The following is a 72,089-nucleotide window of genomic DNA, read 5'->3' as shown; positions in this document are numbered from 1 at the left end:
GGGGTTTTCCACCTATTTAATTAGCCAATTATGTTATATCTAGCTCCATTGTAGAAATTCAATATATTTTGGTAATTAAAGGGTCATCAATTTTTAATTCCTTCCTGACCAGAATATATGACTTCATCTTGCAACATAAGCTAAACGTTGAAGAGGAACATGAGCTTTATTCTTATATATAAGCATGTTTCTAAATAGAATCATACTTGGGACCACATCCTTACACTATGTGTGTTTTTGAAGGAAAGATGAGTGTTATTGCTATTATGCAATTCCTACAGCTCTTAGAGATTCTCTCTAAGTAGAGTAATGAGGAGACTAAAATATATGGGAGAATACAAAATTAGATGATATGGATCAATCCTAGTTGCACGAGGTATTTACAGGTAAGATCAAAGCATCTCAAGATTTACTCATTGTGTTACCACACATTAAGAATATAAATTACCCCTTATTGTTTATCATCTTTTCTTATATAATGTCACAGAATAAATTCAAGGGTTAGGTTCACCATTGACAAGAATGTGGTGTCCTAGAGAAAAATTAACATCTTAGCCAATATTTAGCTTTAGGTCTAGGGTTAGAAATAAAAGGCTAAGTTGTAACTTGCCAAGCATCTTTAACATTTCTTGTTTAATTTTTCCATCTCCCACCATCTGTTGAGGGTGCATACTCTTTGGCCACCATGGCATCGCGTGGATTCCATGCCACTCCATAGCATGAGGAGAACATCATGCTAGATCCTTGCATGAATGATTCTAAGCTTTTGTAATTCAAGTACTAACATGATTAATGTTAGCCTAATTACCTTGGTTATGGCTTTTTTGGCATTTTAGTGTATTTATATTATTTTTAGTATTTTTAACTTGCTTAAGAAATTATCTTCTTTAGAATATTATCAAAGCCTTGAGTTTGATTCTTGGTAAGGTCAGTTAATAATACCATTCTAGGTAACTGGGGTTCAAGATTTGGTTATAGGACTTGGTGCAATTCAAACAGTGACTAGTCAGGTTTCCTACAGCTAGTCTTAACCAATTTCAGAGCTCCTAAAGAAGATCTAAAGTGGAAATAGTGGGCTCTTGGACATTTTGGTAGCTCGTGGTCAAGAAGATGCCCATTTTGGAGGTTCTTGGTATAAGTGGGATTAATGAAGATAAGAAAAGGCTTAAACATGGATTACTTTTGTTAAACAAGGGTTTCTCTTATTCCTTTCAGTCTACTCTAAAGCTTACTTTAGATCCTAATTTCTCTTTTATTTAGCAAATATTTCAAAAGACTAGTGTTATTAGCTTTGATAACTATTCTTATGTGAATGGATCTTATATTATGAAAGAATGTTGACTGAAGTGTATTAACTTGCATATCTAGGATATAGAGGTATTCAATCTACAATAGCTATATGCAAAGAGTATTATTTTTATTGGTGTGCCATGAAACATGACATAGAAAATTTTGTATCTAAATATATTGTATATCGATGGATTAAGCATCACCATGGGATTACATGTGGTTTGCTTATGCCTCTTTCAGTTCCTAATGGCCCATGTAAGGAAATTTCTATGGACTTTATATCACTAGTCTTCCTACTACATCCTCTCATCATGATATAATTTGGGTCATTGTTGATGGATTTAGTAAATATGCTTATTTGATTCCTTGTAAAAATACTTTGTCCACTCCACAAGCTACTAAGTTATGCATTAATACTATATTTCCTCATCCAAGATAGATTTTACGTCAATTTTTCACTCTAAGAGTAACAACAAGGCTGAAGTAACAAATAGTACCATTCTTGATCTTTTAGGTTCTATACAATTAACAGACCTAGTAATTGGGACCACATATGCCTATTCTTTAATTTTCATATAATAATACCCGTTATACTACACCTAGCAAAACTCCTTTTGAAGTAGTTTATAGAAATAAATTACCTATCTTTATTATCACCACCGCTATGGCGATGTTCAAGGTGTTGACTCTTTGGCTTTTGACCATAGAAGATTTTTAGAGGAAGTTACAGAAAAGATTAAACAGTCCCAATTGAGGGACACAACTCAAGCTTTAAAAAAAGAGACAAGGCTATTCAATTTCAAGAAAATAATTTAATTTAGTTGAGATTTGATAAGAAGAGGCTTCAATTCATTGAAAAGCATCCAAATTTTAAAGTGGAAACCATGCATTATGGACCATCCAAAATTAGTCACAAGATTAATGAGAATGAATTTAGATTGGACATTGCTCCTCTGTGGAAAATACATATTTCTTTTCATATCATTTTATTGAATCCATTCAAGAGAACAACTTTAATTACTCCAATAGTTGATGACCATCTTTGTTAGAGCCCAATATTGAAATTTTAGTTCTTGAATGTAATGAGCGGGGATCACAGGAATATGGCATGGGAACATACCAGTCACACTGACGATATATAAGGTGTAAGAGGGTATTTTGGAGGCTTCACAGAAATTATCAAGAAACTCTATTTTCACCTTATCAAGCCTCCATGGCTTCTTCTTCCTCTTTTTCTTCTTCCCTTTCCCCTCTTTCTCTCTCTTCTTCTTGTCTTTCTCTCTCCTCTCCCTCTTCTCTTGCAGCCCTTTTCTCTCTCCTTCCCCTTAGTTAGGAGAGTTAGGTCTCTTTTATTACAAGTGGTATTAGAGCTTTGTCCTTGATCCTTGCCTTTTCCCATATATTTAGGGCTCTCATAGTTTTCCCATAGTATTTTGGATAGCCAGGGATTGGACAGCAAGGCATGTATGGGCAGCATGTAGCACATGGCATTCATGGACAGCAAGGCCCAAATGAGCTGCGTGACAAGACTGTGTTTACTAAATTGAATGGGAAGTCCTCATCCCCAGCTGAATTAGAGGAACAGACCTCTAAATTGGAAGCCTATTTTCTCATCTGCCCTTGTACCGATGAGGCGAATATCATTTTTTCCTCCCTTCATTTAGAAGGTTTTGCCTACACATAGTGGAGATTTATTTAAAGAGAAAATCAGCAGTTTCGTGATTAGGAAGAGTTCAAGATGCATATGATCCAAGTTTTTGTCTCCCCGATAGAAAAAGAACGCTTGGCTAGGAAATGGTATCAGTTTGATCAGCGAAATCTCACCGTGAGGGAGTACACCAACCAGTTTATGAACCTATCCATGTATGTTGAGACAGTCAGTGATGAGGCCAAATTGCATAAATACATTTATGGGCTAGATGCACATCTCTCAACTGATGTAATGGATCAAAAGCCAGCCACCTGTTTGCAGCAATAGAATTGGTTGAACACTATGGTCGAAAATACCATCGCAATGAGGGTACGCAGCCCATTGCAAGGTAGCAAAGATACCCTATCAGGAAACCCCCATATGCTGGTAATTATCACAACAACAATGTAGGGAATGGGAGCCCCAAAATCCCCACTTACCCCACTTTCAATGCTGAAAGGAAATATGGCACTTTTGGGATAGCACCCCCCTCCAAAAGTGACCCAAAGTATGCTGAAAATAAGACACGGAATGGCTTCATTCCTAACGGTCAAAAATTCATTCCTCCTGAAGTTGTCAAGGATCAAAAGGCTAAAGGCTTGTGCTTTAAATGCGGGGATAAGTACACGATTGATCATGCATCCAAATGCCCCTTTTTAAGAACGCCATTGTCAAGTTTAATAGCATGTATGTGCTAGAAGATAGTGACAAGTTGGAAGAGGACTTACATGACAACTCTCCCATGATGACACTTGCTAAAAATGCTGAATATGAAGAGGATCTTGATACCGATCAGTTTTATGACTCCCCTTTTGACCCCGGCGGCTACCCCATAGATGACATGCTTGGGAATGACCCTTGGCACCCCTCATTCACCACTATATCAGCTTGCTCGATCTCCATGGATGCATGGACCGGATCTAGGAGCCCGAACACCCTACAAGTACATGGTAAATTTGATAGAAAGAGTGTATACATTCTCATAGATAGTGGCAGCACACACAATTTTGTGAATAAATCGACTCTTGGCTGCTTGACATGTGTTCCTACTGAATTACAACAACCTCTTAGGGTTCAAGTGGCCAATGGAAATGAGGAAGTGAGCTCCCATGTATGCACACAAGTGTCTCTTATGCTGGCCGAAAATTATACAGCAAAGGTGGACTTAATTACCCTTGATATGGGCCCCGTGGATGTTGTTTTGGGATGTGATTGGCTTCAACAATTAGGAAAAATCTCTATGGACTTCTCTCAATTGTATATGGAGTTTGTAATGCATGGGCAACTTGTACATTTGGAGGGAATCAAAGAAATTGCAGATTTTCAGCTTATAACAGTAAGACAACTCAAAAAGAAATTCAAGAAATGCTCCCAGATCTTTGTCTTGCATTTGCATAAGGATAATCATGACCAACACACCGTGGGGAAGCAAAATGTAGCAATAAAAGTGCTTTTGGCTGAATATGAGGACCTATTTCAGCTCCCCACCACCCTCCATCCTCAGAGATGGGTGGATCACCCGATTGACTTGGAGCCCCATGCCAAGCCCATCAATAAACCCCCATATCGGCTCTCTAAATGTGAGAGAGAGGAAGTAGCTAAGCAAGTCAAGGAGCTCACTGAAATGGGATTCATAGAGCCTAGCTCTTCCCCTTATGCCTCCCCGGTTCTATTGGTTAAGAAAAAGGACAGATCCTTCCAGTTGTGCATTGACTACTATGATCTCAATAAGATCACCGTCAAAAATAGACACCATTCCTCGAATTGATGACTTGCTTGATGAACTCAAGGGAGCATGCTACTTCACCAAGATTGATTTGCAATCCGGTTATCACCAAATGAGAATGAGGGTGGGTGATGAAGTCAAAACAACTTTTCAGACAGACCGTGGCTTGTACGATTTCCTTGTCATGCCATTTGGGCTTACTAATGCACCCGCCACGTTTTAGAGCTTAATGAACAAAATATTATAGCCATGGCTTTTCCAGTTTGTGTTGGTATTCTCTGATGATATACTCATTTACAGCAAGTCACTGTATGAGCATTTGAAGCATGCCAGAAAAATTTTTGATGTACTAAGAGAGCACTGGTTATTTGCCAAAGAAAGCAAATGTGTCTTCATGCAAACAGAGGTTGAGTACTTGGGACACATTGTTAGTGAGAAAGGCATCCAAGCTAATCCTAAGAAAGTGCAATGTGTCCGGGAGTGGCCCACCCCCACTACCACTACCTCCTTGCGTGGCTTTCTTGGCCTCTCCTCTTTTTATCAGAGATTTATTCGCCATTATGCCACAATTGCAGCCCTGTTAACAAACAGGCTGAAAAAAGAGGCTTTCCTATGGGATGATTTGGCTCACCGTAGTTTTCAACAGCTGAAAGACTTGCTCACTTTAGCCCCCATCCTCGTATGCCCTGACTTTTCAAAGGATTTTACCATCCAGTGTGATGCTAGTGGGCGGGGTATTGGTGCAGTCTTGCTGCAAGAATAAGGGGTAATAGCATTTGAGAGCCGAAAATTGGACGATAGAGAGAGAGTTGCATGTCTATGATGAAGAGATGTTGGCAATCATTCATGCTATCAAAAAGTGGCATCACTACTTGTATGGCAGTAGATCTAAGGTAAAAAGTGACCATCGTGTGCTCAAATACTTCTTGACTCAGTCCAACCTCACTCCCAAACAACGTAGATGGGTGGCTACCCTACAAAACTATGACTTTGAGATTACCCACACCCATGGCAAGGACAATGTAGTGGCTGATGCACTCTCTCGCATGTGGGCATGCAAGGTTTCATCCATCACTGAACTCTACCATGATTGGATTGAAGAGCTCCAAGAGGCATACTTGCTTGATGCTGAATTTAGCCCTCTTTTCCAAAAATTACAGCAAGGTGTCATGGATGACAACTCTCAATATCAGCTCCACAACGGCCTCATTTGGATCCATGGCCGTATTGTGATTCCCCATGTCTCTCCTTTCACCCAAAGGATCCTTGAAGAGATGCAATCTTCACCAATTGCTAGCCACTTAGGGGTCTTCAAAACATATGCTCGAGTTTCAAAAAGCTTCCATTGGAAAGGTCTATGGCAGGATGTTAAAGACTTTATATCTAGATGTGTGCCTTGTCAGCAAAATGAAGATAGCACTCTTAAACCGGGTGGATTGTTGCAGCCCTTACCTATCCCCGAAGGAAAATGGACCCACACTACCATGGATTTCATCACTGGTTTACCTACAACCAAGAAGGGTTGGAATAGCATCTATGTGGTAGTTGACCGACTCACTAAAGCAGCCTATTTCATCCCTACAAAATCTTAGTTTACAGCATCTCAAGTTGCCATTCAGTTTATGGAGCATGTTTTTAAGTTGCATGGCTTACCCCACGTCATAGTACATGACCGGGACACCAAATTTATGAGCCAATTTTGGCAGACAATTTTCAGCTCCATGGGGACCAAATTGGCTCCATCTACAACCTATCATCCCCAAACGGATGGGCAGACCGAGCGAGTCAATAAGTGGCTTGAAACTTATTTGTGACATTTTTGTCATGATGTGCATAATTCTTGGAATGTATGGCTGCACTTGGCTGAATTTTCTTACAACAACTCCACTCATTTGAGCATTGGAGTCTCTCCCTTTGAAGCATTGTATGGTTATCGGGTGCCCCTTCCTACTGTGATCTTCAATGAAAAGCTCAACCCCCTTGGAAAAGAAGAGTTGGACCGCATGCAAGCTTTACTTCAGGTAAATCTCAAAAGGGCTCAAGAGCACATGAAGCTCCATGCTGATGCAAAAATAAGACCCCTTGACTTTCAAGAGGGTGAATTGGTACTCCTCAAGGTCCCCAGGTCCCGTTATGCTAAACTAAAGGACGGGTCTTGCAACAAGTTGGCACACAATTACTATGGGCCCTACACAATCATTAAGAAGGTTGGGGACTTGGCTTACTGTCTCCAACTCCCTCCCACTACTAAGATCCATAATGTCTTCCATGTGAGCCAATTGAAACCTTTCATTGGCACTCCCAAAGATCATGTAGAGGAGCTACCCCCCATAGATGAGGAGGGCCTTATCCAATATATTCCTGAAGCGATCATTGGGCAACGTGAAAAGCAAATCCACACCCGTTCCATACATGAATACCTGATCAAATAGAAAGGCCTACCAACAGAGGAATCTTCTTGGCGCCCAACATCTATCTTGGATGAATTTCCACACCTCAAGGAGGCTATATTGGCTGGAACTTAACCATGACACCTGTTTTGGGCTGCATTCTGTGTCTGGAGAGCAACCTATTTTGCACCAGCTTTGGCCTTGGCCCATTTTCAGCCCCATCCCCCATACATGAACAGAAAGTACACCTCGAGGGCTCCGCGCCAACACCTCACTTGCCCCGATCGGAGTTTCCTAGAAGAAGTTATGGCTGTTTTTCTCCAGCCATACCATCTGGGACATCACACTAGTAACTCCTGGACAGCCCTCTATTTTGCAACAGTTTTGGTCCTGACCTAATTTTAGCCCCGTCCCACCCACATGGCTGAAAGTACATCTCATGGGCTCCGTAACGACACCTCAATTGTCCCATTCGGAGTTTTTCACACAAAGTTATGGCTGATTTCCTATAGCACACCCTTACAGGACATGACCACATCCCTTGTTTTATAGGACAAAAACTTTATGAGACGGGATGGTTTGTAATGAGCACAAATCACGGGAACATGGCATGGGAACATACCAGTCACACTGACGGTATATAAGGTGTAAGAGGGTATTTTGGAGGCATCACAGAAATTATCAAGAAACTCTTTTTTCACCTTCTCAAGCTTCCATAGCTTCTTCTTCCTCTTCTTCTTCTTCCCTTTCCCCTCTTTCTCTCTCTTCTTCTTATCTTTTTCTCTCTTCTCCTTCTTCTCCTGCAGTCCTTCTCTCTCTCCTTCCCCTTAGTTAGGATAGTTAGGTCTCTTTTATTACATTGAAATAATCCTTAACTATGACGTACAACTACAAGAATAGGAAACCAATACCGTAGGTATTTAGTCAAGTACATAATTTTTTTGGTGAAAAAATCACAAGGGATTCAGGTATCCATGGTGAATTTGCAATATGACAATCTAATGGAAGCTTACCACTCAAAATCACATAAGATATCCCACTGGCACATATTTGCCATAATAGGTAATGTTTCACGTAAAATCTATGGAACTTTATAGTGCATATTCATCGCCATAGGCAATACTAATATACAATGTAGATTCATCTTACCAAAGGCAACATTGGTTTATGGTTGGCCACCCTTGCATATTTTTCTTTAAGTTATCAATTAGGAAAATTTATTCTTAAAATCCCCAATAAATGTTATAGAATTATATTTATTTTGTGTGTTTTTTTCTATTTATTGACTTATTGTGTGAATGCATGCATATGGTACTGGTCACATTATGCTTAGTAGATATGTGGAACAATAATGTGTTTTGCATTATGATGAGCACATGATTTGATAGAGGTAAGTGAAATGATTATTTTGGAGTGCACATTTTAATGCATGAAAAGTGTTTTAGAATATGAAAAAATATTATTGAAATTATTATATTTTGTGTATGCATATTAGTGCAATGACTTTACCTCGGAAGGTGCACCCATAAGAAATCATCTATGTAATGTGCATTCAAAGGGTAAGAGATACCCTCTCTTTACATGTTATGAGGCCACTTAACTTATGATTTTTAAAAAAAATGTAATTATTCCTTTTTTTAATATAATCATGTAAAATTTTCTAAATAAAATACCCTTTCTTTTGAACTCACATAGTATCTCACATGTTCTATAAGGTGCACCCCATGGGGCCTTTCCATATGCACATGCAATATATATATATATATATATATATATATATATATATATATATATATATATATATATATATGGGAATAAAAAATATTATTTTTGTAAAGCTATTAGAATAGAGTGTGCACAAAATAAAGTATTGCAAGGTGAGAACAAGCCAAAAACACAAAAAGAATACATTCAATGTAATTTGACAACAAAAGCTTATTCTAACATTATAAGTACATGCGTGGGGGAGGTGCTCACCAATGCATGGGGCAAGATTGTACCCGTTCTTGTGTAGTGCAAGTTTTTACAATTCTCTTCTCTTATGCTATTTATTCTCTTCTTATTTATTCTCAAATCTTGGCTATTATATGGTGAAGGCAAGCAACATAAACTACGAGTACCTTGAAGGCATCTAAAGTCTCCTCAAGCTAATATTCTCGCTTTAGATATCTCAACCAGATAGGACTAGATACTATGGATCATGCTTCTAACTATTGTTATGAGAAAACAAGAGTTAAACCCCTATTTATCATTGATGAATGGATCAATAAGAAAGTGGATAATTGAGCTTCATATGAGCGAGTGGATAAGAAAGATATTGTGGATTATTAAAAAAGTAGTCACACACAAGTTATCATTGTAAGCAATCACTATTAATGTAGTATCTTACCTAGCATTGTATATAAATCAATCTATAGATTGATCTTAGACTTAGCTGTAGTAAGCACAAGTCCACCAAAAACCAAGCAAAAGAAAAAATTGACTATAATAAGGAGATTGAAGTAAATGAAGATAGCTTGTCCTAATTAATATGATGACAACTATTTGAGTACAATCATAGGAAGATTATTTTTAATAAGGAAGAGAATCAACTAAATCCTTGATAGTGATCTAGTATTATTCATACTAGCTTCCTCAAATTCTTCTCGTTATATCCTAGGATTAAAGGGTTAGAGGATTAAGGGCCTTTAGTGCACAATCTTAGTGTTTTAATTTCGCATGAGCCAGGCATAGAAATTCGAATTATATTCTTACTTACCATAGCTATCCATATCGACAGGGTGGATGCCTACATGCATAATGTAAGTGAGGACGTCAAGCAAGAAGTCACCGGAGTCCACTTGGCTAGCAACATGCAACTCCTCCTCTGTGAGGATGGGATCTAAATAGGGATGTCCCTTAATGTGTTCTTCAAGGGGTCAATTTACGGAGGGTAGTCAACACCAGATATGAAACTGGAGCTACGTAGACTGGGTCATATTCAGATGTCTTGATTGAACATCGCTGCTCAGCATTGGTCATTATTTGGTTATATCTTGAAACATCCTTTGCATGAACCATCTAGTTTCACATGTGATGTGATCTATAACTACATTTAATAGTTTCATTTAGTCCAAAATTACCTTATAATGAGCTTCTCAATACATCATAAGTTTGAACATAAACTATTGTGCAATCAATGTAGCTTGTGAAAAACTTCAATCTAACTTAAGTCTAATGTCCCAATGTAATGTTCTTGCTCATTATTTTGGTGTATCCTTAGAATTCCAAATTGATCAAGTATGAGGGGTCTAATGCATATGTTTGCAAATTAGTCGATGAGGGAAGCAATGTATCAAATCCACTCTCCATCAAAGATTTTCTCCATTGTAAGATGATAGTGAACTTCTATGTGTTTGGTCCTAGCATGTAGGTTTGTATTGTTGGCAAGATAAACACTTGAGAGATTATTACAAAAGAATTTAATAACTCCTTCAATGTTGATTCCTATGTCTTCAAATCATTCTCCTCAATCATATGATTTCACATGTAACATTGTTGCATCACTATATTTAGTTTTAGCAAGGGACAATGTAATTGTATGTTTCTTCTTAGCATAATAATTTATAGCTTGCTTCCCCATGAGTAGTAATAGCCTAATGTAGAGCTTCTCTTCTCTATGTTTCCACCCCAATTAGCATTTCTAGAAGAAAAATGTCTCAATGAAGAGTGAGCTTTGTAAACTAGTCAAAATTTGTAGTAAGTTGGATATACATGAGGATTCTCTTGGGTATCAACCAATAAGAATACATTGGTTCTTGAATGAATTGACTTATAAAACTTATTGAAAATGAGAGATCTGTCTTATGATTGTAAGGGGTACTAGGAAACCAACCAATTGCCTATATATGTCAACATCAAAGAGATTTGTACCATCCTCTCTAACAAGCTTTAAATTGGATTTCATGGGTCTATGAGCTAGTTTGCAAGTTTCCATGTTCAATCTCTTTCATAATATCCTAAAACGTAATGAAGTTCTCCAATTTCTTTAATATCATACTCAACCTTCAGGAAACATTTCCTTATTTTGAATAGGTACATATTACTCTCTATGAGAACTAGATGACTTACATAAAGAATGTTGCCTTCATGCTTAATATCTACATAGGGATTGACCAATATAATATCATTACTTTCATGCTTGATATAGAGATATGGATATGAAAATTTATTTTGAAATTCTTGGGAAATGAGAAACATGTTTATTTTGTGATACCCAAATTAAAGAAGAACTATATGTACATCATAGTTAGGGTTAGTGAGTAAGATGGCTAGCCACATTTGGCTTTTAATCCCAATAGTTCCTATTGAGTGGTAATAAATAGCTTTCTAGTAGTAATATTATGTTGGGTTCTAAGTGTGTGTCAATTTGTTTTTAATGAAAAGTTCTATTATATATGTACAATAGGTGTGTGTTATTTGGAAGTGAGTTTTAGTGTGCTACCTTGAGAATGTTATTAATTAAAGAAGTTTGGTTTATTTCAAAGCTTGAAAAGTATGTCCAAGTTCAATAGTGGCATAAGAGTTTCCAAAGATAAGTCACAATATGCATTAGCAAGAATGGTCCTTCACGTTGGCTTCCTATTTGAAGTTCTTCTTACAAAAGTATTTTATCCAACATATTGAAGCACGATGATATTTTCCATTGGTCATTATTCAAATGTCATTTGGTTTCATAACTAGATTCCATTTTGTGACAAGGAACATTGCTTCAATACTCTTCTCTAGAAGCATTGTTATAGTATCTCTTTGAAGGGCTTCATTTTTACAAAAGATGTATTCAATATCCTCCTAGGTCTATCATTTCATATGGTCAAGCCTATGGATCTCAAATGTAGTATCTATTTTGTGAAAACAATCAATAGTTAGACTGTTAATTCTCTTGGCCAACACCATAGCCAATTGATAAATTGATTAGGTGATATTATTGGACTTCATTTTAACTAGTGATTGTGGTTTTGTGATGCTCATTAGGGGTATTGTGGTAGCGCATTGCTTGCTAATTTTCTTTTTGGTATAATCTTTTTGAAATTGTCAAGGTGTGTATTACTAGTTATAGTCATGTCTTCTACTCTCTTATGTATAGACTTCCAAATTGGTGTTTTCTATGATGTGTTGGCACATGAGGCAAAACGTTCTTGGGTTTAGATCAATGAGGGACTCACTTTTTCATGGTCATAAGTTGAGTAATTTTATGCATGTATACTTGGATGGCTTGCTAAGGTATAGTCTTAGTGAGTGATAACAGATATGCTAGTTGTTGAGCCAGTCTACATTACAATCTACAAGCATTTGTTGGTAGTTATAGCACGTGCTAGAGGCTCATTTTGGGATCAACATATAGCGATTAACTTCATAGTAGCCTTGAGTTATTAGTAGGCTATTGGGCAGCCATGTGGTTGATGCCAGGAGGCATATTCCATGGTGGATTCCGTGCCACGGTGGATACCGTAAGGTTTTACGGTGGATTCCGTAAACTTTGATGACCGGGGATCATACACAAAGTGGATTCTTTGTGCGAGAAGTTGATGGGGACGCCTGTCCTTTTCGGGTGTTTCATTAATTTAGTGTGTACATGGGTGATTCCATAGCGGGTGATTCCGCAAAATGCATATTAAATTAATAAACATTTATGAGTTTAGAGTGCGCACTCGTAATAAATTAAGGTTAGGATTTATTTCTAACCAGTTGATTTATTTATGTAGCTGAAGACTGCTAGGTATTCACTTTTGTCGGTTTAATTGTATTATTTTACTAACGATTGTGAATGCTTCAGTTGATGTGTAGAGATAGCAGTAGTGGTGGAGGAAAGCATTGGAGTCTAGCAAGTATTCGACCTATGGATTATATTTTGATAGGTGCCACGCCTATATTTTGTTAGCCTATATTTTGTTATGTCTATTGAGGCATTGATTATTGATTATTATTTTGTATGCGCCTATGCGCATGGATATGTTATTTCTATTTGGACATTGAGATTGGGTCCTAGGCTAGTGCAAGTTGTTGCAATTGACTTTCTTTTAGCTCTATAGATATGGGTGTTTGAATGGGTTTAGTTAGATGACAGTTTCTTAGCTAACTTTCCCTTACTAAAAGTGGAGATTACTCTAGGGTTGAGGAGGTTAAGGTTAGTATGCGGATTGACATAGTCAACTTGACACTGCATCTAGAATTTGAAAGGTCATCCTAGTGAATTTTTTATACCATGACCTCTCAATCACGAATAATATAAAGATCATTAGAATAATCTCAATTTCGATAGTCATAATCAATTTAGATTTTTGCAACAATGAATAGGGTAAGACCCCACATGGATTGAGCTTTGTATTAGAGGGTAGTGAGGAGGGCTGACCACCTTGATGTTAAAAATTTTCATGACAAGGTATTGGAGTGTAAACCTTCATCAATGAGAGTAACTAGGACTTTGTTAGAGGGAATGAGTTGATGACATAGATAGGCTAGTGATAGATCTATCTCTTTTTCATCATGCAAGTCACATATACTTTGAAATTTTCTTGCGGGGATGTTTTGTTGTCTTTTGTAAGATGCATTTGTATGAATTGGTTATCAATGTCATTGGTGGATTCTAAGGGGATATTCATTCATCAAAGTACTTTATTCCATAGTGCAAATGTGGTAGGGTTGTAATCCTCTAAACTTTAAGGTTTTCTTTTCGAGGAGATCATCATCACTACCAATTCAGTTCCAAGTCATCCACATAAAGTAAGATGAAAGAGGTATTTTGACCCTCAAATTTTTAGTAGAGACTATGATCATACCTAGTTCTTTTGAGATCCATGTGTATTAGCTTAGTAATATGAAAATTTGAATACTACCTCCTTGTGGCCTATTGCGCCCACTATTCTCCTCTTCAACATGTAAACCATATTTTGTTTATCTTTTACTATGAAGCTTTCAAGTTAGTGTATGTATACTTCCTAATCTAGAAATCAATTCAAATTTTCATATTTTTTACATCTGCTTGATAGATGTTCTAATTTTTAATGGTTGCCATAAGTATAGGAGTTCTAAGAGTAGTTATTTTTGCTAGTAAGCAAAAGTCTCATGGATGGGAATAGCCTTTCTTTGCGTTGTTCAAGGATACTATAAACATTGTACTTGTAAATCCATTTGCATCCAATTTGATTTGGCTTTTAGCTTTGCTTTGTATTGATCAATGATACTATCAAGATTGTACGAGGGAGTTAAATTCATAGGAAAGAAACTCCACTTTTCTAAGTTTAGGTTATGATTATTTTAAAAAATGTGATGGCATTCTATGTAAAGTCCTTATCTCTTCAAGTATTCTTATCTTGTAAACTCCAATACATGCACAAAAATGGTATGCTTATTTCTAATGAATTGGGTACATTCTTCCTCCATGTCCAATTAAATTATGTCAATGTATCACTTGGAGGACCCATGAAACTTGGAAAAGAGCTGCAACCTTGCGTATGAGGAAGGATATTGGATTATCTAAGAAATTCAACATTATGTGTTGAAGCTCATTAGTTTCTTTGCTAAATTAAAAAAAAAGGGGAGAAACATGAAAAGAATATAAGCATATAGTAAGGGGTTTTAAAAATAAAGGTGCAAAAGCAAGGTGCAGGGCATAGCGATGTAAAGCTACATAGTTCTCACATTAAATATACCGCTTGACTCCACCGCAAAGGTTTTCTGTGGTGGTAGAAGATTAACATCTGGGTGTAGATCATAGAAAGTAATGAACAAAACATTGAACCGAGGCCCGTTTTGGATGCGATGGAAATTGCCCAAGGGAGTATGTTTTCATAGTTGTTATTTCTCACACAAAATAGTAGTATATGCTTGGCATTCTTAGGAAAATAACACGAGAGTTTATTTTTGCATAGAGCACTTAGTTTTTAGGTACATGATATGGCTCAAACATAAGTAGGGAGAAATACAAAAGACTCATAAGAACTATTCGTAGAGATATTTAAGCTTTCAAGGAGATTGGATGCTGTCTTTATTCTCTAGGTGTAACAGCATCCGCCTTGAAGGAGATTCGATGCTGTATTTATCCTCTAGGTGTAGCAGCATCCGCCTTCAATCCTGTTGTTTATGTTTCGGATGTTGTAGCACTGGCCGTTGTAGCCATACCCCCTTCCGCCTTGATTTTTGCAGTTATGGAGGCTGGCTTTATAGCCAGATCCTTGACAGAAGCGCCCTGATGCTACGTGCCTGGCATCGCAGGGTTCAGCGTGCGAGCGCGAGATGATGGCCAGCAGCAAGATGCTGTAAAGGCAAAGGATGAGAACAGATTTGAGGGTGGCCATGTTTCGACACCGAAGGAGCTGGGGTTGGACTTGGAAGATGAGTAGTGGCGGGAGTGGAAGCTGAGAGTGAGAGGAGGAAGAGCCGCGGATTCTTATATACCCTTCGGCTTCGCAGCTCTTTATTTGCCTTGGCGAACACGAAACAAAGGATCGTTGTATTCAAAAGCGTGAGCGCCGCAGGAAAAGGAAAGGTGCTGCATGCCGCCAGCTTGGCACGTCAACCTCAGCAAGAAAGTCGGTGCAACAAATAAAAAATTAATCTCCAAGCGTACAACATTGAGCTGTAACCGATACGAAAAGGTCCACCTACGTCTACGTGCTCCACTTTCATGCTCCAGGTTTCCTCTGCCGAGGGGAATTCTCGACTCTAGTGATTGTGGTAGCTTTCATGGGGCTGAGGCTTTTATAGTCTGCTGATAAGGGCGGGCTGTCAATGGTATGGATAAAGCAAAACGTCTAGAGTGCAAGAAATCCAAAAACACACAACTTGCAGCTTAAAGGTGCACAGAAAACAATATCTTTAAAACTAGAACACAATTTGTAGGGTGTTGTTAAAGGGCACGTGTAACAAGAAAAGCATGAGAGGCATAAGAAAAGAAACATGTGACTACTACATGTCCGCCTCAACAAGAGAGGCATGAGGGCACTCCAAGAAAACCACGAGTGTTGTTTCATGGCCTATACCTCAACCTCTCATTTACATGTTGTGTACTACCACCTTTTGGGATGTGAAAGTGTCCACATACACCGTGTCTCATATCTCTCAAGGCCTTGTATGATTTCAACTGCTTTTGGGAAAGAGGCCCCCATTTCCACTTACCTTCACCTAGAGTGTTCAATCTCATCAGCTTGTGTAAAGGAGGCTTCGCATATAGGTGTGAGGCATGAGAGAGAGAGAGAGAGAGAGAGAGAGAGTGTGTGTGTGTGTGTGTGTGTGTGTATGTGTGTGTGTGTGTGTGTTTACATATATATCCAAGGGTTTATTCTACCAAAGCATGTCTAATACATGTCTAGATTTACCAAAAATTACTCCACATGGACTGCATGAGTGTTTGAATAGAGATGATAAATCCTTTTCATGGCTTGTAGATAATGATTTCCATTGCAATTAGGGATTGAATATTTGTCTAATCACTCAAAAACTTTACATGATCACAAAGTGTTAGTTAATGTTAATAACTATATAAACTTAATTTTTCTAAAATGTCTATATCCTAATATTTTTTATTTTCTATATCTAAGGGTTTATTCTACCAAAGTATGCCTAGTACATGTCTAGATTTACCAAAAATTACTCCATATGGAGTAATTTTAGTATTTTAGTAAAAACAATAGCAAAAGCTAAAACAAGCATTTTAGTTATAGGCTTTTTCCTTTAAAAATAGGAGCAAATTTATAGTGGAGAAATGGTGTTAAGTTGCACCCCTAACAAGATAAGCATGAGCCACATAAGAGAAGAAACATGTGACCCCTAAATGTCAACCTCAACAAAAAAAAAAAGCGTGGGTGCTACATGCTAATCTAGCAAGGTCAAGCTCCCTTAGAGGGTGCTTTTGAGACCTCAAATTTCCCTCAATGAGAGCATGACATACATTTGTGGCAGATAAGAAAGTTGATGACTATACCTTAGCCTCTCATTCGCATGTTATAAAGTATGTAGCACAACCTTTTGGGATGTGGAAGTGTCCATATACACCTTGCCTCATATCACACAAGGTGCTCTAGATTTTTGACTCCTTGTGAGAAAGAGAGCCCCCTTTTCCCTCAACATCATGCACTTGTCTAAATGAGGCTTTGCATATAGGTGCAAGGAGAGAGAGAGAGAGAGAGGTGTGTGTGTGTGTGTGTGTGTGGGTTTATTCTACCAAATTATGTCTAGTTCATGTCTAGATTTATGAAGAATTGCTCCATTTGGAGTATAAGAGTCTTTAAATAGGGAAGATAAATCATTTTCATGACCTGTACCATAATCAATTTCATTGCATTCGAGGATTGAGTATTTACATGATTACTCAACAATTCTATGTGATCACAAAGTATTAATTAATGTTAACGATTGTATGTACCTAATTTATATAAAAGTTTCTCTACTAATATTTTCTATAAGTTTAACTATATCAACTTTTGAATGTTAACAAGAACTCTATTTATTGATACAATTTTCAATGTGACCTCATTTTTAGTGATTATGTGAATTTTCAAACTATGATTGCATTAGGTTAGTTCTTAAAGATATATTGAATACAAGTGAAAGATATAATGGAATCTACCTTGAATTGAGTTGTGCATGAAGTAAGGCAACATGTGTAAAACCTTTTTAATTTGACATTGTTGCTACTTTTAAGAAATGAAGCTACTGTGGGAGAAAAAGGCCATGGTTGAGAGAGAGGGAGGGGGAGCCCTTTGAGGAGTGAATAAATAGAAATAGGCATAGAGAGTTGGGATTCTAGGTTCACGTAGCATGAATATTTTAGGCATATCTTGGCCCAAATCTTCCCTCAACAATAAAATAAGGGAAAAAGTGGGAAATACAAGGTATTCACTTCTTGAAAGTTAGTGGGTCAAATTTTCATTTTCTCATTTTTTAATGTTTGACTTTTCATATTTGCCCTTTTCAGTTTTCCCCTCTTTCTTAGGTGGAACTCAAATTTATCATTTCTCTTTTCTCACTTCTTCTTTCCTGATGAAAATTTACAACCTCATTGTTGCTTGCCATATTTTTAGCCTTGTGAAATTTCATTGCCTCTATTTAAACACAAAGCCATGGATGTCCTATGGTAATGTTTTATCTCATTTGGGAAAAACCTGTGTAAGTTATGTGCATGTTGTCGCACGGAATACACACAAGAGTTCGTGAAAGTCTCTCATCACAAGATGCTATGCGAGATGAGAGCAAAGGATTATGAAGAGTACTCAACTCAAGGCAAATACATGGAGTAAGAAGAATGTTTAGGATACACATTCAATCAAATACATATGTGGGGATACAAGGAATCAATCTTCACAATCCTAACTCCAATTCTCTCTTTTTTTCTTTTGAAGATACCAAGGTTCACAAACATCGTGAACCATTAGAAAATCCAAAGCATATGATCAAGTGTGCAAGTCACAAGTGAACTTGCTTGTCACCGCCAGGAAGCAGAGATATCTACTTCTTTCATTCAAGACCAAAGTTTTACCTCATCACCTCATTATGCATGTGGCCCTTGAGCCTCTTTGATTGTAAAGTCACTCCTAGCTTAATAAGCCACTCTTCTTCACGACTTCCAGAGAGAGACTTAGATCTCTTACATGGACTCCATCACTCCCACAAGCCTTCAGCCTAGCATATATGTAGCAAGATTACAAATCTCAGTACAATCCAACACACCAAAAAAAATTTCATTGCTCAGTTATTCCTTTGTGAATCCACTATGGTCAGGAGCTCGCCGAATTCTACTAGTCTCCATGATGCTTACCCTATCATAGATGTTGGCCTCATTAAAAAGTAGCTTCATGATCTGCACAGTTTTCTTCTCATGCATGCCGAGCTGCCATAGCAAGATAACTAGTGCTTACATATTGCATGTCAGTTGCCCAAAGTTCTTGGGTTGCTCTCCTTGACAGGATGTAGGGTTTTTATGTTCTCTTTTCGGGCTTGCAACTTCACTCTATGACTGTGAGTCAATAGAGATCATTTTGTTTCTTCCTTATCAGTTGTTTTTGGAAGCCTTCTTATCTGTTCATCATGACTCTTCTCTGATTTCTTCAGTGCTAGCTAATAATATGGAGAGGCTATAGGATAGTGAGGTTCAATCCACGCCTTCCATAAGCTGCAAGATGAAATTTCATCGAGGATGAAGCAATCAATGTGGGTATGGAGAAAGCTTGACTCAAAGATATACTATATTAGCTCTTTGCCACTCTGATTAGTGTGTCCAATAGCTACCACAAGAAAACAAAAACTCTTATTTTTCCCACACACCCATATAATTATTGCCATCTCTTTGTGTAGACAATATAGAATCCCTCGTGATAACCTTGTAGGCGAGCTCATTCTTCTCTCCCAAAAAGCCCGTAGCTTTCTCTTTTATGGCTAATATTAGCCTTGCTTTACCAAAGCTTTGCGACCCCATCTCCAATGTGGCCTTGCCAAAGCTCTTCATGCATATCATCTATTTTTTTCCTCTCCCCCATACAAAAATAGCCTCATCATCTGTCTATCAATCCATCACCCAGTATACTCGCTGAAGTATGCCACAACCACCTCCAAATTGGACGCTACCATAAACATATGCTTGATAGCATCATTGACACTAATGATTGTGGATCCAAAACCAAGATTGATCCTTTGAAAGACACTTTGTTTTCTCTAATCTTGTAGAATCTAGCCTATTATGACGATTATCTTCCCTACAATTTCATTTCTTTCACAACAAATAGGATAATAGCTCTCCCATATTTTATGCTACCAGCTACAAAAAACTTCTCTTCATTTATCATGCTACTATTGAGGATGCACTCCCATAGGTTTGAGCTAGTACTTCTCTTATTTTTTACCCTTTCAAATTGAACATGATGCAAATAAAATAGTAATCCAATTTGATAGCCGTGGATGCTACTTTGTATAGTTTGTGATTAATGTGTTTGTTTTGCATGATGTTGACAAGGATGGATCAGTACTCGGCATGAAGAGCAAGGTCTTATGTCCCTCCTTCTTTCCATGTTAGCTAGTGCACATGTGAATAAATCACATGATAAACCATAGATATCCATTTGCATGTTCCCTTGACTGCAAGATAATACAAATTTTTTAAGGATGGAACCAAGAAATAAAAATTTTCTAACTAACAGTTCCAATTCAAAGACACACACAATGGAAAACAAATTCCTAATGATGCTGACTAATGAGTTCAAATTCCTAGTGAAAAACTCCGCCCTCAAGTTCGTAGTGGTGGACATACAACATCACAACATCTATCCCCTCCAAATTTGCACATTCTCTCTAAATGGGCCACAGCTACCCATCCTCATCACCGCCAAGCTCGATTGATGCCAGGAGGCATATTCCATGCTGGATTTCGTGAGATTTTGTGGTGGGTTTTGTAAAATTATATTTATTTTTCGAGGCTCGTACAGAAGGTAGATTTCTTGTGTGAAAAGTCGATGGGAACGCCTATCCTTTTTGGGCATCTCGTTAATTTAATGTGCAAGTGGGTGATTCCATAACGGGTGATTCCACAAAATACATATTTAAATTAATGGACGTTTATAAGTTTAGAGTGCGCACTCATATTAAATTAAGATGAGGACAGAGTTCCAACCTATTTATTTATTTTGTAGCTGAAGACTGCTAGGTATTTACTTTTGTCAGTTTAATTTTATTATTTTTTAACAATTGTGAATACTTCAGTTGATGTGTAGAGCAAGCGGTGGTGGCGCTGGGAAGCACTGGACGATAGCTTGCATTCAACTTATGTAGAAGAAATTATCATTTTTCATGGGTGTGCGACTTAGGCGTGGTGCCATTTTTTTTTGACTCGCTTATTTATTAAAGGGCTTAACGTATATTTACTATTTTGTATGCGCATGTGCGCACGATTTAAATATTCATTATTGGTCATTGTATTTGGGCATAGCACCTGACTCTTGGGGCGTCCAACCGCTTTATTCTTTGGAGCCCCAAGAGGAACACCAAGGAAAAGGGAACTCTCTTGCAAGAAAATCTATCTTATAACATCAACAAGCTTTTATTTCATTCTTTTGATCATCAAAACAAAGAAAACAGCAATTCTTCACGCAGCATCATAGTATATTCCTCCCACGGATTTGATAGAATCAACCATAATCTTCAACATCTTCATAAAATCCATCAATATAACAAAGAACATAGAAGAATACACCATATTTTGAATGGAAATCAATCACATAGTATTCATCTTCAATGTCTTCATAGTTCTCTCTCTCAATCTCTCATATACAATTATACTGTTTTGATAGAATTGACTATCTCTGGCTCTCTCTCTCTCTCTCCATCAATAGTACATCATATCCTCACTACAATGCTCTCATAATAACTCTCAATAATCCTTCTTAGGTCATAGATGCACCTCCCAAGAGATATGTCTGATATGAAGAGTCACTAGAGCCACTACAGTGTCTTTTTATAGCTCACTTATACTGTCACTGTCACTTATCTTCTCTTCAGTCTTTAGCAGCTACTTCTTCCACTTTTTTTAGCTCTTTTGAACTTAGATTCATCCTTTCCAAAGGTTAGAAAACTTTCCCATAGTCACACATACATTCTACAGAACACTTACAGAAGGTCTACGGAACAGGTACAGTACAGCACCAGAACAACTATAGTATAGTTACAGTACAGAGACAGAGCAGAGACAGGCTCTACAGAGGGTCTACAGAAGGTTACAGAAGGTCATCAGAACCTCATAACTCATACTCAAACCATTCCATATTATCAAAAACTATTCAATAAGCTTTCAAAAGATCTCAATCTTCATCGATCATTAATCCATCCTTTATACAGAAGACAATTAGAACAAAACAGAAGGTATACAGAACCAATCAGAACCTATTAGAACATCATAGAGCTTCATATCTCCACTGAGAATCATCATGAACTTCCAAAACATAATCAATATCATCCAAAATGCTCTCAAATACTTCCTTTAACAACCATACATCACTCTAAATCCATCAAAAATCAATCGTTCAGTCCTCAAAAACAACAAAAACAGTCAAAAATTCAGTCTTTTTCCACTCTCAATATATCCCCACACTTAGAAAGGAAGCGTCCTCACTACCTAAGGAAAAGAAGAATATAAGTTAATTAAAGAGCATAATTTTATCTTCTGTCAGATCTTCAATAATCTCTCCAAAGCACGATCCCAACTTATCACCTGTATCTAATAGAAAAAACTACTAAATAAAAACTTTCGTGTATTCATTAACTCATCTGATTAATCATTTAAAAGCCATAACAAATTTGTAAAGGATATAAGAGGTTCTCTTCAGCTTTCCACTATAGGCTTTCCATCCACTATCAATAGCTTGAAACGAGCTCTCGAACAGATTATTCTCAATCACCATGAACTCATCACATTCAATTATTACAACACACACAAACACTAACACAACCATCTGAAATGACACCTCCAAAAAGAGATATATAATTAAGAATCATCCAAGATACATTACAAAGGCATCAATGAAGATGATCCCTTTTAAAGGCTTGGTGGTTTAGAAAGTGATCCATGGAGAAGGATTCATCTACAAATGTCTTTGGAGGATTTTGAAAGAACTACAAGCAGCACATCCTTTCTAACAAGATAAGGTATCTGCTAGGGAGACATAGGGCATGAAAATACAGGACATCCAACTGGTGGGAGTCAATGTTCACACTGACATTCATATAAAGTTTTGGAATGGCCTTTTGATCATTTTGGGAATGCCTATGCATGTATGCGAGATACCAAGCAAAATGAGCTGTCAATCTCACCGAAGGATCCAGAGATTGTGAATGTTGGTAAGCAAAATGAAGGTAGTTCTGGTATGCTTGACTGGCATTGTCCTGGCATTGTCCAATCCCTTGGAATTATTGGCCAGTTTATCTGAGGTCCTGTAAGAGAATCAGTCGAGCTCCATCCTCTTCTTCTGGGAATCTACTGATCAAACCCTTGATATTTACTAACCAACTGAGGGGGTTGAGAGATAGAAGTGGCAGGAGATGGAAGTGGAATAAGTAAAAGTGGATGAAGAGATGGGTAGGCAAAATCATAAAAGGAGGAATAGGTTAAAGAAGGAGCGGCTAAAACTTTTAGGGAATCAGTTAGGAAGGGTGTTAATTGATAAATAGGAAAGGTAGAAGGTAGATGGATGCATGGAGAAGGGCATGGTGGAGAAGGGGAAAAAACTCTATCCTCGATAAAAGAGCAATATGTTAATATTGGAATTTGAGAAAAAGATTGAGGTTGGAAAAGAAGGGGTAATATGGCTATGGAATTGGTTTGATAGAGGGAAAGATAGATATCATAACGGTGAGCCATTTGTTGGTAATACAGTAGGCTAGGAACAGAGGGACCTAAGATAGATCTTCTCTGATAGGCATCAAAAAAAGGTTGAATCAAATGGATTATTTTTTGAAAGGTGAGCTAAGAGATCCACCCTCAGTTGGTTAGTACTCTGTACATAGGTAGAAGCTGTGTTCTATCATTGATTGAGGACCACAGAATCAATCATGGAGTGCCAGGAATTATCAGGGCAAGTAGCCACTTTTGAGGAGTAACTTTGGAACATGTCATCTATTCGCAACTCCAAATAGTTGACATACAAAACAGCTTGTAAAACCACATCTCCCACATACCAAGCCATATTTACTTCATCTGGAATCAATAGATCTCCTTGTAGATACATATATGACAATAACATGGTATCCATCGTCACAGAATCTTCAAACACCATACGGACCACTTCTATCAGCAACTTAGGAGACCAAGCCCCACTCCAACCATCCTCTGGAAGAGGAAGATCCATCGTTGAAAGCTTCATGTAAAAGGCCAACTTTTGCAATTAATAGTGGACAAAGAAAGAATGGTCTGGAGGAACATATTCCTAGAAATGGTCAAATATAGACCATAGCAGATCCATTCTGGATTACAATCTTTCCACTTTATCTTGGAATAAAGGACACAAGGTAGCCTGTCTCTGGAGAACTGCCAAGTCCTATTGTGAGAGAGAAGGAATCAAGGAAACATTAGGGCTTGGAGGAACAGACCGTGACTGTGCCAGTTGGTATTGCAATTGCTTGATCTGGGAGGCTTGTGATTCCACTATGTCATTAACAGTCTATAAGGCTGAGAGTTTTACATCGAAAAGAGTTTGAAACTCTTGCGCTTCTGTGGATATCCTCTCCTTCTCCTGTGAGATTCTAGTGACCTCCGATTGAGCTTTTGTTAACTGAATCTTCAAAGAAGATATCTCTTCTCTTTGGGTCTCAATCATATGGGTTTGTTGCTCCATCTACTTAAACAGATTTGCTAATGTGTCTTTAGCAGAGGCTAACTCAAAGGTTGCCTTATGCAACTGGTCTTTGGACTACATCAGTTCTTCATAAAAGAAAGCATATAGCTGTTGAACACAGGCTATCATTGAAAGTTCAATGGAACTCTAGATGCCTTTACATAGGAATGGAATGGCATCGCGCGACACTAAACTGTTCAATGAAGGGACTGATATGTCCAATGAACCCTCAACTGTTCAATGAAGGGACTGATATGTCCAATGAACCCTCAACAGTTCAATGAAGGGACTGATATGTCCAATGAACCCTCTCCATGTGCTCTGAACAGGTTGTTACATGTGAGATAAGCAGGGACATCACTGCCAGATGTAGCAGGAATTGTAACTGAAGAAAGAACTGAAGGAGATTTATCTGCCACCCGCTTCAAGTATTTTTGTTGTATGACCAATGGAGGAGGAGAATCCAGATCCTCTATATCAATTGGTTTTGACTCTTCTGAAGGTGGAGGGGGAGGTACTAGATCAGATGGAGGAGGTGGAGGCACACCCTTCTTTAAACCTGAGTATGTCAAGAAAGCAGACAGGTAGGATCCATATGTGACATTTGTGACATTTCCCCTGGTTACTTTAACGAAATGTTGATCCATCTTTGTGAGTAGGTAAGTGCTCCAATCAATAGCTAATCCTTTTAACACCATCCTTGAAGTTGTAAAGAGCTCTTTGGACAAGTAATGGGACGGCATTTTTGCAAGCATAAACCTCTCTTGGAGAAATTGGTAGACCAACTTCCACACAGGATCAGTGGTCATAGAAAAGGAGATTTATGAAGTATTGATCACTTTCTTAACATCCAAAATTTTCTTGGTCTGTTTCTGTAACAGCTTCAAAATCTCATCGTTAGAGAATAATTGTCGAGCGGTAACAAAGGGCTCTCCTTTGTAGGGAAGAGACAAAGCCTTCCCTAACCCTCGGGGTGTCAATGTCATGGAAGTACCATGGACCAATCCCGACTTCGTGTTGTATGAGGCAAGGAACTCATCACACATGGATGGATCTTTTAGAATCAAGGGGAAGGAGGCAACCACAAAAGTCGCGAGTCCTGCCTTCGTGAGAGGCTCAAAAGTAAGTAGGAAAGAGTAATCCCTACTAACCAGCGGGACATACTGGATAGGGGGAGGAGTGTGAGGCGCCATTGAGATGGTAAACACTCACACCACAACACAAACAGTCACAAGGAATGCCTATAAAACAACCAAAGGGCTATAAAAAAGAAATCAATCCAAAAAAGGGACATTCATACAAACATAGACGTAACTAACCCAGTTACCACCCCAGACAATACACAGCCTAGAAAAATTTCGGCATGACCTCTACACAGATGCGACCGAAAGCTTCATGCGATGTAACATTCAAGCACCAAAATCCCCATATCAGGCAAGAAAGAAAGAACTACACACCATTCCCATAATTATAACACATAGACAAACCAGACTACCATAAAAATGTACATTAAGACTTGACCATAACTTGGACCATCAATGTCAACTAAAAGTCTTTTACGCGCCCATCCCACGAAGCGTGTTTATTAAAAAAGGGAAAAAAAGTGCACTGAGGGGGAATTATTTTAATGAAGGGTTCATTTTAATAAATTATTGACAATGGGTGATATTTTATTAGGTTATAAACCTTAATAAGAAAACGACGGTTCCTTCTTAAAATTTTAATTACAATTTATTAAGTTGAAACTGTGCTTTAGTGCAACCCGGACTACGATTCCCAGACTGGGTCTCTAAATGCAAATTCCTTAATTAAAAATTAAGAGTGATGTGGAGCGCTTTTTTTTTTTGCCAAGCGTGCTCTTGTGACAACTGGTTGATTTTTATTACAAATTAAGGTGCCTCTTAAGCGCACGTAGCACATGCAAACTGAACGGTTGGTTGATTTTTAATTTATGAAATTGTGTGTTTAGCGCAAATGCGCATGGTAAAGGTGGGTGAATAAATAGTTCATTTTAGCAATTAATTTGTGATTAAGGGGAAATGAAAATAAATAAAGCTCACAAAATAAATACTTGGTAGGGGTGTGGATGCAAGGGTCGGAAGGCGCACGGAAGAGTCCCCCAAAAGCAATGAATCCAGTCAAACAAAATCAAAGACCACTGATTGAACAAAACAGAAAACACCTTAGTGGGTTTGTCGATTTTCAATATTATGATAAATTATTATTATTTATTTAATTTTATATTTTTTGTTTGGTATTTTAGGTGTGTTTTTTTTGTGTTATAATGTGGTTTGGTTAATTTATTTTATTATGTGTGTTTATTTATTTTATGTGTGTTTTTCAGTTTTTGTTTTTTAATAATTTATATGTGGTTGTTTTCTTTTCAAAAAGAATAATAATTAAATCAAGATATATAGCACATGGATATATGATGAAAGGAAAAACTAAAATTTCAGCCATTTAGGAAATATCCATAAGTTATGCTATGAAAATAAGTACCTTATTTTTGTGTTTATTATTATTTTTTGGTTTTTAAAAAAAGAATATTGGTACCTTGTATGAAAAGATTTTGAAGTAAGAAAGTAATGGAAAAAAGGTCAAGGGGGTGGGTGGAATTTTCTAGAATTTTTTTGATTTTTTTATTTTTTACGAATTTTAAATTTTATATATATATATATATATATATATATATAAAAGTAATTTTGAAAGAATGGTAAAATATCTAATTTTTTGGAATTTTGGTTGTCGAAATTTCTACTTGAATTTTTTTTCAAAAAAGTGCAAAAATCTGGGAGAATTTTTAGATTTTTTTTTGAAATTTTTTTGAGTTGAAATGAATTTGTAAATGAACTAAATCAATTAAATTCTGTAAATCAAGTTAGTTTGGTAAGTAGGCTCAAATCAAGTCAACTAAGTCATCTTAGTCTGGAGAAGTCAGGTAAGTGAGGCTAAGTAAAGTCAAGTTAATCAAGGTTGATTAAGTTAGTCTTGGTTAATCTAAGGTGGACTAAGTCAATTAGGTTAGTCTGGGGTCACTCTAGGTTAGTTAAGTTAGTCTAGGTAAATTTTAACTAACCTAGGTGAGACTAACTAACTAAGGGTTAGTTAGTGGGGTGGGGACTAACCTGAGTGAGGTTAGTGGACTAACTGTAGTTAGGCTAGGGTTAACCTAACCCTCGTTAGGTTAAAAGAGACCTAACCCTAATTAGGTTAGTTTTGACCTAACCCTAGTTAGGTTAATAGACCTAACCCTAGTTAGATTAGTTTGTAACCTAAGTTAGTTAGGGTTAACTAAAGCTAGGTTAGTAATTAATCACAATTAGATTAGTGTTAACTAATCTAAGGTTAGGTGCTAACCTGGGGTTAGAGGGTGGGAGGAGATGGGTTGGAGGAGGCGGAGGAGGTGGGTGGTGATGGTGGAGGAGGAGGAGGAGGAGGAGGTGGGAGGAGGAGGAAAAAGGAGAAGAGGTGGAGGTGGCGGTGGTGGTGGAGGAGGGGGAGGGGGAGGAGGAGGAGGGAGGAGGTAGAAGAGAGGGTGGGGGCGGCTACGCTGGAGGCAATTGACGGCAGGCGGTGGTGCCGTGTGGAGGGCGAATATGAGGAGTCGACACAGGTGGCGTAGCTGGTGGAGGGCGCCGGGAGGGGTGCTGCAGGGGCCACCGGGCAGGACGTGTGGGCCATCGAGAGGGGAGCAGGCCGCCGGGAGGAGGTGTTGCGAAGGAAGAGGGAGGCGCCACTGAGGGGGAGGAAGGTGTTGGTGGTGGAGGGGCGTCGAGAAGAAGAAGAAGAAGAAGAAGAAGAAGAAGAAGAAGAAGAAGGAGGAGCAGGAAAGAAGAAGGGGAGGAGGAAGGGGAGGGAAGAGGAGGAGGAGGAGGAGGAACGAACCAACAGGACAGGTACGTGGGTGTTTTTTGTTCTTTTTCATTTTTTTTTATTTTTTCTTTTTCATGTTTTTCTTTTTTCTTTTGGCGCTTTTAAAAATATGGATTTTCCTTTGGGTTTATGTGTATTTGTGTGTTTTCTTTTCTTTTCTTCTTTGTTGTTTTTTTTCTCTTTGTTTTTTTTAGTTAGATTTTTGTTTTAATTGTCTTTGTTTGTTTTTTTAAAAAAATTGTGTGTATAGTTTATTTATATATATTTTTAATATTAAATAATGAAAAAAAGAAGAAGAAAAGAACACATCCCCGGCCTGTGTGCATGCGCGGGCAGGGGTAAAAAAATTTGCAATGATGGGTTCAAACGAATAGGGATGGGTTCAAACGAAAATGAAAAAGTGGGAGAAAGGTTGGCAGGACACGGCAGTCAAATCAAACTAGAATTGCGGTGAAAATAGGGCAGTTTCACATGGAAAAATGTGAAAAATAGGCACGAAAAAGGCTCAAAAACCTGTAAAATTTAACGGATGAACCGTGCATCGAAATGACATGGAAGAAAAAGAAAAAATGTTAGGGGAAGTGGTAGGACATGCTTGACTCATCAGATCAGGGTTCCAAAGCAATAAAGATGAATTCACATGGAAAAATGTCCAATTTACAGGAATTATTTCAAAAATTAATAACTTGAAAAACATCTGTCGGAACAGGGGTTAGTAAAAAGGAAAAATAGGCAATTTGAAGGGAAAAATAGGGCTGTAAGGTTGGATTGAGTTTCGGGTGAACGTAAAGTCCATTCACATGAAAGAAGCGCAAAACCAAGAATAAAGGCAAACGATCAAGGAACAACCCGAGGACATGGTGAAATAAAATGGAAGGGTGGGAAAGGGACCCCATCAGGGTAACATAAAGTCACGCTATAGATGCATAATTAGAACAGGGTGTATGCCTGGGGTATGCAACATGGATACGCAGGGACGCGTCCGCACACTTAAAACCTTAATAGGAAGGATAAACCAAACTTCAAAGACTTGGCACCTCACATCAGACCAACCACGATGTCCCCACACTTAAAACATGACCAATTTCGAGAAACAGAAGGTGTAGGGTTAGAAAAACTTGGCCCATATTGCTGAGAAGGAATGTCGACTTTCGAGGTTGCGTCTGGTGTCATCGTCGGCTATAAGGTTTCTTCACAGCACATGTCCTTCGTCCTTTGTGGCAGGGACCAAGCGGCAGTACCCAGGGAGGTAACTGGTTAAAGGAATCGTAGGAAATTTGTCGATGGCGAGGGATATGGCACTCAACTCACAATCACTCAAATGGATTGAAAGAGCAGTCACTCGCCCCATTATAAATATCACTCGAGGAAATAAGGATGAAATCCCAGAGCTCACACCCGGTTTAGGAATCGACAAAGGAATGGTGTAGAGGGAGTATGCGAGGGTGCACAATTAATGGTGCATCAGTGCGTCCAACCCGTCTGGCATAGGTGCAAGGAGAAAGGCCAGGGAGCCTTGTAGTACAAGGTATAGAGCAGAGTGATGTATCCTGTGCTGATGGCAGAAACCCAGCCCATGGGTGCATAGGGAAATGGGAATGTACCTGACTCCAAAGGTCGTAACGTCCCTCAATCCTCACCTCTCGGTAATTGATTGAAGAAACTCCAGTCACACTCAGCCTACCCTCTGTCTCATGCTCGGTTGATAAATACAGAGAGCAGCCCTTCCTGAAACCCATTGATGTAATCCTCACGGTCACTTGTGTAGAGGTTGTATGCCTTGTGCACATGTGAGGGTGCAACTATGCATCCCACCCTCTGCCGGCATACAGTGCAAGAAGGAAGGCCAGGGAGCCTTATAGTGCAGTGCACAGAAACAGATCGTGCAGTGTGCATTGAGAGGCCCATCCAGTGCGTGCAACACTCTGTTCACACATCTTACCTCTCATGCGATTTGAAGGGAAAGACTAGTCACTCACCCCACCCTCTGTCTCACTCTCTGATAGATACAGAAGACAGCCCCCACACTCACGTCCCCATCCTATTAGGATGAAATCTCACATCACTCCAAGTATTGGTGATGAAGATTATGTCGGCTGTTGTTGTCATGAGGATCTTGAGGATGAGGCGTACCCAGGGAGGCAGCCTTCAAATCTTGTACTTCAATGATTGGTAAGAAGGGCAAACGGACTGATATTGTAGAGACAGCACACCAAGGGAGGTGGCTTCAAATTCCTTGCTAAGGAGGTTTTGCTGGTGATGAGTCAGCTATCCTAAACTGCGGGGTGTTACCACCTTTTCCACACTCAGCTTCCCGCCCAAGGGTGTTTCCACCTTTTCTTGGAACGAGGCTTGTTATGACAGGAAATTTCTTCATTTTCTCCCATAACAGTTTGTTGTTTTTGTTTTTTTTTTGTTTTTTTTTCTTAATAAAGGGAATGATAGAAATACCATATATCGGGACCAATCTCGCTACCATTGTTGGATCAGACAAGAAGAGAACAATGCCGAATTGGGATGTTTCTACGAGGGGTTAGTAAAATGAGACTGCCTCGTCAGGAGAATCATAATGGCTATCAGAAGCACGACAAGAAGGATAGTGCAATGTCCAAAAGAGAAGTGGTAGGTCGATTGTGATTGTCAAGATCCCTAGAGAGGGAAGTACTCCTTCAGACGATAGCCATTGATCAGGAAAGGATCATCAGAGGCATCAACGGTCTCTACCCGAACAGAGCCATTAGGATTGACGACAAGTACCTTGTACGGGCCCATCCACCGTTATTGAGGCTTGCCAGGAAAATTGCCAAATCTTGAAACATAGGCTAGGACAAGATCACCTTCTTTCAACTCCTTGTGCTTGATGAAACTGTCATGGTAGGCCTTGCATCGCGCTTCAGTGGTTTCCATGCATTGTAGGGCCATCTGCCGTATCTCATCCAAGCATTCCAAGCGTAGGAGACGGCGTTGCAGTGACTCACTATCTCCTAAGCGTTCTTTAACTGCCACCCGCAAAGAGGGCAATTCCAGCTCAACATGGAAGACAGCTTCTGTACCATACACTAGTTGGAAAGGGGTCTGTCCTGTAGCTACCTTATGAGAGGTTCTGTATGCCCAGAGGGCCTCTATAAGTTGATCGTCCCAGTCGCGATTATGTGCGGCAATCGTTCTTGTCAAAATTGAGCAGAGGATGCAATTGGTGACTTCAACTTGGCCCTTGGCTCTGGGGTAATAGGGAGTGGACTTACGATGGCGGATCTTATACAGTTCGATCAACTCCTCCATGATTATGTTAAGGAAATGAGTACCTCTATCACTTACCAGCTCGAGGGGACTGCCAAAACGGGTGATGATATTCTCGTACATGAACAGGGCTACACTATTACCATCATCCCGCTTTAGGACTTTAGCTTCACACCACTTTGTGACATAATTCGTACATAATAAGATGTATTTGTTCTACTTCCGTCTGGTGGGTGGATCAATGGGACCCACAAAATCAATCCCCCACTTCTCAAACAGCTTTAGGTGGAGAATGGGTTGAAGTGGTATGACACTTGTTTTGGTGGGTTTTCCCATTCGTTGACAAGCATCACATCTCTTACAGTAATCATATGCATCCTTGTGGAGGGTCGGCCACCAGTATCCTGCTAACAGAGCCTTCCTGGCTGTCGCTTCTCCTACAAAGTGTCCACCACATGGTTCGTCATGGCATGCTTTCAATACTATGCTGATTTCATCTCCTGTAACACATCTTCGAAGCACTTCATCTTTGCCTTTCTTGTACAATGCACCGCTTAGCAAGGTGTAGGGGGATGATTCTAACAAATGCTTCTTCTTCTCACTGCTTGAGATGCCAGGAGGATACTATTGAGTTGCCAAGAGGTTGGCTATGTTTGCATACCAAGGAGTAACTGTTTCAACTAGAAACAAGGAAGCATCAGGAAGGTCTGGATCATCCTGTTCCTCTTCTTCCATTTGAGGGATCCGTGATAGATGATCAGCTAGGACATGGGAACGGCCTGGTTTAGTGACTACTTCAAAATCAAACTCCTGGAATAGGAGCAACCATCTCATCTTTCGTCCTTTAACATCTGCTTTGTTCATAAAAAATGACAGGGCCTCATGATCCATGGAACTTGAAATGTGTTGACAATAAATAATGTCAAAACTTCTCGAGTGCAAACACCATTACTAAGCACTCAAGCTCACTGCATAGTTCTCTTCCCTATCAGTGACCTTTCGGCTTGCATAATAAATAGGTTGATCTAATTTAGAGGGGCCCTTTTGACATAAGACAGTACCTAGCCCTTCAACTGATGCATCGGTGTGCACATGGAACTCCTTCGTCCAATCAAGAGGCTATAAAATAGGTGCTTGGATAAGGCACTGTTTTAAGGTATTAAAGGCTTCTTCACAGTCATCAGTCCAAAGGAAATGAGCTTCTTTCCTTAGGAGCTTGTGCAGAGGGGCTGCCTTAGTTGCAAAATGTGCAATAAATCTCCTGTAGTAGCCCACATGGCCAAGAAATCCTCTTAATTGCTTGAGATTTGTTGGGGCTGTTAAGGCGGAAAGCTTCTCAATTTTTGCCGGGTTTGTTGCAATCCCTTGTGCAGAGACAATATAGCCCAACAGAACTCCTGAGGAGACGCCAAAGACACATTTGTCGAGGTTGAGAGAGATCCCATACTCTTGGCATCTGTCAAAACATTGCTCTAGGTGTCCCCAATGCTCTCAGATCAAATTGTAGACAAAGAAGTCATCAAGATACACCTCAATGAAATCATGCAGATAATTTTGGAAAGGCAATAATCATTACTCATTGGAAGGTGGCAGGAGCGTTACAGAGCCCAAATGGCATCACTCTATAGACATAGGTTCCCCATTCTGTGGTGAAGGTTGTTTTGGATTGGTTCTCTTCTGCGATTTGGACTTGGTTATATCCATTGAATCCATCCAAGAGGGAATAAAGCTCATGGCTTGCCATGTTAGATATGATCAATGCCCCACCCTCATTAGGTGCTACCAATGATCCATGGTGCTCAAAGTTGTAAGGCCCCCATTATGAGGAGAAGCCAAATGTGAGCCCGGACATTGGTTGAGTCCTGACTTGTATATCACATGAGGTCTATGTGACCGGATGGTAAAAAGGTGACCATTGTGGGTCTAATCTTTGGGTTAGGCAGAGTGGTTAAGCTCGTAGAAACTTGAGGCGCATTGCATCAAGTTGCGGGGTAAGGGAGTTAAAAGGGGCCCCTATTTTGGGGTCCAGGGACCGCGGAAGCGACCCTTGGCCAGTGGCCCCCCTGGAAGGGGTCCGAGGGCAGTGCCCCCGGCTTGATGGTAAAGGGAATATTGTGGAATATTCCCTGGCCGACTAATGGAGGCTCATATGGTAGGTCGCAGTCAGCAGGCCGACCTAACGACCTTCGTAGGCTATAAAAGATAAACCCCTTCACAGCCATCGATCACTCATCTTTCACCCAGTTAGAGTTATTGTTCCAGCTAGCCTTAAGCTTTTCACAGCCATCGATCACTCATCTTTCACCCAGTCAGGGTTGTTGTTCCAGCTAGCCTTAAGCTCTTCACCTATCTTCTATCTAAATCACCATCTAAGCTTCACACAGTGGAAGCACACGGGTGGACAGAGCCATCTTTGTACCAGTTGTTTGGAGTTAAAGAATTTATTGATTCTCCTCTTATCTGTTGTATACTCTCTATCTCTTTCTCAAATTCTATTCGCCGCGCCATGTAATTTTTACATGCCACTGCGTCCAATCGTTGGTCTATAAAAGGGATAGGGAAATGATCCTTCTTCGTCTTTGAATTGAGCTTCTGAAAGTCGACACATATTCTGAGTTTCCCGTTCTTCTTGGGTACTACCACAATGGGCGAAACCCATTCACTATTGGCCACGGGATATATGAACTCTGCTTCAAGAAGTTTCAATAATTCAGCCTTCACCAAAGCAGAGTAATTAGGATTCATACACCTTTGTCTTTGCCTTACAGGTTTGGCATTGGACTCTAGGTCAATGCCATGTTGGCATACTGTGGGATCAATCCCCTTTAGGTCTTTATATGACCAAACAAAGATGTCTAAGTTCTCTTTGAGTAGGCCTCGCAGGACCACTAGTTTTTCTTCTAGAAGATTGAGATCCACTTTCAGGTGACGTTCAGTACTGTCAGTATCCAAAAATGCTACTTCTCTTTCACCTTCCAATTCGCGGATAAATGTCCCACGGATTGCTTCTGGATAGAGGTCTGACTCTTTCAAGAGAGTAGTATCCTCATCTGATGTCCCACTAGAACCTATGTCCTCCTTCTATACAGATGACTCATTCGTCTGTTTAGGTTGCTGAAAGGGTATCAGAGTTTTGTTTGCTTCGGTGTGAGTGGTAATTTCTTCTGGACTTAGGAATTCATCTTCCGAAGATGCATCTAGAAATGTCACATAGCACGGACCTTCTAGAGGCCGTGGCTCTGAGGGCTTTGGCTTCTATTGGCAGGGGGCATCATCATCATCTTTTCTTTGGGCTGAACGGTCAGGGCGATAGGAGCCACTGGTGAACTTAATTTTTATGCTTTTAATCCCTTGCTTATATAGATTCTGTATACTTTGTGGTCCATTGATCAACTCGAATGGAAGCATAGTCATTCTATCCAATACCCTGAGGTATTGAGCCTCTGAGGTCTCTGTAGGAACATAAAAAAGATCGTCCTCTATTAGAGGAAATTCTTCATTTGCACTTGCATAACCTGCTTCATTTTCTTCCTCATCATTTTTATGCTCTTTCTCTGAAGGCTCTGTCTCTGCTTCTGTAGAGGCTCTATAAGAGAAGAATAGATTTTCTGCCTATGCACACGCTTCTGCTTCTATGACAGCTTCTGACTCTGCTTCTAGCTCTAGCTATGGCTCTGTATCTATTATTGTCTCTGTAATTGTCTCTGTATCCGCTCTCTCTCTATTCTATAGCCGCTCTGTATCTACTTTGCCTCTGTACTATCTCTGCTCTGTAACTGTACTGTCTCTGGTATTGTCTATGCTTTGTCTCTGCGACTGTCATGTAACAGGGAGAACAGTACATCCATGCTTCTATTTTACTGTCAGAGGTGATTTCCGAAGTTAATTCTAGTTGAGGCAAGAGGTTTTCTCCCATGGACAAGGATTTTGCTTCCCTTGGCCCACTGTTCGGGACTGTGCCTCTATTTTCTTAGGAAAGATATGCTTAACAGCCTCTTGCACATAGGGAGCTATTTCCAAGGAAGCTGGAACCTAGATGGGATGGCCCTTACAAGGTAGGTAGGATAGGTAAAAATAAGTCCGCAGCTTTACTAGCTAACCTATAGGGCATGGAATTTAAAAAAAAGGTTAATCTTAATAAGATTAAACCTTACTATTTTTGAGTATGCAAACGCGCTAAATGCATTGGAGATCCATCCTGGGGTTGATCTAAGACCTAGGAGAGAGCTTAAACCGGTTGATGGGGTGGTTAATTCCTTATTTGGAGCACCCATTTCTAGAGGAAAGGCACCATCAGGGGAAGCTTATCTCGTGGAGAAAAGGATACAGAGTGATTGAGCAAGAAGACGATATCTTTGTGTGGGAAATCGAATTTTTCTCCCATCACTATTTACAAATTTTGACAAGCATCCCTGTTGAGTTTAATGAAGAAGGTGGGATGGAGCTGTCAGTTCATCCTCTAAATATGTTGAATTTTGACTATCATAATTACATGGCTGGGTGTGTAAACCCATTGTGGATGTATATGTTATACTTTGATGGAGCGTCCAGGGGCCCTAATAAAAAAGGGAGTGTTGGAGTAGTTATCCAAGATCCCCAATATAGAGTTAGGATGAAATTAGCTATTTATCTTGGGGTAGGATTGACTAACAACATGGTGGAGTATAAAGCCTTGATTATGGAACTGAATATTTCCAAGAAAGGTGGTATTCGGTGGTTGTTAGTAAAAGGGGATTCCGAGTTGATCTTAAATTAACTACATGGGATATACACAGTCTGAAATCCTATCCTTTGCATGTATCATCGAATTGCTATAATCCTACTTGATGAATTTGAGGGAGTCTCTCTTCAGTTGATCCCACTTTCTTGGAATCAGTTTGGAGATTCATTAGTAAATTTTTCTTATGAAGAGGACCTCTTCTTCAATAGTGGTCCTAGTTCGGATGTTGATATTGACAATGAGATAGGACCTGGTTAGTTGTGGGGAATGTTATCAGACCATGTGTTATATGGCATGTGATGATTGATTTTGGTAATGCAAAGAGTGGCCGAGACCAATCTAGCACTATTATCTTGGACCCATACGTTGATTAGATGACATATTATGTGTACGCCTCTTGCTATATATGCAGGAGGGATGAGTCACAACTTGATGCATTTAGTTTAGGGCTGAGAGCTCTATTTTTTCCCTTGGAATGGAGCGTATTTTTGCCTATCTGCCTTCTTTCAAGGAGGGTTTTATATGAGCTAGTTTGTTTGATTTCTTTAGGCCAAGAGGGCCAGTTGCATCAAGGTTTTAATGTTTGATCTTATTAGGCCAAGAAGACCAGTTAGTTTTGTAGTGTCATGATTGATTTCTTTAGGCCAACAAGGCCAGTTAGTGTGTAATAAAATGTGCTATTTCTTTAGGCTACGAGAGCCCTATGTTTGTTTGGTGCACGTTTACTGGTTTTTTGTTTTAAAGATTGCATCATACAGGTGGAGGACGTCACTGGAGGGAGCCTTTCTTGTGCGGAGGAGCTTTTTGTGGCCATTCTAGGTGGTTTCGTCCCCTTTCTGAGTCTTTTCCCTTAAGAAAATAATGATATATGTGTATGTAAGGTTTTGTTCTCTTTTTGTTTGTTGGGGACTAGCAATCAAGGCATGAAGTCCCAGGTATAGGTTAGGCATGTCTAGGGGAGGTCTGAGTAGTCATTGCCTCCTATACAAGCATTGTCAAGCATTGAAAAACCAGTTTTAGAAGGAAGTTCTAGTGACCATGTTATGCTAACTTGCTTGATGCCAGGAGGCATATTCCACGGTGGATTCCGTGAGGTTTTACGGTGGATTCCGTAAACTTAGATGACTAGGGCTCATACACAAAGTGGATTCTTTGTGCGAGAAGTTGATGGGGACGCCTGTCCTTTTCGGGCGTTTCATTAATTTAGTGTGTACATGGGTGATTCCATAGTGGGTGATTCCGCAAAATGCATATTAAATTAATAAACGTTTATGAGTTTAGAGTGCGTACTCATAATAAATTAAGGTTAGGATTTATTTCTAACCAGTTGATTTATTTATGTAGCTAAAGACTGCTAGGTATTCACTTTTGTCGGTTTAATTGTATTATTTTACTAACGATTGTGAATGCTTCAGTTGATGTGTAGAGATAGCAACAGTGGCGGAGGAAAGCATTCGAGTCTAGCGAGTATTTGATCTATGGATTATATTTTGATAGGCGCCACACCTATATTTTGTTATGTCTATTGAGGCATCGATTATTTATTATTATTTTTGTATGCGCCTATGCGCATGGATATGTTATTTCTATTTGGACATTGAGATTGGGCGTGCCAGACTCCATGGGCACCGTCCATTAGCTTTATTTCCTATTTTTGTAGAAAGCAAACTCAAAAGCTAAAAGCTTGTCATATTTTTGTAAATTGGGCTATTATTGAGCATGAAGATGGAAATATACATAAAATACATGCTTTGTGAAGCGCTCACACAAGGCATGGGGGGAGATTGAACCCAATTGGTCTCTTGCTTCTTGTCGTTCATGCTTTTACATTGTTTTTTGTGCAAAAAGGTAGAGTTCATTGTTCTTGGGGACCTTCCGGGATTCACTACGTGAGCATACTGCGACCGATCTGCGCACCAGTGGTATCAGAGCGGAGATGAGATCAAGAGCTTCCAATCGCTACCCATCTCGAGTGAAGGTGGAGCTCCAGGAACGATCGGGCTCTACAGTCAATTTCATCGTGAACCGTCGATACAGGCAGACTTCTGGCGATCAAGAACCCCTGTTTCTACTCTCAGATCGCGAAGGACCAAGCTGTACAGACGGAGGACCATGCATTCATCTCCTTCATCAAGTCGTGGATATACTGTGAGAAAAAAAATTCATATCTCTTATCTCTCTTAAGTTTAAGCTTGACTTAAGCTTAGAAGAAGCTTAATTGCTTCAAAACTTGTCATTGACGTATCTGAGGATGCCCGAGATTTTCGCGACGGCATGAAACATCTGCCCACGTCTTCATAACCTGTGCCGTTTTTCCACGATTAATTTCTCCCCATTAAGCTTAAGCTATTATTAAGCTTAAATCACTAAGCTTTCATCAAGTTGGACAAGACAAACAAGTCAACAAACTTCAGGTCCTACACCTCCGAAGTCAAGTCCTGCAAGTCGACTAGAATCAAGTTCTGTAAGTTCATTAAGTTCTGCAAGTCTGCAACTCTACAAGTCAGACTAGTCAACTGGAGTCAGAACTGACTAGTGCTTAAAACTCCTAGAAGAGCTGTTCCTACGCAAAAACTCTGAACTGCAAAGTTGTTCGTGGAAAAGTATTCTACCTATCCGCAGGTTCGCTGAAGTATTTTCAGCATACGAAGAAGGAAATATCGCAGATTTTCTGAAAATTGAGAAAGAAATACCCAAAAAATACATAGCCTTGTAACCCCGAATTTGAGCTACGCTCATCCCGCTAACCTGATTTTGAGTGAGAAAGGTTTTTTGAGTTTTACAGGATGACTACCCCACATATGGATGATCCTATGGCTGAAGACGACCTACCTGAGCCTACCATGGAACAAAAGCTGGATCTAATCATGCTGCAATTGGAAGAAGAACGAAGGGCTAGGCAAGCATTGCAAGCGCAATTGACAAAATTACAAAGAGCGTCTATCGACAAAGAAGAACCTCAAGCTGAAGATTTGATTTGACGTACCATCGACGCCACTCTTGAAGCTCAAACCATTTGCAAGGAATCAAAGATAAGTAAACGAAGTTTCAAATTTCGCACTTTCAATGGCATACGAGAAGTAAAGACTGTTTTATCATTCATTAGTCAGTTTGATGACTATTTCCATGAGGAAACTTATCCAGAAAAAGATAAAATCAAGTGTGTTACTAATTATCTGATAGACAGAGAATCACTTTGGTGGACTGTAGTCCGCAAGAGCATAGAATGTCCTGCTACTTGGGAAGATTTCAAGAAGAAGTTCATGCAGAATTTCCTTCCACCGCAATTTCATGAGAAGGCTATCAAGCAATGGGATTTACTTCAACAACGAGATCGTGAGCCTATTCCACAGTATACATAGCGTTTTTGGAATGCACTCCTATAGCTACGCATGCTTGCAGACGTACCAGAGACGACACATAAGCGGAAGTATATGTCTGGACTTCTTGGACATTACTACGCTGAAGTGAACATGTTCAAGCCTGCTACCCTTGAAGACGCCATATCACTAGCTCACGACACTGAAGATAAGTTACGCGGTAGAGACAGACGACCACAGTAATTCCAAGCCAACGGTAATTATGGATCTAAACAATTCAATTCCAATTTTAGAAGGTTTAATCCAGGTCGTTTCTCATCACCATCTTTCCGCAAGAATTGGCCTAAACCACCTGCATTACCATCCAATGTCAATCCAAGTTCTAAGCCTATTCCACAAGCAAATCCAAATGTACCCAGACTTCCAGCCATTGCAAATAATGTAACCAAAGCCAAGCCAATAGTATGCTATAAGTGTCACCAGCCAGGGCATCTTGCAGCAAATTGTCATTCAAAGAAGCCATCAGCACATATCAACTATCTTGGAGCCATGGACGAAGACGAGAATGAGGATATGCCTGATTTCACTGAAGATGAGGACGACACTACTACTACTTCCGACACTTTACCAGGTATGCCTACTCCACATTCATTATTAACTATGAAATATTTGGTGCATGGAAAGGAAAAGACTATCTTGCATGATGACGGTAGTACTCATGACTTTATTTCAGCAAAATTGGTAAAGGAATTGAAATTACAGACTGTACCTACGCATTATCGCATAAAAGCTGCATTTTTAGGCACTAGGTATAATGGTACACAAGAAGTTCAAGATTTAGAGATTCAAATTGGTTCATACATTGAAAGAAGAAATTTCTTAGTTGTTCCATTACAGTCAAGTGACATTATTTTAGGAATGCCTTGGAGACACCAGCATAATCCAAATATAGATTATTCCACACACACAATGAATATTAATTTTCAAGGAAAATCTATTACATTATATGGTATGCATGCATCTAATATTTTTCCACTGCTTTCGCATACTCAAGCAAAACGTGCATTACGCAAGAGTACTAAATCATATCTCATTTGGGTGAATGAATTGCAAGCAAAGGAAAATCATATGCACCCTAGGCATAAGGAATTTCTTGCATATTTTAAGGACTGTTTTGCAGAAGACCTACCACCAGGTTTACCTCCTTCACGTCCAGAAGACCATAAGATTGATTTAATTCCTGGCACACAACCACCTTGCAAAGCACCATATAGGCACAATCAGATAGAGCAAAAAGAAATCCAGAGTCAAGTTGAAGAATTACTAAGTAGAGGCTTAATTCAACCTAGCAGTTCTCCATTCGGTGCACCTGTACTCTTAGTCAAGAAAAAGAATAATACCTATCATATGTGTATTGAGTACCGAGCATTAAATAAGATCACTGTAAAGAGTAGGTATCCTATACCTAGAGTTGATGACCTTATGGACAAACTGCAAGGATCTTCTATATTAAGTAAAATTGACCTTAAGTTTGGATATCATCAGGTGAGGCTAGATAGATCCGACATATTTAAGACTGCATTCAGAACACACTTTGGCCATTACGAATTCTTAGTCATGCCATTCGGATTGACTAATGCACCTGCTACTTTCAGTAGAATGATGAACCGTATCTTTCTGAAATATCAGTATTGTGTGATTGTTTTCTTTGATGATATCTTGGTGTTTAGTCAAAGTGAAAAAGAGCATTATGAGCATTTATCATTAGTTTTTCAATTACTGAAAGAAAATCAATTGTTTGCAAATCCTGAAAAGAGTGAATTCTTTAAGACAAAAATATAATATTTAGGTCATATTGTATCAAAAGAAGGAATTAAAGTTGATCCTAAGAAAATTGATGTAATATTGCATTGGCCTGTTACTAAAAATGTACATGAATTATGCTCATTCCTTGGTCTTGCTAGTTTCTATAGGAAGTTTGTACGTAATTTTTCATTACTTGCTTTACCATTAACCAAACTTCTCAAGAAAGGAATTGTTTATCAATGGACCGAAAATCAGCAGAAATCCTTTGACTTACTGAAACGTGCATTAACTAATGCCCCTGTTCTACAATTGCTTGACTTTAATAGACCATTCTTTTTAGTTGTGACCGATGCTAGCGGATCAAGAATAGGAGCCGTACTAATGCAAGACAATCATCCAATAGCATATTCTAGTTCTAAGCTGAAACCCTCTGAGCTCAAATATTCCACATATGACAAAGAACTATTAGCAGTTGTACAAGCATTAAAACAGTGGAAGCACTACTTAATGGGTTCAAAATTCATGATAAAGACCGACCAGTAAATCATTAGACATCTACTTAGCCAACCCCAAATTTCTGACCGTCATATCAAATGGGCTTCCTTCATTCAAAGTTTTCATCCTATCATTCAATACCAACCTGGAAAAGAAAATGTAGTTGCTGATGCATTGAGTAGAAGACCTGCAATTCATAATATTTCTATCATATCTTTTGATTCTTTGATTGCTATGAAAGATACATATCACCAGGATATTACTTTTCATTATGATTGGCAAAAATTAGTTCAAAATAATATCATTCCTGTTGATTCATTGTCATATAATGATGGATTTATGTTTTATGAAAAGAGACTGTGTGTTACTATTCCATTCCGATCTTTTGTCTTGAATGAAATTCATTGTCCCCCATATCCAGGTCATAGAGGTATCATATCTACATTACGTATGTTAACTGAAGATTTTTATTGGCCGCATATGGATGCAGATGTATCTAATTTCATTTCTGAATGTTTGATTTGTCAAAGAATAAAGAGACATCATGGTAAACAGTATGGATTACTAATGCCTTTGTCTATTCCATCTAAACCTTGGGAACATATTTCTATGGATTTTATTACTGGTTTACCAAATACTAAATTTAACCATGATATGATTTGGACAGTTGTAGATAGATTTAGTAAGCAAGCATATTTCATTCCATGTAAGAAAACTTTAACAGCATCACAAGCAGCACAGTTATTTTTGAAAACTGTTTTTACTAACCATGGATTGCCAAAAGTTATCATTTCAGATCGTGATTCCAGATTTTGTAACAATTTTTGGATTACTCTGTTTGCTAATCTAGGCACAAAGATTGATTTCTCATCTGCATTTCATCCAGAAACTAATGGACAAACAGAAGCCACAAATAGCACCATTCTAGATCTTTTACGTGCATATACTATCTCTAAACCTCAGACATGGGACACTCATTTGCATTTATTACAGTTTGCATATAACAATACACCGCACACATCTACAAAGAAAGCACCTTTTGAAGTCATTTATGGATATAGATTATCTACACCTATTGCATCTTTGTCCAATAGAATTCAGAGTGCTGATGATATTGCTTCTATGCATAATAGTATTTTTGATGAGGTTAAGGATATGATTACTAAAGCCCAACAATCATATACCAAACAAGCCAACAAGAAAAGACAAGCCATGAATTTCAAAGTTGATGATTATGTTTGGCTGAGAATAGAAAAACGTAGACTGCAAAGGGTAGATAGACATCCAGTTGTCAAATTAGCTCCTAGATTCTATGGACCATTTAGAATCATTCATAAAATTAATGATAATGCATTCAAGTTAGAATTACCATCTCATTGGAAAATTCACAATACATTTCACATTAGTTTATTGAGACCATTTAGAGGCCAATTACCTGTTCACCCTGTTTATGAAAACCCACCTTTATTAGAGGAAGAGACTGAAATACTTGAACCAGAAGCTATCATAGACACTGACTATATGACCACTAGAACTGGCCGAAGGTATTCTAGATATCTAGTAAAATTTAAGAACCATCCTGTAGAGGAAGCACAATGGATGCATGCTAGAGACTTAAATGCTTTCCCCACTCTGTTAGCTCCACATTAAGCTAATAGCAATTGAGGTCAATTGCTATCCCACCCCGGGGGTATGATGCCAGGAGGCATATTCCACGGTGGATTCCGTGAGGTTTTACGGTGGATTCCGTAAACTTAGATGATCGGGGCTCATACATAAAGTGGATTATTTGTGCGAGAAGTTGATGGAGACGCCTGTCCTTTTCGGGCGTTTCATTAATTTAGTGTGTACATGGGTGATTCCATAGCGGGTGATTCCGCAAAATGCATATTAAATTAATAAACATTTATGAGTTTAGAGTGCGTACTCGTAATAAATTAAGGTTAGGATTTATTTCTAACCAGTTGATTTATTTATGTAGCTAAAGACTGCTAGGTATTCACTTTTGTCGGTTTAATTGTATTATTTTACTAACGATTGTGAATGCTTCAGTTGATGTGTAGAGATAGCAACAGTGGCGGAGGAAAGCATTCGAGTCTAGCAAGTATTCGATCTATGGATTATATTTTGATAGGCGCCACGCCTATATTTTGTTATGTCTATTGAGGCATCGATTATTTATTATTATTTTTGTATGCGCCTATGCGCACGGATATGTTATTTCTATTTGGACATTGAGATTGGGCGTGCCGGACTCCATGGGCACCGTCCATTAGCTTTATTTCCTATTTTTGTAGAAAGCAAACTCAAAAGCTAAAAGCTTGTCATATTTTTGTAAATTGGGCTATTATTGAGCATGAAGATGGAAATATACATAAAATACATGCTTTGTGAAGCGCTCACACAAGGCATGGGGGGAGATTGAACCCAATTGGTCTCTTGCTTCTTGTCGTTCATGCTTTTACATTGTTTTTTGTGCAAAAAGGTAGAGTTCATTGTTCTTGGGGACCTTCCGGGATTCACTACATGAGCATACTGCGACCGATTTGCGCACCATTGCTAGGCAGCCATTCTAGGAGTTCCTATTATAGTGTAAGGCAGTTAGCAAAGCCTGCCAGAAAAATTGATGATACAAAGGGAAAAACCCTAAATATCTAAAAGAAAATCTATGATTATATGAAGGTGTATAAAAAGGGGTTCTAATCCCTATAAAAATAGAAACCGAAAGAAAAAAAAATCCCTGAGCAGTTGTTCATTGCCTTGCGAAGGTGTGGTAGGTTTCTAGGGACGAAAAAAGACCCGGGGTCGCCTTGTATTCCTGGGGGTGGCAACTTACTGGAAAAAAAAAAGATGGTTGGAGCAAAAATAAAAGTGAGTGTTAGAAAAGGATTAAGTATCGCCTTGCGAGAGCTTGGTAGGTTCTTGGGTACCAAGACAGGACCTAAGGTCGATGCCCTGTTCTCCTTAGGTCACTACGCTCAGCTCTCTCCTTTTTACATGCCCGATATGGAAAATAAAATCCTCAAAGGAGAATGTGCTAATAATAATAATATTTCTTGATCAGGCTATAGGAGTCCTGGCCTAGTAGGAGCTCCTGGTTAAGTTGTCCTCAGTTAGGATGGTAGTTTAGACTACCACTTAGGATGACCTCTTTGATAGTTCTTTTTAGCTTGGCTGTGTTGGAACACTTGGTTAGTGACTAGCTTTAGACTCTTTATCAGACTATACTAGCCTACTCCTCATGGATTTCATGCCTTGGTTTTCACAAGGGATACGGTGAGAGCTCGGATGTGTTTGTTGTGTATTTTTTGTGTTAGCTTGATGCTCTTTGTGGTTGTGCTTATGTGCAGATCTGTTCGTAGAAGTTGACGAGCTGAGTTGCCCTATCCTGTGCTCACCAATGAGACGTGATTTTTTATTCCGAGAAGTGCTTAAAAATAGTCAAAAAAGCCGAATTTCAAGGGAAAAATAGACTTCATCAAAGGTGATAGCTGCAGTCAGTACAATTTTAAGCGGAAAGTCAGAGACGGGTGCCAAAAGTGCTTTAAAGGCACACTCAACAATGGTTGGGAACTTTTCTTACTTTTTTGGGATGCCAAAATGGACCCTGGAAAAAGCTATGAAGTGTGGGACCTCGCGACGAACTCCCAAAATTTTTCAGAAGTCGATTCTGACACCAAACGTGGGAGTAGTGCCGGAAACTAGCCAGCCACTTAAGAGTTGAAGGAGTGCCTCCCTTTGGGGGGCCTTAGGCACCCACAAATTTGACGAATTAGGGGGGGGGGGGGGTTTCATGATGGCATGAAGGAAGAACTGACGCCCCAAAGAGATTACATCCCTGATCTACATTCTTTCTACGCTCTCCATCACCACCATTCTCTGCTCATCCAATGGCTGCCTAGATGAAGATATCCTATTCTAGTATTTCCCTCTCCTCCATCTCTCTCCTCCAAGGGGCAATTCATCCACATGAAGAAGAATAAAGACCGGTTGATGAATGCTTGTCGAGCGTGGTACCGGATTGCTTCCAAATTGAGTGGGGCTGACGATGGATGATCAGAGAAGGACTGAGCATCAACAGTGGCCTGTTTTGCTATCTCGAATTGGGTTTTTAAAAACCCGCAACAAAAGGAAAAAAATCGGTAATTCTCTTAAATTTATGAAGAAAAATGACTATTTTTGAATTGTTAATAGTCCAAATGATCTTCAAGTTGAATGAAAATTTGTGGGAATGTTTTTTGTTGTATGCTGGATGATTCTATGTCAAGAAAACCTGAAAACATGATGCCATAATGCTGAAAATTAATTTCTAAAACCCGAAAAGTGTATTTTTAGTGTAAAAATGAAGGCTTTATTGGTTTTGGTTGGGGAAAAGAGATGCAAATGGGATAAACTTCTGATACAAAACATCTTTCAGTTGTCATGATCAATCCATAATCACAAATCAGAAAATAACCTATTTTTATGCATAAATAAATAGTATAAAATAACAAAAAAATAGAAAATTTTGGAAAGAAAATGGGTTTTCGAGCTTAGAAAAATGTAGAAAATTATGGTTAGTATCCATGCATGTGTGGCAAGGATCGAGGTATGGGATTAAGCCTTAGCTCGCCCTTTTCTTTATGTTATAGTGCATTTTCATTGCTTTATATGTTTAAAATGAAAAGAAATGATACACTACACCTATGCAATGAGGCAACACATAGGCGGTAGGGGGAAAAGAAGGATTGTGGAAGGGTTTAAGTTCTAAAAATGAAGAAAAGTATGATATTTTTTTTGTGCACGTCATATAGGACGATACAAAAATTAAGATAAATATGCTAGTAGCACGAGAAATCGGTTCTAGTCTCTATATATCGAAGCATACGTTTAGTGAAGATCATGAAAGGGTTGTTTTTCCACATCACCTAAATATTGTTTCTGCACTAGGATCATATGCACTATGCATGATGCATGCCATGGTATTGATCCTGGATTGCATAGCAATTGTTTTCCTAGGACATGACTTATATGTGGAGTGGAAAGTAACCTAATCTCTAGGCTAGTCATTCATTTTATTAGGGAGTTATTTGGTAAGGAAATATGGTATCTCCTAGAATACATTCAAAATAAAAGAGTGGACTTTGTATCGTGTGTACTTTATGTTGAAGCAATGCATCCTGGGGCCAATCCCCGAGGTGTAGGAGAGTCGTAGAGTGGAGCCGTGGCAATCAGCCAAGAGGTGCTTCCCAATGTGTGTGCTATGAGGTATAATGCTTATATGTTATGGGGTCTCCCTCTGAGGAGAAGGAATGGAAAATGTTGGACTATGATCTAATACAAACGCAGAATCGATATTAGCATTTCGTGTAGAGTGAATCTTAGATGCTCCTGGCCCGCGAGGCCATGTGGTGGGTTTTCTATTTTTTGCATGAGGTCCGACTAGTGCCAAGGTAGTGCCGGCCCATTTTCAGTCCCATCAGTGGTAGTTGGTGTGTTTAGGAGTGGCCTAGGTTGTTGCCTTGGAGACTTGCACACTTACTTAGAGTGCTTTACCATGGCAGCAAGAAGAGATGGCAAGAGAAGATCTTTTGGCTCTTTGTACTCGTCAATTGGAGAGAAGACTTGAAGATATTGAGAGAGAAATTCAAAATCTTAAATAGGTCAGAATTTGCAACAAAGACCACTTTGATAGCAGACAAAGATTCAAGCCTAAAGAGATTAAAGATGGAGATTGGGTGTTGGTCTATGACAACAGTCTACACAACCTGTATAGTGCTATCCACAAGGTTTCTTGATGTTGGTTTGGGCCTTATTTAGTGCAGCATGTCCATGACAATGCTACATATTCCTTAGCAGAACTTGATGGTACGGCCTTGCGGATTTCGATTGCAGGGAAGAGAATCAAACTATTCAAAAGAAGAGATGATGCAACATATACAATCGAGGAGTTGGATGATACAATTTATGATGAATTTGAGCCAAGAGATAATGAAGGTTAAGATGTGGACATTGCAGATACTTTTGCAAAAGATGAAGAGATCCCATTGACCATCAAGCTTGGCGGTGAAGAGGATGGGTAGTTTTGGCCCATCCGGAGGATGTGCGGGTTTGGAGGGGGCGGATGTCGTGACGCTACTCGTCCATCACTGCAAATATGAGGGCAGAGTTTTTCGCCAATAATTTGATCACATTAGGAAGCGTCATTAGGAATTTATTTTCCATTATGTGTGCCTCTTTGTTTGCAATTGCATGACATACGAGCACATGTAGTTAGGCTAGGCACAATTTCTTCATTGTATTCATTTTTTTTTGTGTAAAACATCGCTCGATTGATTGCATAGCATAGACTCAAATTTTCAAACTGCATGAGTGATCAGGCACAAAGTTTTTTTTTAAACCAGGTTCTTGATAGGACAATTCATGGAAAATTGGTCTACATGAAGGTTTCTATTTTGAAGACTCAAGGACTTGAGGGAAATATTGAAATATTGATCCTTCACTTGGAATTTTCTTATGTAACTTATAATTTGGATGTTGCCATCATAAATACTATGTCAAGATTTTGCAATCTACAAAAGTCAAAAGATACTCATTCATGACATCTAAGTGGGGCATTACAACATCCGATATTTGTATTCTTTGATGAGAGAAAGGGAACTTGCTGTGGTGTGATCTCATGTGTGAAAAAGGCAAACTCTTAAAGAAAAAGTTTTACTAGCAATATGAGCTTGGGATGAGGAAGCCAAAGGATGTAAAGTAGAGATGCTGCAAGTTACGCAATACTAGCCAAAGAACTAGGAATAGCCTATGACGGAATCACTAATGTCATGAAACGATGAAAAAAGAAAGCTTTTTCCTCAGCTTTTCTAGAGACAAAAGCATCAAGCCTTTGTGAGCCATAAACTCAGAATCAAGATGAGAGGTTGAGACGACGCTTTAATCGATGAAGCTTTTTCATGATGGTAGTTCGCTATAAAAGCCATGAAATAGGGGAGGAGATGAAGGGGTGGATCATCACTGAAGACAGGAACGACGACGAAGGTGGTGAGGAGACGTCGACGGCTAATAGAAGGAGGGACAATGGGAACAAGAAGGGTGCGATGTCGGTAGCCGAAACAGAAGCTGACGAGGCGAAGAAGGAATTGAAGGACAACGTTGCAGTGTAGAAGGAATGGACGAACGTGGGGGTGGCGATGCATGCGGGTCAGCAGGCCGAGAAGAAGAAAACGAGGACAAATAGGAGATTAGCAAGCTCTTGCAACAAAAAAGTGACGGTGACGAAACCTACAGAAGACTTCAACGATAACGCAGAAAGCCTGATTATTACTTATACTTGTGAAGAACGGAAGGATCGAAGAAAAGCGCATAGGCAGTAGGCTATCAAGTTATCCGTCGAGCTCTTCTTTGTTAGCACTCATTTGAGGTGTGTTGATAAGACGTAACGTCGTTTTGCATTTGCTTGAGACGAATTGGCGACAATCAATTTCTTGCCGGCCATGTTTTTCTGTGTTTATTTGAGATGAATTTCTGGATTCGAGATATGGAAAAATTTTGAGGAACAAGATCTCTTTTAAAGCTTTGCTGGTCTTATGGTTTAGCCGATGCAAGTTGACCATTTCGAAGTGAAGAAGGTGATTTCTAGCTGATTGGAAAATCCTCATCATCCTTTTGCATCTTACAACCTGGCTTCTCTGTAAAATTTTGAATGTATGGATACCCTTAAGAATTAACATCCTCAATTATCAATGTCAAAATATCTTCTCTTGAAAGTAAGAACCTTTGATTACAAAAGAAACTTGCAAGAAGAGAAGGTGATTTCTTTGCCTTCACTTTGTTCCCAATCATTTTCTACTACAATAAAAAACATCTTCTTTTTTTATGAACTTCAATATGCACATCCATGAATTTATCTTGAGTTGAGCACTCTTCTTCATCTTTCCTCCCATCTCAAAGCGTCCTTGTGATGAGCGACATCCACAAACTCTCCATTGCAAATTTTTGTGCGACATCGTGTCTTCTTTTCACGATTGGGTATCAAGCTAGCTTTAACTTAAGCCTACAATCCTGAAGCAAATGGCAAAAAATGAAAGAAGTCATCAGCCTATCATTAAGGCATTAGCAAAGTCATGCAAGGGCAGGATGAAAGAGTGGACAAGAATGTTACCCTTTGCTTTATGAGATGATAGGACCACTCATAGTGCAGTTACAGGATATATACGTACTAAATTAATGTATAGACAACATCCAATCATGCCTATTGAAGAGACTATTGCTACTCGGAGTGTTCTAAGAGGGTTTGAATAGAGAAGAGTTCTTGGTTCTACGCATTAGATAGTTAGAAAGAAGGCCTGAAGACATTGAAATAGCCATAACAAAGCTGAAGACTACAAGGATCAAGAACAAGAAGAGGTTTGACAAGCCACATAGACTTCGACCATGAGCTATACAAGAAGGGGATTGGGTGTTAGTTTATGACAGCAGCTTGGAAAATGAGCATAGTGCCAGTCGAAAGATGGCAAAGTGGTGGTTTGGTCCATATGTGGTAGGGTTTGTTTTTGACAATGCTACCTATGCATTAAATGAGATGGATGGGACAACTCTAAGGATTTGAGTGGCTGGAAAACATATCAAGCTCTTTAAACATAGGGAGTCTTCAATATATGAGTTGAAGGAGTTGGATACTGAGCATGAACATGAGGATATGGAAGAAGAAGAGGTAGAACATGAAGACATTGACATGGAAATGGATACTTCTTTTGACACTATAGATCCATAAGACTTTGGCACATGTCGGAGGATGTGTAGGTTAAGAGGGGGTAGATATTGTGCCGCTATGTGGACACAATGTGAAAACCTCTAGAGTGCATCATCATTTGGCTTTCTTATTAATCTAGAGAGTCAATGCCATATTAGTCATTAGTGTTAGTGTCCATAGTGTGGATGGTTCACAAATACTAGATTTTTGGATAAGTTTAGCCTATTTTTGATATTTTGGATATTATTTCTTGTAAATATTCAAAAGCTGTAGACAACTTCTAGAATAGAATGACATGTAAAAAAAGCAAATGGCTTTCAACCATTTTTGGGAGATTTTATGCAAAAAGAATGATTGGTGAAATCGCGCGATGCCATGCGATCGCATATTACAAGCAACAAATAACACTTCAAACTAGGAGAAAAAGGAGTGGTTTGGGAGAATTTTAATTAGGTGTCCTGCTATTTTATCCCCTTTTGGAGCCAAGAGAAGCATCCGATTGGCAGTCTGAGCAACAGAGCAGAAGCTATTGTTTGATGCAGATTTATCTTCTCAGAATGCAAAAATAAATTGACAGGCTTCACCTCTATGAATATTCTTCTATATCTTCTATTTCTTCGAGTCCCTTCTCTTTCATCAATTGCTCTCCCTGAATCTCCCTTCACCCTACTGTCTCTTACCCATGTGGTAGACTTTCAACCACAAACACTCCGACAACATTATATAAATGATTTCTTATAAGTGCACCTTTTGAGGTAAAGTATTTGCACTAACATGCATATACAAAATATAATACTTTCAATTATATTTTTTCATATTGTAAAACATATAGATTTCATACATTAAAATGCGCACTCCAAAATAATAATTCCACTTAACTCAGTCTAATTATGTGCTCATCACAATGCAAAATGTATTTATTGTTTCACCTATCTACTAGGCATAATGCAACCAATACCATATGCATGCATTCACATGATAAGTCATGGATCGTACAATAAATAGATACAAATACACAAAATAAATATAATTTCATAATACTTATCAGGGATTTCAAAAAGAAATTGTCCTATTTGATAGGTCAAAGAAAAATATGCAAGGGTTGCCAATCATAAACCAGTGTTGCCTCTAGTGAGGCGAATCTACATTATATATTAGTATTGCCTATGGCGATGAATATGCACTATAAAGTTCCATAGATTTTATGTGAAACATTACCTATTATGACAAATATGTGCCATGGGATATCTACTATGATTATGAGTGGTAGGCATCCATTAAATTGTCATATTTCAAAGTTACCATTGATACCTAAATTCGTTGTGATTTTTTCACAACAAGATTTCTATACTTGACTAAATACCTGGTTTGGTATTGGTTTCCTATTATTGTAGTTGTATGTCATAGGTAGGGATTATTTCAAGAACTGAAATTTTAGTATCGAGATCTAACAAAGATGGTCATAAACTACTGGAGTAATTAAAGGTATTCCCTTGAATGGGTTCAATAAATTGATATGAAAAGAAGTATGTATTTGCTACTAAGGAGGAATGCCCAATCTAAGTGCATTCTCTTTAATCTTGTGAACAATTCGTAATGGGCCATAATGTATGGGTGCTAATTTAAAATTTGGATGATTTTCAATGGACTGAAGCCTCCTCTTATCAAATCTCAACTAAATTAGATCATTTTCTTGAAATTGAGCAGCCTTGCCTCTTTTATTAGCTTGAGTTGTGTCCCTCAATTGGGATTGTTTAATCTTTTCTGTAATTTTATCTAAAAAATTTCTATGGTCAATAGCCAGAGAGTCAAGACCTTGAACATCACTAGTAATGGTGATCATAAAGATAGGTAATTTCTTCCTATAAACTACTTTAAAAGGAGCTTTACCACTTGTAGTATATGTGGTATTATTATATGAAAATTGAATAATAGGCATATGTTGGTCCCAACTACTAGGTTTATCAATTGTAAAGAACCTAAAAAGATCAAGAATGGTGCTATTTGTTACTTCACTTTTGTTACTCTCTTGGTGAAAAGTTGAAGTAAAATCCATCTTGGATGAGAAAATATAGTATTAATGCATCACTTAGTAGCTTGTGGAGTGGAAAAAGTATTTTTACAAGGAATCAAATAGGCATATTTACTAAATCTATCACAATGATCCAAATTATATCATGATGAGAGGATGTAGTAGAAAGACCAATGATAAAGTCCATAGAAATTTGCTCACATGGGCCATTAGGAACTGAAAGAGGCATAAACAAACCATATGTTTCCAATGGTGATGCATAATCCATTGATATATAATTCATTTAGATACAAAATTTTCCATGTCATGTCTCATGGCCGACCAATAAAAATACTCTTTGCATATAGCTATCGTAGATCAAATACCTCTATATCCTATATATGCAAGTTGATACATTTCAATCAACATTCTTTGATAACATAATATCCATTCACATAAAAATAGTTATCAAAGCAAATAATACTAGTAATTTGAAATCTTTGCTAAATAAAATAGAAATTGGGATCTAAAGCATACATAGGAATCATTATATCAAAGGTTTGAATTTTAATAGTAGAGATATGATTTAAATATACCCAAGCAGGTGATGTGATGCATTTCTTTCATGTGGTCTTTGTCTTAATGCATGCATAGTAATAACATTAACATGACTTGGTTGATATTGAATCATAGGATGAAAATTCTGAATGAAGGAAGTCCATTTAATGTGATGGTTGAAAACTCTGGATTGGTTTATGTCTTGTTGATTAACTTTTATAAGAACTTAAAATCTAATCAAATAACTTTTCCAAATATCCAAAGTATAAACTACAACCAATAAATTTTTATCATATGTAATGTAGTGTTATTCAAGAGATTTGAGTCTAAGGCTTTCATAGGTGATAGAATGATCATTATACATTAAGATTGCACCTATGCTTGCCTGAACCACTATAATCAATAACAACCAAGGAGAAAGACTAGGAGAAATCAAGCAACTAAAGAATAGATGCATGGGTCAAAATATATTTCAAACTATCAAAAGATTTTTGCCAACTAGGTTGCCAATGAAAAACAATATTCTTATGTAACAACATGGTCAAAGGCAAAGCAATCAAGGATAAAGAGATCATGCCTTTCGGAAGGAGAGGGAGAGGAAGAGAGAAAGAGAGAGAATAAGAGCTTCTCACCATCACCACCGCCACCGTCACCATTTGTGAAAAAGAGGAGGAAGTGCGCGAAGGAAGAAGAGGGGTTGTCACGAAGAGGAGACAAAGAATCCATCCTCAGGCCTTTGCAGTGAGTACATTGCCCCCTCTTGGTTTTGTTCTTGTTCTTTCTTCTTTTCTTTTGTTTGTTTTTGTTGAGAATGAGATACCTTGAGGGAGAACGAGAGGAAATGAGAGAAGGAGAAGAAGAAAGGAAAAGGAAGAGAGAATGAGAGAGAGAGAATAAACATGAAAGATAACAAAGAAAGCGATAAAGACAGAGAACACTCAAGATCACAGGAGTTTGGTTCTCTATCGACTTCATAGTCATGAAAGGAGTGGACTACGATATCCTATTAGGCTAACCCTAGATGTGCAATGCACGGGTCATAGAAGATTAGGGGAACGGTCTAATCTTATTAGGCAATCGGAATGGAGCTCTAAGAGTGGAGATGGATCCTTGGAAGACTACACAAGTCAACCTAGACACTATCTTAGCCATGCTAAAGGGCGACACTCACATTAGAAAATCTTATGGGCCACTGACCAAGTATATCCCTTTCCCTAAGGATGAGCGAGATTGGATGCATGTGCTAGCCACAATTGATCTACCATTCTCAAATAACAAGGAATAGGAGAAAGCTACTAAGGTAGTCGATGAGCCCAAGGACATGCCCTTAGTACAAGTCTGCATGATGGCTAGGAGCTCGCATGGGTAATCCACCTCTATCACATTCCACGTCTTGAGCAACAAACAAGATCTCCACAAGATCTTAGAGCACCTGATGGATAAATTAGCTGGTAACCCAATCACAAATCTTAAACTAATTTTCAATTTCCATTTTTACTATTTGAAAGTGTGTGAATTCATCTAGTTCAAAAGCTCCCATTGTACTGCAAGCTTTCAAGATGAAAACATACATAAGTGCATCCACAACAACATCTTCTAGCTACATTTCTTTGAAAACCATGAGCACCTCATCATCAAGACCATGTTCAACATATCCTGCAATGAGAGTGTTGTTCAAACTGATAGCCTCTCAAGCACACATTTTGTTGCTTTAAGCAAACCACATTTTTGGTACATGTCTATTAATGGGCTTAGCACATAAAGCTCTCTATCAACTCCTCTACTGGTTATTTCAACATGCAAAATATGGCATGTCTCTAAATCTTTTGTAACACCAATAGCTTTCAAGCACAAAAGAAAAGTGACAAAATTAGGACACTTCAAAGTGGCTTCGCAGTAGTGGATGCACAACGTTATGGCATCCACCCCCTCCAAACATGCGCATCCTCTGGATGGGCCAACTTGTTTACCGCTTGCACCATTGTTCCCACCAGGATCAAATGGGTAATCATTTGGATAATATGACAAGTATGTAAGTTGACATAGGTTATCATAGCATCCTCTAAGATCATATGGATGAACCAAAGTAGGTATCTTTTTGTAGATCATCACAACATCTAGATCTTCTTTGGCTGGTTGTTCCCATGACTCCAAATTCTCTTTCCTCCGTCAATGGAACTAGTTTTGTTTGTGTCTTGACCACATTGACATTTATATCCATATCCATCTCCATAAATGGCATAAACATTGGCAAATCATTATCATCCCCTCTAATGTAAGAGGACTTATCATACATAAGTAGCACATTTGATATGATAACCCTACTTGGAATTTGAATAACTACTAGTACAACATTTGTGTTGGGTGAAAATTTCTTTGGAACCTTTGCAAGCATCTACATCAACTCTTCATTATCCTCTTGTCGTGGTTGCATTAAATCTTGGTTGTCTTTACATTGATTGTTACTCTTATCATCTTGAATGAAAAACCCCTCTAAAGCTTCATCTAGAAAATCTAAAATTTCCATGTCTTCTTTTACTACCAAAGAATCCTATAAGTCACCTCTATGATGACCAAAAGAAACCTCATCACATATATCATACATAGGGGTATTATGACTTGCAAAGAACTCATTCTCCTTGTTACCCTCCATAAGATAGTTGTGAAATGCAACATCACAAAAATCAGCATGCGTTATTAAAATAGCGTTAATTTCCCTTTCCATAGCATCATCATAGCAAACCTTCTCATTGAATGCATCAAGAGACTGCACATCATCCTCAATAGTAAAATCACAATCATATGAACCATAATCAAAAACTTGAGAATAGTCCACGTAGATAGTATTTTACTTTGAGCTAGTCTACACCTTCATCTTCATCCTCATCGGAAACACTCCTGGAAATAGTTGTGACATTCATCACCTTTGAAAAATTTTGTTCAGCTTCAATTCGGTTTATATTTTTGATGTGTGTAGAATTTTCCAAAACCTAGTTTTCCAATGGTCCATAGAGAATTTTGTCCTCAACATGAGGTTCCAGAACATCATCATCTTTGATAAGGCATGCATCCTGATGTTCTTGTTCTTCTAAAATACCTGCATCACTAAAAGTTTCTCGTATCTCTAATTCCAAATAACAGTCACCCACTTGTATAACAACATCTTCAAAATTTCTCCAATTGTTTGCATATACTTTGTCCAATTCATGTATTTGCTCATGAAAATCCAAAATCACTAGTTGTTTCAATTCTTTGATCATGCCTTTATTTGGGACACCTCTAATTTTCATCTCTAACTTGTAGCATGCAAGATAACCTTTAGGATTATAACTATCAAGTACACACCTTTCGTCATATACAGCATCTAATGCATGTTCCACTGCTTCATCCATCACTTGCAATCCAAGTTCTAGCTTCACATCACATTCACCATGTGTGAGATGGATCTAAGATTCATGTCTCGCAATACGAGTGTCGAAAGGCATCCAGCCTCTGATTGTTTGAGATCACAAGCACAAAAGAAAGAAAACACTCAAAGAACTCAAAAAATGATTTGAATCAAAAATTTTGTTTACCCAAACTTGATTTCGTCTGGCTACTCAATGCACAAAACAAATTCTAAACATAATTCATAGTTGTGCTCACACTCCATGATGCTCGCTCCAACTCTTTGACTTCAATGCACATATCATAGTAGTCAACTACAGCCACACAGTTATAGCACTTCAACTTGAAGCCTTTTTTATTGCATCAACTCTTGAAGCATTCAAATATGTTTTATTCCCCATAAGTGCCATGACAATGTTTGGACTTCCATGTTTCTGAAGTTCCTTGTCCCAAAGGTTGCATTAAAAAAAATAGTGGCTAGTTGATGCCTACATGATCCAATGAATGCATGATGTGGAGATCCTCATTGGGTTTTCGATCTCTAAAAATGATGAATTGATTCAATAGAATTTGGCTACCACATTAGGCAAATGGATTAAAGAAAGTTTGTAGAGTTCTAAAAAACATGATGAGTAAATTCTCTATTCTACATATAATTAGCAGAATCCATGGATGATGCTCAAGTACATAAGAAGCAGAACCCATATACTTGTTTAGAATCATGATTATGGAAGATGTAAGTACCATAATCCATAAAACTCTTTGTTAGAAAATGTGAGTAGAAGAATCCATAAGCCTATTTTAGAATATGCTTATCAAGAACATAGTTCATAAATCTTTCTTATGGAGCACATGGATGCGTGAGCCTCTTGTTTGTTTGAATGAATAGCATAGACCTCGTAGAGTAAAACCAAAACTGTTAGATAGTCATACTCTTAGATCAACAAAAAAAGGCACGTCCTTGATTGCTGCCAACACCTTACTTAGATGTCCTCCATAAGCAAAGAGATCAACCATGCAAATTTAGTGCTCTAAAGTTGCAGATACACCATAGTTTAACGTCATACTCTCAAAGTACATCTGCCCTTTATCCAACACACCTTTATGACCACATGCATTGAGCACAGTGGTAAATGTAATCATATTTGGCTTCAAAACCTTTTTGAAGTATTTTATCTAACTCCTAAAAAACATGCTCAAGTTTTCCATGTAGGGCATACCCTACCGTTAGGACACTCCATGTTACGACATCCTGCCTTGGCAGCTCGTCAAACACACCTTGTGTATTTGCAACCACTGAGCCCACACTTTGCATACATGTCTAGTAATGCAGTGTCAATAGCGACCTTTGATTCTAGCAACTCTTTTCTAACAATGTCAACATGTATTTCTTTACCTCTTTTGATTGCTCCTATACTGTCACATGCTTGCAACACAAAAACATAGGTGATTTCATTTGGAGAGAGATCCTCATGCGTTGCATGCTTACAAAATACTTTAGTGCTTTCTCACCATGTCCATGTTGGATGTATCCTGCCATTAGTGCAGTCCATGAAATAACATTTCGAACTCGAAGTTCATCAAATCTTCTGCAAGTAGCACACATTTGGAGTACATATCTACAAATGTTGTGCCAACAACAATATCTTTAGTCAGTAGACCTCCTCTAATGATCTCAACATGTATTTCTTTGCCCTTGTCTTGAGTTTCTATGGTGCCACAATTATTCAAGATGCAAGAAAATGTTACATAATCAGGAGAAGTCCCCTCCAATTGCAACTGCTAATAACAATTCAGCACTACCTCCTCAAGTCCTTGCCCTATTTAATGCACAATTAGTGAATTCCATATAGATGTATCTTGAAGTGGCAAAGTGCCAAATGCCTTGGTTGCCGCTGTTAGTAAGCCACATGTTCTATACATAATAACTAATCATTTGTGTAAGTAAGGGTCTTTTTCCATTGCCCTTTTCACTATTTTAGAGTGTGTGAATTCACCTAATTTAGAAGCTCCCATTGTATGGCAAGCTTTCAAGATGAAAACATACATAAGTGTATCCACAATGACATCTTTCAGCTACATTTCTTTGAAAACCATGAGCACCTCATCATCAAGACCGTATTCAGTATATCCTCCCATCAATGTATTTAGTGAGATTGTATTTCAAATTGGCAGCCTCTCAAGCACACAATGTGCTACTTTAAGCAAACCTTATTTGCAGTACATGTTTATTAATGAGCTTTCCACATAAAGCTCTCTATCCACTCCTTTGTTGGTTAGTTCAGCATCTAAAAGATGGCATGACTCTAAATCTTTTGTACCATCAACATATTTCAAGAACAAAAGAAAAGTGATAGAATTAGGACACTTCAAAGTGGCTTCACAATAGTGGACGCACAACGTCATGACAAGGCACCTCCAAAATCAGGTTTCTATGCATAAGCAATCTTTTTATTTGTTTTATGATAGATGTTTGATGAGATTGTTTGTAAATGGATGCCTTTAATTGATAATGCTAAAATTTACCACAAATATTAAAGAAAATCTAAAAAATTAGTCACTTGACAATTTATATCAAAACACACAAAACCCATAATTATGCGATTTTCATGAAAATGCTAAATTTTGGAGGGTTTTGTTATGATTTTAGGGTTCAATTGGAGTAGAAATGAATATAAAATCAATTATCAATGATTGTGATCTATCCCAACCCAAAAATTAGAAACATGAGAATTTTTATCTAAATAAATGACGAAGAATAGTGGAAAGAATACAAAAATTTAGTTTTTTGTGCTAGAAATTTAAGAAAAAATATACTTTATGTTCTTGAATGTATGGAATGGCTGGAGCATAAGGGATAAGCCTTAGTTCAGCCTTGTCTTCATGTTAAATTCTATTTTTATCACTTTTTACAAGAAAAACAAATGAAAAAACTACTCTTTACAACTATCAACGATGTATAACCTAAACAGTAGGGAAAAAGAGGGGTTTTGATGCTAATTAGTTTCTAAGAACATATGAAGTTATGGTCTATTTGTTTGTGCACACCATATAGGATGTTTATAAATTAAGTTAAAAGGGTTCAAGCAACATGACAATGCTCAAGACTGACTCTTAGCAATGAAGCACGACTTACAGGCTAAAACCATAAATAAATGTTTCTTGCACTACACCATTCTGATTTATAAAACATAAAATGTTTGATGACTATAGCATTCATAGTTGCATTGCACATATCACATGGTAACTCCTAGATGCATTGCAATTGGTTTCTTATACATATGAACCACATTGAGTTGTGAGATACATAAGTTGTAGGTTTAGGCATTTGGGTTCCTTGGGAAACTGTTAAGTGAGGAAGTATCTTATCTCTTGGAATGTTTTAAAATAAGTGTGGAGTTTGTGACGCATGTGTTATTTGTGTTAGTGCTGCATTGAGAGGCCAATCCTCCCTGAGGTGTAGGAGAGTCGGAGTGGGGCCATGACATTGAGCCAGAGGGGTGCCTTCTTCTATTTGTGATTATGAGGCATTTTATATAAATCAATGTGTAGGGACTCCATTTGAGGAGCGTGGGGCTTAATTGTTGGACTACAATTTAAACCAAATATGAGATTCATGATAGTAGTTAGGGGAGTGTGTCCCATAGACACTCCTCGCTACAAGGTTGAGGGGGGGGGGGGGGGGGTGTTCTCTGAGTATAGGGAGTCCTGGCTAGTGCTTATAGCCACTGTCGCACCTGTTTTAGGCCCCACGAAAGGTGGTGCATTTTGTCGGTAGCTGCTAATAAGTTGCAGTTTTTGGACTTTGGTAAAAAAGGGACTATAAATTTATAACCATGTCCATTAGGAATGCACTAAAGTATCTATAAAATGGGGTTTCAAACACTTAACTTGCCCTATTCAAAATCTCCTAATAGACCTACTTAATTATATAGAGATTGAATCCTCTATGAGAAATGATTTATGTAACATGAAAAGTATACATTTTGAAGCTAGTCTGTCCTCTAGCGTGATGGCATGGGTGGAGGTTTGCCTTGATGCAATCTTTATTCAAGAAACATTATGCATGACTTTTTATAAACCTAGAGGATATGGAACAAGTAGGTTGGAACCCATGGTAGTCATGGCATCGACTAACGATCATGCCAAAGCCGTAACACCATGGGACAATAACGATATACAATGGAATTTACTTGTGGCTCAAACATCATATGTGGTGGGTCACCATGCAAAAATATTAGACCTCAGAAGGATGTTGGAAGCCTTAGTTGTTAAAGGGAAGCTGTTGCTCAAAAGTCCCAACCCGCACACTTTAAATAATGTTGATATATTTGTTTTAGATGAAGGGAAAAAGCTCTTGCATAAATCGATTGTGGAATGGCCTCTGAATGGGCAAGGTATGGAATATCCTCTAAGAAAGGATAGGAATGATATGCTAAAAAGTCATAGGACTCCCTAGACCACTCTGAGAAATAAATGGCCTCCTCCTTATAGGGATCTTCCAGTGTTTCATGGGTTGCTAGATGAGAATTTGATGGTAAACGTGAAAGAATATGGCCTAACATGCCTTGCAAGTGGGTTGATGATCTACATCATATGCTTGTGTTCTTGAGTACCCTAAAGGGAGAGGCTAGAAAATGGTATTGGAGCCTCCCAAGAGGGGGTCAATCAAATCCTTCGAGGAGTTATGTGATAAATTTTTTGATGAATATGAAAATAAGGTTTCCATGACTCACGTCTCGCGACAGCTTATGCAAACTCGACAAGAGTTGAATACCTTTTTCAGAGAGTACATGAGAGCCTTTGATGACATTCTTAAGCTTTGGCCAAGGAAAGTTAGTCAACTACCAGAAGATGTGTTTGGCGAACTCTTTGTGAGTGGCTTGGAAATAAAGACACTGTTCCAAGTTAGGATGAGAAACCCTAAGTCACTCAAGGAGGCAAAGGTTCAAGTAGAAGATTATGAGAGATACATTCAGAGATACTTTGAGAGCTATTGGAGTTTTCCTTGCACTCTTGAAATCCATAAGGATTGGCAACATCTATTGAATGTTATTCATGCTAGAGGTGCAAATGAGAGGTATACTAGGGAGAACCCTGGAATTAAGTATAAAGACCTTAAGGCCCAAGAACCCAAGCATCCTACTATAGCCAATCCTATATTCCAAAGCCATGAGCTAGATGGAAAATGGCATAGACCAAATAGGGAAAGCAGAGTGGTTAAGCAACCCATAACTGGTCTAAGTTTGAAACAAAATCATGACAATGAGATGACGCCCCAAAATATAGTTGATATATGGTGCCATATGGAGGCTATCTCAACCATTGAGAACTAGGAAAAGGGAACCTAGGATTTACAATGGTAAAGATCCACCTAGAGTTGAATATAGTAGAATGATCTATTTCAAGGGAAGTGATAGGTAGCAAGCAAGCTGAGAGAGATCGGTCACTATGAAAGGTCACATAAATAGGAGGGGTGGGCTCCAGTTGAGCCATGAAAAGATTAAAAGAAGATGGGTTTGGAGGCCCAAAATCTCAAAAAGTGTGGCCGTTTTGTTGGATGAAAAGCAAAGAGTTCCAAGTGGACATACCATGGTTAATTCCCAAGTGGATGAGATCAAAGGCCATAATAATACATCTAGCAATGTGCACTACTCTGGGATGCATCATTGTGATGGGCCTAGGATTCAATCCCTACCTAGTTTGGGTTGTTGTAACAATGATATATTAAGAAGTCCAAATAGGAAAGGGTCACATGAGCCAAAAAAAATTGATCTCTCTATAGGAGAGGCCTTTGGAAAGCTGTAACAACCACTCTGTTTGGATAATAATACATTCAATCCTAAGGAGGACATTCCTTCAGCTAATAGCACACAAAGAGGAATAGCCCATACTGAGGTTATATTAGTAGGAAGGCTTGGACTTGTGACTTTGATTTATCTTGGTTTGTCAAGATATAATTAACATGCCAAGTAGACTATATGTGGTTAGAACAAAATGATTTATGTTAGGCCAAGAGGGCCATCTCTATTGAGTTCTAATGTTTTATTTCATAAGGCCAAGAGGGCCGCTCTGTTGGTTGTGAAATGTTATATCTCTTTAGTCCAAGACAGCCATATATTTATTTGGTGCAAATACTGTTAATATTTTTCTAATTTAGTGATTGCATCACAAAGATTGGATGAAGTGCATGGTGCAATTCTTTGCTGTGTAGAAGCTTCTTATGGCCATTCTAGGTGGTATCCTCGCCTTTCAAAGTTATTCCCTTAAGCTAATAGTGTTATACGTGCATGTGGGCGTTATTTTCTTTTTGGTTGTGGTGGAGACCGGAAATCAAGGCATGAAGTCCTAGGATTAGGTTAGGTTACCTATGATAGAGGGTAGTCCTTGTGACCCTGTCCTTTCTACTCGCTAGGTAGCTGCCTTAGGAGTCCCTGCTAGTGTGAGGTCATTAGAGGAGGCTGCAAGAATAGCAAAGAAGATTAAGTTCTAAATATATTTAAAGATAAAAATTACAGAGGTGTGTAAAAAGGGGTTCTAAATCCTCAATATTCGAAAATAAAATGAAAGAAAATTCTACAAGGACTTGACTATCAGCTTGCAGAGGCTTAGTAGGTTCCTGGGGTGAGTCAAAGGCGCAGGTTGACCATATTCCTTCAAGGGAGGGTCACTAGAGAGGGGTGATGAGTGTGATGTGAGATGAGCTCCATCCAAGCACGAGCATTGTAGAAGAAGGGGGGCACCATAGCCTAGGGCTTGAATCAGGAGATGTGACAGTGTATTTGATTGGCTTGTTGATGCTCTCCTTGTCGATGTCTTATCTTCCTAGGGGTAGCAGCTAGCCAAAAATAAATAAATATTGAAGGTTGGAGTGAGAATAGAAGTGAGTTTAAAAATAAAAGGATTAATTGTCCCCTTGTGAGAGCTTGGTAGGCTCATGGGTATTGAGTCAGGACCTGGCTGATGCCCTATTCTCATTGGTCACTCTACGTTGTTGTGATGTTGTACGTCCAGCACTCCAAACCTCAAGGTGAAGTTTTTTGCCAAGAATTTGAACACATTTGTCAACATCATTAGGAATTTATTTTCTGTTGTGTGTGTCTTTTTGTTTGCGTTTTACATGATGTATGAGCACATGTAGTTGGGCTAGGAACATTCTCTTCAATGTATTCATAATTTTTGTGTTAAGCCTCGATTGATTGACTACATCATATAGATCTTAATTCTCACAATTTCTCAAATCATGAATGATTGGACACGAAGTTTTATAAAATAGCATATTCTTAATAGGACACATTGCATTCCAACACTTGTTGAAGTGATAAATCCAATGTAAGGTCACAGATTTCGAAGATAGGAAGCATGGATATTCTTCTTGTCACGAGGTTTTGTTGGGATGCAAATTCAATCATCTAGATGTTTATAAGAAAGTAGAGCAATGATGAGTGTGATTGTTTAAGATAGTCAGGGTGCTATACATGTGTATTGCAAGGGATTTTTTGAGAGATTAGAAGACTTGTGCTTTCAAGATGGCTTGCCAAATGACTATTTATAAGTCACACAATCTTATGCCCTCGAGATGAATTGGAGACTAGCCTGCTGATTGTAGCTCTCTTGATCTTCCGCCATGAGTTGAAGGCTGAGAGCCAAGTGGCTATCAAGGCCTTGAAAGAAGACAAGGGACAACTTGTGAAAGAAAGCATGAAAGTAGCATAATTTGAGGATTTGGCTGGGAAGGCAGATGAGCCACTAGGGGAAAAGTTACAAGCCACTGAGGATATTGAGCCTCCAATGAGGATTGTCAAGAATTGGAAACGGCGAGAGGGGAGACTCCCAGCTCAAAGGGATCCTATGAAATTTATTGTCTCACCTATCACGCACGAGTTAATTCCAATAAATGAGATGGTTGAACATATGCATATCTCATTCATGGATCGGAAGGAGAGGATGATGGCCAAGTTGAGAGAAACTACTCTAGCAACTAATGATAGGATATCTTGGAGCATAGTAGGCCTTGCCCGAACCAAGCTTGATATTTTTGGCACCATTGAAGAGGAGGTTTCCAATGCAATCAAGGCAAAGATTGAAAAGAAGAAAGAAGAGACAAAACATGTTATTTGGGACAGTCATTCAGGAAGCATTAGTTGCACTGCAAATCAAGCCATGGCCCAGACAATGAAAAGTGATTATCAAACAAATGTTGCTAACCTTGATGAGCATCTTCTTCCGGACCCAATGGCTCCACACAAGCTTGCACCTTCCCTAGTAAGGCCTCTACCACCACCACCTCTAGGACTTGCCTTAAATATACCATGGCAACCTCCAAGCCTTTAGTAGTATTTCGATGCCACCTCATACCATGCCTCCCCTGTTACAAGGCCATCGATGATTCCTTAGCCCCACCACTCCAACCACTACCTTTAGCTTCTTCATGTCCCCTTGTTCCAACCATGATGAACATGCCTTCACCTCCTCCATATTCTTTGCCCTCTATAACACTAGCAATGATGGGAAGTACAACATTAGTCCCACAATATAGCATGCCACAACCACCTCATCCACCATTTTCATAGGGTATGCCACCTCCATCAATGCCAATGATGCCAACTCCCCTCCCTTAAGTTATGCCACCGCGCCAGCTCCACCACATGTAGCTCCTCCTCCTCCCCTTGAAGAACCAGAACCAAAAAGGCAAAAGCTAGATGAGATGCTTATTCTAGAGGATCATTTTCTTGCACAATATCTGGGAGCTATGCGAATTGTGGTTGTTGTGCCTTTGGTGGAAGGAGAAGAAAATTTGAAAGGCAAGTGTTGGAAGTTACAATTCACTCTCTTTCCAAGACAATATTGAGCTTAAAGGAGGAATTTCTAGTGAAATGGCTCTTCCAACAAACAAATATATGCTCACTAGTACAAGGGGGTTTTTTTCTTCAAGGAGAACTTATCACTTGCTTATTACAATGTTGGACTAGGACAAACATTGACCTTAGCTCTCAGAGAATGAGGTGGTAGAAAACATTAGGCAAAATAGTTCGTGAATGAAAGCCTAACTCTCTTATGCAATGCTTTAGGCATGCATATGTAGCTTGCTTATGTATTTCTAGGGAAACTTTATGAGACTGACATGCTCTGAAATAAAGTAGGGTATTTGGGAAAGTGTGTAAAGGAAAAACCACACTGAAATAAACATAATTCCATTGATGAGATGTAGCGATAGAGACATGAAGACGTCATATTTCGAGAGGGTGGTGATAGAAATCATAGGCTATCTGAGGCATGAGATTTGGTAGTGTGATGTAGCAGTTTACCAATGATTAAAGGTTCATTGGCAGTCCATTTGATGGTGCCTAGATGATGGCTAATGTATGCAATGATTAGTAGATGATAGGAAAAGTGGCAACTGTCTAAAATACAAAATAATAGCACAAGGAAGATTAAAATTATGTAGCCCTTTAGGCTAGACAATCTCGTTTTTGAGCCTTCAAGGCTTTTATTTCGAACTATAACAATTGAGGCTTTTAGCCTTAAGAAAAAGCTAAGGCTTTAAAAAGCCTTAGGAATTTATAAAAAAGCTAAAAGCACAACATGAGAAGAGTGGAGGAAAAACTATAAAAGGAGGATTAGGAGAGCTTGGATGGGCCATCAAATCAAGTGAGAGAGGCTGGAGGAGGAGCTTGTATCCCTCACCTCTTTGAAGATCTCACTTCAAATTTAGGAGAGAAGGCTTGAGGTTGAGTTTTAAGCCCTCGTCTACATTGAAGTTTCTTCCCAGAGTCGTTTATGAAGGTGGTTTGAATTGAGCTTGAAGCTTCTTGCCTACTTTAAAGGTCATCATTAAGATCTGCAAAGTGGCTTTTAAGTCGAGCTATGAGCTCCTTGCCCTCTTCGAAATTCTCATCATCAATTCTATGAGAGTGGCTTGAGTTTGAGCTTGATGCTCCTAACCTTCCATGAAATTCTTCCCATAAATTCTAACATTCCACCTTCTTCTCTTCTCTCTCAGTTTGAGAATTCAACCTTATCTTTCCTCAAAAAAGAAAATCTTTTGATCAAATCCGAAAGTCTTTTGAACTTGTATCTTAACTATATTTTTAATCAAGAATTTGTTTTCTCATTTGACTTGTATCTAAAATTATTCTCGCTAATTTTATGTTGAGTTCTCCCATCACAAAGTGCCCCTAGGGCAAGCAAATTTCATGAACCCCCACGTAAATTCCTTGTGACATCTAGTGAATGCGATGTGAAACAATCGCTTTTGATCACCGATATGGGAGACTCCTCAAATAATCCACTGTCTTCATTGATTGCTTCTTAATTTTTGACTCATGAGATTAAGACATTATTACAAACTCTTTCTTTATCCATTGTGATGTAGAATCAATAGATGCAATTATCTATGTAGTAGCAGGAGTAGTTACATCAGTAGCAGTTGGATCAACAATGACTGTTGCATCAAGGTCAAGAGCATACACATGAAGCAACCAAGGCGATCGAGGCTATGGTTAGTGAGTGCAAATTATTTGATATGGCAAGAATGTTTCAGCCTCCTACATTAAAGCCTTTGAAAGCCAGATGCACTTCTTTGGAGTTCCAACCAACTGGAGAAGCTATTTCTTACCTCTTGTCACCCTTGCTTTGCGAGTTACAGTGACAAATTCGTTTATGCAAGACTCTAACTGGAATGTTTTCAAGAAACTGTTAGAATATCAAGCTCCCATTACTCTCCTATCAGTATGTATGACCGACATTAGGTGTGTCCATCTGTATCAGCAACAAGTGTGGGACATTAAATAAGTCGGTGGTCTTAGACCCAGTGTGAATGGTCCTACGGACCTTAGTACTATTGTATACACTTATGTTATGTTAGTAGTCTATGAAATAATGGAAGATGATGAACGACATGAAGGTGAGGCTGCTGCTCCATTACATTGACTCTCTCCCTCTATCTTCCAATATTGTATCAGAGCCATCACGGATGGGATCTTGAAGGCATGAAGCTGTGAGAAAGACCTACAGCCTGAAGACTTAGGGTAGTGGTTGAAGAGAAGTAGGCTGTCATTGTATCTGTGAAGGTATGCTTTTTGTCATTTTGGGTTGTCATTATACAAGAGGGTTGTCCTGGCCTGTTTGAAGCATTGTAGAGGCTTCATTGAGCACTCAAGAGCAAGCATCAACTATCCTTGTGGAGTATACCTGCTGCTGAAACCCCCAAGGCTATTGGCATGTTTGCGCCTGATCTTGAATGGTCATTTTCTGCTGAAGATATCAATCACTACCTAGTTGATCTCCAGCTTGAAAATGCTTCTTGGAAGGTCCTTTGATGCCTTGATAAGCCATTGCTTGGTCTGGAGCTGATGTATGAGTTGGAACAGTGCGCTTTAGATCTGAAATACAGTCCAGGATAGTTACAAATAGGGAATACACAGCATGTATGTATCTCTGACATGAGGTTTGAGCATAGATATGCTTATGCATACATATGTATTGGTTGGTACGCTTATGAGCTGAAGTCTTGGTGGAAAAAAAATTCAAATCTGGAAATTTTTAATGGCTGGAAAATGTCAATGAATAGGGCAGCATACACTGATCACTCTTTGAAGCATTGAAGCCATTTGATGAGCATTTTGAGCTCTACTGAAGTGAGGGTTCATTCAAGAAGCATATGTACTGAGTTTGATGCATTTGGGTTGCATCTTACTGACAAAATATTCAGATCTGAAATTTTATGATAGGCTGAAAACTATCATAAAACTGTCATCATCATACACTCATTGACTTGAAGAAATACATACCTTTTGTTACCTATAGGGAGTTGTATGGTACGGGATATGATTGTTGAATGCTATGAGCATTGAAGGCTCTTAAAAACTGATATCTGAATCTGGAAAAAAATGTATTCATAGGGTATTGGCTGGTCATAAATAGTGAATGCATTATATGACATTGCCTCTTACAAATAGAGTGTCTGCAGATGGTTGTTTGGTCATGTATTGACCTGTACACACAGTGGTATGTGTATGAAGTGCCTTGAGGATATCTTGGGCTGAAATACATCTTGGTTTGACAGTTTATTGGCTATATACAATCTGTGAGTAGATTTATGTAACTTGTACTTGCTGGATATGCACTGTTTTGTGCCCGTATGACTATTTCTAGTTGCCTACATATACTAGAAAATGTCTAGGAAAGTTTGGAGCATGTATGACATGTTTTAAAGTGGTTTTTGACAATAAATTCACTACTGGTTAACTGAAAATTTAAAGGTTTTAGACTGCGTATTCTCTTTACTGCAATAAGCTTGCATGGCACAGAGTTACTGTACCTGCAAAGTCTATGTACTAACGGGTTATACCACATGTTTGTGGATATTTTTGAGGTTGTAAAGGGCTGAAATACCCTGGTTTTTGTAGAGAATAGTTGCAGAAAAGAGTCATAAACAGTCAAGGATTGAGGTTGGTCAGAGTGACTTGTTGGCTTGCAGGAAGTTAGGCAGTGACTAAATAGTGTCTGGTACAACATGGCAAATGCAGAAAGGACTGACAAAAAAACCTAGATAGTGGGGGAAAAGCTTGACAGTAACAATTATGCCATATGGAAGTTCTGCATGGAGAACTTCTTAATAGGGAAAGGCTATTGGGAGTTGGTGATTGGAGCGGAAGCTAAATAGGAGCTCCCAGATCGATCATAGACGATTACACTGAGCTTGGACAGAAAGAGCTCGTAGAGTCTTGCAATGGCTCTCTTTATGTATCTTAGATGCCATGGTAATGCAGATAAGGAACTTCAGCTCTCCTAAGGATGCATGGGACATTTTGGTCAAGTATTATGGCACAATCACAAGTGCCAGGAAGATACAATTGAAGCAGAAGTTCAACAACATGGAGAGGAAGAGTAGGTCTATACAGGATTATGTCACGGAGGTTAAGACCATTTTGGATCAGTTGGCATCTATTGGTTCACAGGTTGAAGATGAAGACATGGTTGCTGTGACCTTGAATGGCTTGGGGCCTGAATATAAGTCTTTTGACACTTCTATGTCTGTGCGGGCTGAAATGCCTGATTTCAATGAGCTGGTTGCATTGCTTATCCATGAAGAGGTTAAGCTTGGTTTGGCTACAGGATCTAGCAGTTCTAAAAACAAGGATGCATTTTTCTATTCCAATCAACGTGACCGCGTGGAAACCGTGGTAGAGGCTATGGATTTGGCAGTGGAGGCCAGCAAAATGCATCCTATGGCAATAACAATCAATAGATATCAAATGCAAGAGGTGGTGGAGACTTTAGAGGCAGGGGGAGATCCAGCCCTAGAGGTAGAGTCTCCTGGCAACAGCAACGTCCATCTGACAATCCGAATAAGGATAAGGATTTTCATTACTATGGGAAGTATGGACATATTGCCAAGGACTGTTGGAAGAAGTAGGGCAATCAAAAAGGCAAACAACATGAGCATTTTGCTACATCTAGTCAGGCAGATGATACTTCAGGAGATAGATTGTTTGCCATGCAGTATGTAAAAGACAGAGTTGCTGAAAAATCCACTGATGATGCAGTTTGGTATATTAATTTAGGGGCATCGAACCATATGACCCCTCATGGTGATTGGTTCATTGATATGGTGGCTGAAAAAAACGGCTATATTTGTATAGGTGATGACACGCAGCATAGCATTGAGCATAAAGGAAAAGTGCCTCTTGTGGTTCATGATGGAAAAAAGAAAAATTTGCATGATGTATTGCATGTTCCTTCGATTACGAAGAACCTACTGTCTGTTGGTCAAGAGCAGAACTTGCAACTTAGATTCAACAAGCATGGTTACTTTATTGAAGAGTTTGGTAATGGATGCAAGTTAATAGCTCGTGGTCATAGGAATGGCAGAATGCCTACTCTTGATGTACCTTGCTATAGCTGAATTCAACCATGTTTGCCCATGGTTCTGGCACTATCAGAGACTTGGAAATTTGGCATAAGAGAGTGGGGCATGTAAATTTGCAAAGGCTACAAATTATGTAGAAAAAACAACTTGTTACAAGTTTACCCAAGTTTCAATATTCAAATATTGGTCATGTATGTGATACTTGCCAGTTTGGTAAGCAGTCAAGGTTGCCATTTGTCAGGCATGTAAGGCAGAGTACACGTCCATTGCAGTTAGTGCACTTTGATGTTTAGGGACCAGCCCATAATGCATCCATGGGAGGCTCGAAGTATTATGTTACATTCATTGATGATTACAGTCGCTATACTTGGGTTTACATTCTAAAGACAAAGGATGAGGTGTTTGCTATTTTTCAATAGTTTAAAAAGCAGGTTGAAAAGAAATTTGACTGTTATATCTCTTGCTTGAGGTCAGATAGGGGTGGGGAGTATGTGTCAAATGAGTTTGACAACTTTCTGGCTGAAAATGGCATATGTAGGCAACTTACCTGCAGCTACACTCCTCAGCAAAATGGGGTAGCTGAAAGGAAGAATAGGGTCTTGATGGAAGCTACTCGTGCCATGATGAATGAGAAGAAGATGCCACTCTATTATTGGGCTGAGGTTGTTATGACAGCCATGTATATCTTGAATCGGACTCCCACTGCAGGTATTCATGAGATGACACCATTTGAGAAGCTGTATGGCTATAAGCCATGTAAGTCACATGAAAGTCTTTGGCTGTCTTGCTTATGTGCATATTCTAGATGAAAAAAGGAAGAAGCTGGATCCAAAAGTGCATAAGTGTGTCTTCATTGGATATTCGCAAGAGAAGTAGGCATACAATTGCTATGATCCCTCTACCAGGGAGACCTTGGTGAGCAGGGATGTTATTTTTGATGAGATGGGTTCTTGGTATGTATCACTGGCAAAATGCCATGGGATATGCCTTCCACTCATGTATCTACAGTTGATATGCAGCAGAGCACTGCTATGAACGGACCTAATAGTCAAACAGTATCCCCATGGACAGGGAGATTGAGGAGCTCATCCACTGACACCAGTATGTCAATGAGGGAGAGATATGATATCTTGGATAGCAAAGGAAAAGAGAAAGTTACTGAGGATGCATCTGGTATGATGACACCTGGTAGGATGAATTTTGGATATGAATCTACTGACACTTTAGATAGTGAACTTGGTATTCCGACTGTCTATACGTCTGGCGCAAGGTAGAGCAGGTACATTTCGCCTCATGAGAGAGGGAAATCGAGCAGTGCAGTACAGCTTAGATGCTCACAGAGGGTTAGATACCCTGTTGATAAGTTGACATATAGTGGCTACACTGCAAAGCATTATGCTTACATGACAAAAGTAATGGAGATCAAAGAACCAGGTACATATATTGAAGCAGTGGAAAATGAGAATTGGTGTGCAGCCATGGGTGAAGAAACGAATGCCTTGGCTGAAAATAAGACATGGAATCTTGTGCCACTGTCTGAAGGAAAAAAGACCATTGGCTGCAAATGGGTCTACAAAATCAAATGCAAGTCGAATGGCAGTGTGGAAAGATACAAAGCTAGG

The 72,089-nt window shown here is 38.8% G+C and overlaps 1 pseudogene; it reads left to right on the top strand.

Annotated features, from left to right (window-relative positions):
• Nucleotides 1-48,842: 48,842 nt before the first annotated feature.
• On the top strand, nt 48,843-65,616 carry LOC148022654 (putative splicing factor 3A subunit 1; annotated as a pseudogene).
• Nucleotides 65,617-72,089: the final 6,473 nt, after the last annotated feature.

The sequence above is a fragment of the Lygodium microphyllum genome, chromosome 16 (genome assembly GCF_053477565.2).
Source record: "Lygodium microphyllum isolate KBCC chromosome 16, Lygodium_microphyllum_v1.1.10, whole genome shotgun sequence".
NCBI lineage: Eukaryota > Viridiplantae > Streptophyta > Polypodiopsida > Schizaeales > Lygodiaceae > Lygodium > Lygodium microphyllum.
The sequence above is the reverse complement of the archived record's forward strand: the minus strand, read 5'-3'. Positions and strand labels throughout refer to the sequence as shown.